The sequence below is a fragment of the Xenopus tropicalis genome, chromosome 6, assembly GCF_000004195.4.
Source record: "Xenopus tropicalis strain Nigerian chromosome 6, UCB_Xtro_10.0, whole genome shotgun sequence".
NCBI lineage: Eukaryota > Metazoa > Chordata > Amphibia > Anura > Pipidae > Xenopus > Xenopus tropicalis.
Genome location: NC_030682.2, coordinates 5818044 through 5888781, shown reverse-complemented (window position 1 = coordinate 5888781; position 70738 = coordinate 5818044). Strand labels below are relative to the sequence as shown.

Below are 70738 nucleotides of genomic sequence, written 5' to 3'. Positions count from 1 at the left end.
TATAGTAAACCCCCAGGTGTGCCACCCAGGAACAGCAGCCATGGTAGCAAAAAAATTACAAAATGGTGGTACCACAAGAAAAAAGGCAAAGAAATGGACAATACTAGGGTCTGTGCCCCCCAACCATTGCTTCTTAGGCACATACCCCTTCTACCTCCCCCCAGTTCCAGCCCTGGATCTGAGATATCACATGGAGTATTTCCTTACTGAGCAGCCGGGAATCCTGGGTATCACTGGTAAGTCGCCTTTTGTCCATATCGGCAGCAGAACAGGCGCCGCAGTATCTCTGACCGGGGAGCTGAGACTGATACAGAAGCAACATTTATAGCAGTTTGTTATACAGATGTTACATAATATTGGGGTTAAAACCAAATATTTAGATTTTCATTACAATTTTCATTACCTTAAGACCAAAAATTATAAATCATATAAAACCATCTAAAACAGTTTCTTGCAGACTTTTTGGGTTACAGATATTTAGTCAGTCACCCTGCTATAGTTCCAGGGGTACCCAGGGCACAAATAAGCACTCACCCCAAATCCCCCCTAACTGGCCTTCAGGCTGGGCCCCCTTAGCCCATAACAAGGTTACAGATATATAGACACATTGGGGTAACAGTCACCCCGCTATAGTTCCAGGGGTACCCAGGGCACAAATAAGCACTCACCCCAAATCCCCCCCTAACTGGCCTTCAGGCTGGGCCCCCTTAGCCCATAACAAGGTTACAGATATATAGAAACATTGGGGTAACAGTCACCCCGCTATAGTTCCAGGGGTACCCAGGGCACAAATAAGCACTCACCCCAAATCCCCCCCTAACTGGCCTTCAGGCTGGGCCCCCTTAGCCCATAACAAGGTTACAGATATATAGAAACATTGGGGTAACAGTCACCCTGCTATAGTTCCAGGGGTACCCAGGGCACAAATAAGCACTCACCCCAAATCCCCCCCTAACTGGCCTTCAGGCTGGGCCCCCTTAGCCCATAACAAGGTTACAGATATATAGAAACATTGGGGTAACAGTCACCCTGCTATAGTTCCAGGGGTACCCAGGGCACAAATAAGCACTCACCCCAAATCCCCCCCTAACTGGCCTTCAGGCTGGGCCCCCTTAGCCCATAACAAGGTTACAGATATATAGAAACATTGGGGTAACAGTCACCCTGCTATAGTTCCAGGGGTACCCAGGGCACAAATAAGCACTCACCCCAAATCCCCCCCTAACTGGCCTTCAGGCTGGGCCCCCTTAGCCCATAACAAGGTTACAGATATATAGAAACATTGGGGTAACAGTCACCCTGCTATAGTTCCAGGGGTACCCAGGGCACAAATAAGCACTCACCCCAAATCCCCCCCTAACTGGCCTTCAGGCTGGGCCCCCTTAGCCCATAACAAGGTTACAGATATATAGAAACATTGGGGTAACAGTCACCCTGCTATAGTTCCAGGGGTACCCAGGGCACAAATAAGCACTCACCCCAAATCCCCCCCTAACTGGCCTTCAGGCTGGGCCCCCTTAGCCCATAACAAGGTTACAGATATATAGAAACATTGGGGTAACAGTCACCCCGCTATAGTTCCAGGGGTACCCAGGGCACAAATAAGCACTCACCCCAAATCCCCCCTAACTGGCCTTCAGGCTGGGCCCCCTTAGCCCATAACAAGGTTACAGATATATAGAAACATTGGGGTAACAGTCACCCCGCTATAGTTCCAGGGGTACCCAGGGCACAAATAAGCACTCACCCCAAATCTCCCCCTAACTGGCCTTCAGGCTGGGCCCCCTTAGCCCATAACAAGGTTACAGATATATAGAAACATTGGGGTAACAGTCACCCTGCTATAGTTCCAGGGGTACCCAGGGCACAAATAAGCACTCACCCCAAATCCCCCTAACTGGCCTTCAGGCTGGGCCCCCTTAGCCCATAACAAGGTTACAGATATATAGAAACATTGGGGTAACAGTCACCCTGCTATAGTTCCAGGGGTACCCAGGGCACAAATAAGCACTCACCCCAAATCCCCCCTAACTGGCCTTCAGGCTGGGCCCCCTTAGCCCATAACAAGGTTACAGATATATAGAAACATTGGGGTAACAGTCACCCCGCTATAGTTCCAGGGGTACCCAGGGCACAAATAAGCACTCACCCCAAATCCCCCCCTAACTGGCCTTCAGGCTGGGCCCCCTTAGCCCATAACAAGGTTACAGATATATAGAAACATTGGGGTAACAGTCACCCCGCTATAGTTCCAGGGGTACCCAGGGCACAAATAAGCACTCACCCCAAATCCCCCCCTAACTGGCCTTCAGGCTGGGCCCCCTTAGCCCATAACAAGGTTACAGATATATAGAAACATTGGGGTAACAGTCACCCCGCTATAGTTCCAGGGGTACCCAGGGCACAAATAAGCACTCACCCCAAATCCCCCCCTAACTGGCCTTCAGGCTGGGCCCCCTTAGCCCATAACAAGGTTACAGATATATAGAAACATTGGGGTAACAGTCACCCCGCTATAGTTCCAGGGGTACCCAGGGCACAAATAAGCACTCTGAGTGCAGGCAGAGAGGATGCTGGGAGTTGCAGTTTAGCAGGAAAGTCACACACACACACAGCTAATTGCTAATTAGTAGCTAATTGCTGGGGGTGAATAAGCAGTGCAGCGGGGGGAGGCCAGGCTGTAGGACAGTATAACAGGGAATAGAATATATAGCAATGACATTACATGGGAGCAGCCACTTACCCAGGGAGCAGATCCGTGTGCACTAAAACTTCCCTCTCTGCCATGTGGGGGGGGGGCAGGGTTATCCCACAGGAAGTGCCAATGTGAATCCCACCCACCGGCCCAGTCCCAAACACTTGTGCAGCCCCCCTTGGGCTCGACTGACTCATTGTACTCATCCAGCTGCAGGTTTTGTCATGTAAATGCCCCAGTGTTTAGGTTCCAAGGTGCTGCTCCGGGGGGGGGGGGGGGGGGGGGGGTACACTGCATTTGTACAAAAACTGATTGAAGGTTATGGAGAACCATTTGCCTGGAAAGGATCTGATAAAAGTAGCAGAATTCCTTCAGTAAAATAATATACAGAAAGGCAGAGTATTCCCAGTATATTCCCAGTATCATTGCAGTTAGTCAGTATTTTGTTGGGAAAGATGGGGGAATTGGGAGAGGAAAATACAGCACCGAGACTGGAACTGACTGGGGCACAGAAGTTATTATTACTGTTATTATTACTGTTGTTACTCTTATTACTGTTATTATTGTTATTATTATTGTTATTATTACTATTATTACTGTTGTTATTATTACTGTTATTATTACTATTATTACTGTTGTTATTATTACTGTTATTATTACTATTATTACTGTTGTTATTATTACTGTTATTACTGTTATTATTACTGTTATTTCTCTTATTACTGTTGTTATTGTTATTATTACTGTTATTACTGCTATTATTAGTTATTTTTCTTATTACTGTTGTTATTACTATTATTACTGTTGTTATTATTACTGTTATTATTGTTATAATACTGCTATTACTGTTATTATTACTGTTATTTCTCTTATTACTGTTGTTATTGTTATTATTACTGTTATTACTGTTATTATTACTGTTATTACTCTTATTACTATTATTATTGTTATTATTACTGTTATTATTACTGTTGTTATTATTACTGTTATTATTGTTATAATACTGTTATTACTGTTATTATTACTGTTATTTCTCTTATTACTGTTGTTATTGTTATTATTACTGTTATTACTGTTATTATTACTGTTATTACTCTTATTACTATTATTATTGTTATTATTACTGTTATTATTACTATTATTACTGTTGTTATTATTACTGTTATTATTGTTATAATACTGTTATTACTGTTATTATTACTGTTATTTCTCTTATTACTGTTGTTGTTATTGTTATTATTACTCTTATTATTACTGTTATTATTACTATTATTACTGTTGTTATTATTACTGTTATTATTGTTATAATACTGCTATTACTGTTATTATTACTGTTATTTCTCTTATTACTGTTATTACTGTTGTTATTATTACTATTATTACTGTTATGATTACTGTTATTTCTCTTATTACTGTTATTATTGTTATAATACTGTTATTACTGTTATTATTACTGTTATTTCTCTTATTACTGTTGTTATTGTTATTATTACTGTTATTACTGTTATTATTACTGTTATTACTCTTATTACTATTATTATTGTTATTATTACTGTTATTATTACTGTTGTTATTATTACTGTTATTATTGTTATAATACTGTTATTACTGTTATTATTACTGTTATTTCTCTTATTACTGTTGTTATTGTTATTATTACTGTTATTACTGTTATTATTACTGTTATTACTCTTATTACTATTATTATTGTTATTATTACTGTTATTATTACTATTATTACTGTTGTTATTATTACTGTTATTATTGTTATAATACTGTTATTACTGTTATTATTACTGTTATTTCTCTTATTACTGTTGTTGTTATTGTTATTATTACTCTTATTATTACTGTTATTACTCTTATTACTGTTATTATGTTGGGTTGAAAACCCCAACATACTGTTCTTCGACTTTGGCTTATTCTTCCGCTTCTTCTTATTATTATTCTTAGCGCCCCCCATTTTCTAAACGCTACTCCTCCTACAGGTTTAGGGGTACAATACCCAAACTCCCCACACTTCACCCTGTAGGGGAGCAGGTTGCTTGTGCTTTTCTAAGCGATCTGGCCCCCCGTCTTTTTGTGGCGCCGCCCCCAACACCCCAATTTTCCCATTGACTTTGACAGGGAAGATTTTCAAACTGCTGCCACACTTACAGCTTTGAAGCTACACCCCCCAAACTTGAATAACATAATCAGGGGGTCACCCCGAATGAAGCAGCAACATTTGTTAGATGACCCCAAAGTGGGAGGGGCCAACAACAGCCAATCAAATTTTAATCATTGACTTTAATGGGGAAATTAAAACTGCTGCCAATCTTACAGCTTTGAGGCTTCACTCCCCAAACTTGAATAACATAGTCATGGGCTCAGCCTGAATGAAAATAGGATGATTATTGGATGCCCAAAAGTGGGCAGAGCTGTGAACAGCCAATCAGATTTTACCTATTGATTTGGCAGAAATCCAACCTGCTGCCAGTCTCACAGTAATAACACCGGGTCCCCAAACTTTTTACACTTGGTCACTAGGGGACTGCAGTTTAAGTTTTGAAAAGTGGGTGGAGCCACCAACAGCCAATCAAATTTCACCTATTGATTTTTATTGGTTTGATGCCAGATTTGAAAAAACTTTGCACAGTCAGTCACTGGGTGACTACGCATTCAGGTTTTTATTTTTTTTTAAAAACCCGCAAAGTGTGAGGGGCCAACAGCAGCCAATCATATTGTACCCATTGACTTTTATGGGGAAATTGAAACTCCTGCCAAACTTACAGCTTTGAGGCTGCACCCCCCCCCCCAAACTTGAATCACACCGTCATGGGCTCAGTCTGAGTGAAAATATGATGATTGTTGGATGCCCAAAAGTGGGCGGAGATGTGAACAGCCAATCAGATTTTACCTATTGATTTGGCAGAAATCCAACCTGCTGCCAGTCTCACAGTAATAACGCCGGGGCCCCAAACTTTGCAGAGTTAGGCACCAGGTAACTGTGGTTCAAGGTAAGAAAAAGTGGGTGGAGCCACCAACAGCCAATAAGAGTTTACCTATTGACTTTCAATGGGGAAATTCAATCTGCTGCCATTCTCACAGAATTAACTCCAGGGTGTAAGGATGATCACCGCTCCAAGCACCTTCCTTTAAGGTTGCGTGCATTTAATCGCGCGCCAAGTAATGATCGCCGCTCCAACACCAGGGTCCCCAAACTTTTCACATTTGGTCACTAGGGGGCTGCAATTTTAGTTTTGAAAAGTGGGCAGAGCCACCCACAACCAATCAGATTTCACCTATTGATTTTTATTGGTTTGTTGCCAGACTTCCCAAACTTTGCATAGTCAGACACTGGGTGACTACGCCTTTAAGGTTTTTTGTATTTTTGTAAGTGGGTGGAGCCACCAACAGCCAATCAGATTTTACCTATTGACTCTAAATGGGAAAATTCAACCTGCTGCCATTCTCACCGAATTAACACCAGGGTGTAGGGATGATCACCGCTCCAAGCACCTTCCTTTAAGGTTGCGTGCGTTTAATTGCGCGCCAAGTAATGATCGCCACTCCAAGCGCCTTGCTACAAGGTCGCGTGCGTTAAATCGCGCGCTAAGTAATAGAAAGGTGCATGCGCTTAGTCGCACGCCGAGTGATGTAAGGTTGCATGCGTCTTGTCGCACATTCCGACGTACGTGCTTGCGTCTTGTCGCCAGTCTGTAAATAGCCGCCATGAACATGCGTTCTTTGCTTGGTTATCAAGTTTACTCTGGTTCCTGGCGTTTTCCCTATCCTGACTCTGCTGTTGTTGACCCTTTGCCTGAATTCCGCTAGTGAACCTGTTCTGCCTGCCTCGACCTGGACCCGTCTGACCTTTCTCCTGCCTGATCCCTTGATTCTACGTTTTGGCTCTCCGGCCTCTCTCCACTCTCCGTGCTTCTTGTTCTCATCCTCAGGCAAGTCTCCGGTCAGTGTGAGACGTTTGTGGGCTTGCTTGCTGCAACTTCTCTTCATCGGCCTGACACAGGGTCCCCAAACTTTTCACAGTTGGTCACTAGAGGACTACAGTTTTAGTTTTAAAAAAGTGGGCGGGGCCACCAACAGCCAATCAGATTTCACCTATTGAATTTTATTGGTTTGATGCCAGAGTTCGCAAACTTTGCACAGTCAGTCACTGCGTGACTTTGGACTCAAGGTTAGAAAAAGTGGGCGGGGCCGCCAAAAGCCAATCACATTTCTTTCATTGTTTTCAGTGGGAAAATTTTAACTGCTGCCATTCTCACATGTTTAATGTCAAGGTCCCCAGAGTTTGTCACTAGGTGATTATGTGGGTGGGGCCAACAACAACCAATTAGATTTCACCTATAGACTTCATATGTTTAAATTTAAACTGCGGCCATTCTTTAAATATTAATACTAAGGGTGGAGCCAACAACAGCCAATCAGATTTTACCTATTGATTTTCCATGGGAAGTTCAACCTGCTGCCATTCTCACAGTATTAACACCAGGGTCACTAGGGGACTGCATTTTTAGGTTGTAAAAAGTGGGTGGAGCCACCAACAGTCAATCAGACTTCACCTATTGAATGTTTTTGGCTTATATTTAAAATGTTGCTTTGCTCACACTATTTATGTCAGGGTTCCCAAACAAGTGGGAGGAGCCACCAACAGCCAATCCATTTCCACCCATTAGATTTTATTGGTTTATATTTAAACTGATGCCATTATTTAAATATTAATTCCAGGGTTGTTAAAGTTTCCAGAGTTAGTCACTGGGTATTTGCCATTCAAAGTTAGAAAAAAGTGGGCGGAGCCACCAACAGCCAATAACATTTCACCTATTTACTTTCAATGGCCAAGTGTAAAATGCTGTCAGCCTCACAATGAATGCCTGAGTCCCCAAAATTTGCAAAGTTGGTCACTGGGGGACTGCAGTTCAAAAATAGGAAAAGTAGGTTGGGCCACTAACAGCCAATCAGATTTCATCCATTGAATTTTATTGGTTTAAATTTAAAATGCTGCCATTCTCACACTATTTATGCCAGGGTGCCCACTGTTTGTCACTGGGTGACTTCCACTCAAGGTTAGAAAAAGTGGGCGGAGCCACCAATCACAATTCACCTATTGACTTTTATTGGTTTAAATTGTAATTGCTGCCGTTCTTTAACTATTAATCCTGGGGTCCCTAAACTTCGCAGAGTCAGTCACTGGGTAACTGCAGTTCCAGGTTAGAAAAAGGGGGTGGAGCCACCAACCACCAATCAGATGTTGTTGACTTTCAGTCGGGAAATTTAAATTGCTGCCATTCAGACACTATTAAAACCAGGATCCCCAAACTTTGCACAGTGGGTTTTACTGTATAACTTTGGTCCAAGGTTAGAGAAAGTGGGCGGAGCCCATTCAGTGACTTCATGTTTTTCAACCCAACATGAAGTTTGTTCTCAAACTTCCCTTTCTAGTTATTACTGTTATTATTACTGTTATTTTTCTTATTACTGTTATTATTACTGTTATTAGTGCTCCCACAACCTCTTTTTGTGTATTTATGTAGTTTAGCAGATTTAATTCTGCAGGAAGAATGGCCAAACTTCCATGTGGGTTCAGCACCCCCACACCCGTCCCTTTAATGGTGGTCTTATGCCTTTAAAAAGAATGGGTGTTGGTTACTGGGCAGTCTTCTCCTCTACAAGCCGCAAGCGGGGGAGGATTGGGCCTGGGGAACCAGGCAATCTCTCACTATATAAGCAAAAGGCATGGGAGTGACTAAGCCCTCTGACTCAAACCAGCCCCCAGGTCAAGAATGGCAATAGTGCACGGGAGTGCCAGCCTTTGAAAAATATGACCAGAGGTAAATAGATAGGACCACCATACGGGGTTTACCTTGACGTGGTATGGTGGCTTACCAATCTTATGATCATAATTTTGTAACTTTGTCAATATACTGTATGCACTAGCATGAAACTAACAGACAATTTACTTATGAAACAGGGGACCAGGGAATGTGCATTGATCAATCCCTTTTTCTTTTTGTATGTTTGTAGTTAATTTGGCCAGATCAGTTGCACTTCCATTGTATTTGTATACTTTATTTAGCCTTGGAGTGCTCCCACCACCTCTTTTTGTGTATTTATTACTGTTATTTCTCTTATTACTGTTATTATTACTGTTGTTATTGTTATTATTACTGTTATTACTCTTATTACTGTTGTTATTATTACTGTTATTATTGTTATTATTACTGTTATTACTGCTATTATTACTGTTATTACTCTTATTACTGTTGTTATTATTACTGTTATTATTGTTATTATTACTGTTATTACTGCTATTATTACTGTTATTACTCTTATTACTGTTATTATTACAGTTGTTATTGTTATTATTACTGTTATTACTCTTATTACTGTTATTATTACAGTTGTTATTGTTATTATTACTGTTATTTCTCTTATTACTGTTGTTATTATTACTGTTATTATTACTGTTATTACTGCTATTATTACTGTTATTACTCTTATTACTGTTATTATTACAGTTGTTATTGTTATTATTACTGTTATTTCTCTTATTACTGTTGTTATTGTTATTATTACTGTTATTACTCTTATTACTGTTGTTATTATTACTGTTATTATTGTTATTATTACTGTTATTACTGCTATTATTACTGTTATTACTCTTATTACTGTTGTTATTATTACTGTTATTATTGTTATTATTACTGTTATTACTGCTATTATTACTGTTATTACTCTTATTACTGTTATTATTACAGTTGTTATTGTTATTATTACTGTTATTACTCTTATTACTGTTATTATTACAGTTGTTATTGTTATTATTACTGTTATTTCTCTTATTACTGTTGTTATTATTACTGTTATTATTACTGTTATTACTGCTATTATTACTGTTATTACTCTTATTACTGTTATTATTACAGTTGTTATTGTTATTATTACTGTTATTTCTCTTATTACTGTTGTTATTGTTATTATTACTGTTATTACTCTTATTACTGTTGTTATTATTACTGTTATTATTGTTATTATTACTGTTATTACTGCTATTATTACTGTTATTACTCTTATTACTGTTATTATTACAGTTGTTATTGTTATTATTACTGTTATTTCTCTTATTACTGTTATTATTACTGTTGTTATTGTTATTATTACTGTTATTTCTCTTATTACTGTTGTTATTATTACTGTTATTATTACTGTTATTACTGCTATTATTACTGTTATTACTCTTATTACTGTTATTATTACAGTTGTTATTGTTATTATTACTGTTATTTCTCTTATTACTGTTGTTATTGTTATTATTACTGTTATTACTCTTATTACTGTTGTTATTATTACTGTTATTATTGTTATTATTACTGTTATTACTGCTATTATTACTGTTATTACTCTTATTACTGTTATTATTACAGTTGTTATTGTTATTATTACTGTTATTTCTCTTATTACTGTTATTATTACTGTTGTTATTGTTATTATTACTGTTATTTCTCTTATTACTGTTGTTATTATTACTGTTGTTATTGTTATTATTACTGTTATTACTCTTATAACTGTTGTTATTATTACTGTTATTATTGTTATTATTACTGTTATTACTGCTATTATTACTGTTATTACTCTTATTACTGTTATTATTACAGTTGTTATTGTTATTATTACTGTTATTTCTCTTATTACTGTTGTTATTGTTATTATTACTGTTATTACTCTTATTACTGTTGTTATTATTACTGTTATTATTGTTATTATTACTGTTATTACTGCTATTATTACTGTTATTACTCTTATTACTGTTATTATGCAGCATCTCTGCAAAATCTTGATCTTACAAAGATCAATTAAATAAAACCAAAGAGGAAAAAGAACCGCTAGTAAATCAGTGGTGAGGCTGCAAAATTCACCGCCGTTCCAATAGCAAAGACTGAAATGTCAGCTGTACGGATATGTAACCCCGCCCCCATCAATGTGCCCGTTTGCCCCATGCATAATCCCCTCCAACAATTATTGGAAACAAGAATTTTATTCTACAACCCATAAAGCAGACATTAAGAATTAAAGGTACTAAACTCTTATTATCTGACATTGGCCCTGCATCTACCTGAGATATAAACACATTTATGGGTTTGATTAATCATGTCTTAAGGTTCCCATACATGGGCCAATTCTAGTTGCTGATATGGGTCCCTTAGACAGATTCGGCAGCTTATCGGTATGGGCGCTACCGACGGGCCTGCCTGACTGATATGTTGGCTGAAATCGGGCAGATCTCGATCGGGCAGGTTAAAAAATCGAGTCGGAATGGGGACCACATCGGCTCGTTGATGCGGTCCCCGGACCAACTTTTCCTATACCCGTCATTATAATGCGATTAGCCTGGATTCTCCCGATATTGCCCACCCGTAGTTGGGGATATCGGGAGAAGATCTGAAGGTGTATGGGCACCTTTACTCTGGGGCAAAAGCATGAATAATGTTGCTTTATTGGCTCTTGGAGATAAGGGAACTGAGCTGGGATGTTTCTGGGTAAGAGAAGATCTTCAATAGATAAAAGCTCTATCCCTGATCAGTGTGTAATTGTAATACAATAGCCTGTATCTGATCCCGACAGAGATATTATTCATTTAGTGGAATTAAAGTATGGAGATCAGAATCCCTTATCAATAAAACCCCAGGTCCCGAGGATTCTGGATAACAGGTCCCATACCTGTACATGGAGATTAGAGAGTTCCAGGAAAAGCTAGAAATTGCTCAGATATAAAAATGCCCTTGTGTTGGGTTTGTCTATGGGAAATCAATTAGTTTTGCCCAAATGTTCAACTGAATAAAAGCTTGTCACTGGTTGCAATGGGTTACTGCTCAGTGTTTATAAATGAGCCCCATTATGTCCATGGCAACTGCACTTGCTCAGTCGGCAATGGGGTTTCTGCAATAAGCAGCACGATGTGCCCAACAGGAGGCATTTACAGGGGCAAAACTGGGCAAAGCTTTAGATAAAGCCCCAATCACCACCAGTTTACAATAAACAATGAATAATTGCGCCCACCAGTAGGGAAACGCTATAATAGCCCCAACCTCAGCCCGGCTTAAATATCTGTATTATCAATGGCAATTTTAAAAAATAAATAAATGAAAAGTGTGTGAATAAAAATCTTTAATAGCCCAGAGATAGGACTGAATCCATGGATTTATGGGTAATGACGGCTGTACAGACACATAGATTCCCGTCGGATTCACAGGCACCTCCCTATGTCTCTCGGCCAGAGCTCCCCCTATCGACACTTGGGCTGAATTAGGAGACCTTCTTCAAAGTCTTTTCTAGGTTTTCTATCAGATAGGAAAGATGGGCAGGTGGGGCTTGGACTTTAGCTGTCAGTCAAGAATGGTTGGCCCCTCCCACCCCTCTCTGCTCAGAACCCAAACTGCCTGTCAGTACTGAGCCAAGTTACGCACAGTCTGTGTCTCTGCCCCAGAGTCCCTGGGTGCCCTGCAGTTACGCATTTTGAACACTAGATGTCACCAACACACCACTGCTGTAACACTGTCTGTGCGTTTCTTTCAAAACCATAATAATACATTTCCTCCTCTTTATCTTTCTGGCAGTTCCCACAAAGTCTCATATGATTCTCGTAATTATAGTTCAGCTGCTTATATTCCCTATATTGCAGGCTCCGTATTTGCATCTCTAACTGCCTCCTGGCTATCTCTAACTGCCCCCTAGCTATCTCTTACTGCCCCCTTGCTATCTCTAACTGCCCCTAGCTATCTCTAACTGCCCCCTAGCTATCTCTAACTGCCCCCTGGCTATCTCTAATTGGATGAACCAACGCCACCTCAAACTGAACCTAACAAACACTGAACTAATGATCTTTCCGCCTAAGCCTGGTCCTACCCCCCCCCCTTTACTATCTCTATTGATGGCATCCTTATCAACCCCGTCGATTCGGTGCATTGTTTGGGGGGGATCTTTGACTCCAGTCTCTCCTTCTCTGACCATACTAACACCACTGTCAGAACCTGTCACTTTTTCTTACGCAATATTGCCAAAATCCGTCCCTTTCTCTCTACTGTAACAGCTAGACTGCTCATGCATGCTCTCATTCTATCCCGACTGGGCTACTGTAACCTGCTATTAACCGGCCTCCCTAACTCCCACCTTTCCCCCCTACAGTCTATATTAAACACTGCTGCCAGAATTCTCCTCCTCTCACCCAGGAGAGTTCAGGCCCTTCCCCTGCTAAAGTCCTTATCGTGGCTCCTATTAAACACAGAATATCTTACAAACCCCTTCTCTTAACCTTCAAAGCCCCCCATTCCTCTGCTCCTCACTCCATCCTATCCCTTGTGTCTCCGTACGTTCCTGGCCGACTCCTTCGTTCCTCGCAGAGCAATCATTTGGTTGCGCCCCCCACTACTACTGCGGTTTCCCACCTTAACCCTTTCTGCCCTGCTGCCCCTGAATGCCCTCCCTGATTTCCTCTGGAGAGAATCCTCCCCCAGTCTTTTTAAAACTGAACTTAAAGACTCCCTATTGGAGCACTCGCCCAGCACCTGATCTGGGAACTGGCACTTATATTGTAGTGTCACCCACTGTGACCTACAGCACTTATATTTGCCTATTTGTGTCTGTAAGTTCTCCTCCCATATAGATTGTAAGCTCTACGGGGCAGGGACCTCCATCCTCTTGTGTCTTTGACTATTAACTTATTGCAACTGTATCTTGTATTTATTTTTATTTATTGTTATGCTTTGTATTTATCTATTATTATCTTAATAACCCCCTGTTTGTATTAATGTATTCTACTGTACAGCGCTGCGTACATTAGTAACAGTTTACAAATAAAGATATTCATACAAACATACATACATACATACATACAGAGGTTCTTGCTTGGATCCCTTGCCATTAAACCAACTGACCACTAGATGTCACTAATGTACATGTATAAAGTGCAGCCTTTACTTACCAGGTTCATTGCCCTGATATTATGTGGCTGCCAGAAGTCGCAAATTAATATTTTGGGTCACAAAGCCAGTGTCCAGTTTTATCATTTTAACTGGCTACAGCCTGGCCAGCCTATAGATGCAGAACATGGACTTGCTGCTTTGCCGTTTAGCTACTGATCACCACAAGGATACAGCTAATGAATGCAGGTTGTTTTTCACCTTGTATTTGGATGACTTGTAATCACACTTTTTCACCACAAGATGTCGCTACCTTTCTTTACACTTTGTAGGGGGCTGAACCGACTTAACTGCTGTCACCCACTAGATGTCACCCTTTTCTCTTGCCATTCTGCAGCAGCAAACTGTCTTTGTTATCAAAATAGATGTCACCCAATTCCTTCGCACTCGAGCGCCACAAGTAGAGATTAACAATATTCCAGTCTTCATTACCGCTAATCACTTGAGGCCGAATGTATAGACTTATACTGAGGGTGCCAGGTGTTCTGCAGGGGCTGGGCCTGTGTGTTATTTGCCCAATAGATGTCACTAGATCACTGAGAAGGGATAATGTGTTGCAGTTATATGTTTGTGCCACTAGATGGCACCAGTTTACACCTTATTGTACTAAGGCTTGAATTATAAAACTGTTCCCTGAAGTTCTACAATTTTGCCACAAGGTGTCAGTATAACACTGTTAAATGGAGCAATTGTGTAAAATGTTGCAGTCCCAGGAATGTACCTGTAGGTGGCAGCTCAGGGTCTGTTTCTATAACTCCCCCCTGCGCCCATGGTTGTTGCTAGTTTACCCCTCGCACCATAGAGTTGGGGAAAGGGTCTGCATGTTGGGGTTTCCCCTCCCAGTGTGTTTGCAGCACCTAGGACTTCTGGGGCAGGCACATACCAAGAAGGGAACAGATAATTTGTTCTTTTTTTTTATTTCATTTATTCTTGACCTTAATTTTTGTTTCCCCCCAGTGAAGCTGATTGGATGAGATACCTTATATATTATGGTCACCTTGTATTCGGATGACTTGTAATCACACTTTTCCACCACAAGATGTCGCTACTTTTCTTTACACTTTCTAGGGGGCTGAACTGACTTACCTGCTGTCACCCACTAGATGTCACCCTTTTCTCTTGCCATTCTGCAGCAGCAAACTGTCTTTATGATCAAAATAGCTGTCACCCAATTCCTTCGCACTCGAGCGCCACAAGTAGAGATTAACAATTTTCCAAAGTCTTCATTACCGCTAATCACTTGAGGCCGGATGTATAGACTTATACTGGGGGTGCCAGCTGGAGATTTTATTTCATGCTCTCCTCACCTCCTGTATCGGTTACTGATTGCTTTATATGTTACTCTGTATGTCCAATGTATGTAACCCACTTATTGTACAGCGCTGCGGGATATGTTGGCGCTTTATAAATAAATGTTAATAATAATAATGGTCATTAAGTAATTGTTCTGCAGGGGCTGCGCCTGTGTGTTATTTGCCCAATAGATGTCACTAGATCACTGAGAAGGGATAATGTGTTGCAGTTATATGTTTGTGCCACTAGATGGCAGCAGTTTACAACTTATCGCACTAAAGCTTAAATGATAAAAATGTTCCCTGAAGTTGTACAATTTTGCCACAAGGTGTCAGTATAACACTGTCAAATAAAGCAATTGTGTAAAATGTTGCAGTCCCAGGAATGTGCCTGTAGGTGGCAGCTTAGGGTCTGTTTCTATAACTCCCCGCTGCTCCCATGGTTGTTGCCAGTTTACCCCTCGCACCATAGAGTTGGGGAAAGGGTCTGCATGTTGGGGTTTCCCCTCCCAGTGTGGGTGCAGCACCCAGGACTTCTGTTCCAGGCACATACCAAGAAGGGAACAGAGAATTTGTTCTTTTTTTTATTTTATTTCATTTATTCTTGTCCTTATTTTTTGTTTCCCTCTAGTGAAGCTGATTGGATGAGATACCTTATACATTATGGTCACCTTGTATTCTGATGACTTGTAATCACACTTTTCCACCACAAGATGTCACTACTTTTCTTTACACTTTGTAGGGGCCTGAACTTGGACCGGATGTATAGACTTATACTGGGGGTGCCAGCTGGAGATTTTATTTCATGCTCTCTTCCCCTCCTGTATCGGTTATTGATTGCTTTATATGTTACTGTGTATGTCCAATGTATGGAACCCACTTATTGTACAGCGCTGCGGGATATGTTGGCGCTTTATAAATAAATGTTAATAATAATAGTCATTAAGTAATTGTTCTGCAGGGGACGCGGCCTGTGTGTTATTTGCCCAATAGATGTCACTAGATCACTGAGAAGGGATAATGTGTTGCAGTTATATGTTTGTGCCACTAGATGGCACCAGTTTACAACTTATTGTACTAAGGCTTAAATGATAAAAGTGTTCCCTGAAGTTCTACAATTTTGCCACAAGGTGTCAGTATAACACTGTTAAATGAAGCAATTGTGTAAAATGTTGCAGTCCCAGGAATGTGCCTGTAGGTGGCAGCTCAGGGTCTGTTTCTATAACTCCCCCCTGTGCCCATGGTTGTTGCCAGTTTACCCCTCACACCATAGAGTTGGGGAAAGGGTCTGCATGTTTTGCTGTAGCAGAACTTCATCCTCTCCCCCTCAACAGCTTGTGCCAGTGGGCCGGCCCAAAGGGAACACAAGAGGAAGCGCATTGCAGGGTTATACCACATCAGTAACGGGGGGGGGGGGGGGGACGACTTAAATCTGCATGAAATAGGGGGCGCATGTCAGCCTATGTATTGGGGTGCCAGTACATTCTCGGAGCAGATCACTGAGCCCCAAAATGAGTTGGACCTAGGGGTTCTGGGGAAAATTGAACAACTGAAAAATAAAATTACCCCCCGAAAATAAAGACTCAATGATATCCAGAATGTTTTATAAAATATTGTATTTTTTTCTGAATCTTTTCATTTCTAGAGTCAGTCACCATAGCAACCAGAATGGAGATTTAGCATTGTTGTTTATTGGTATTTAAACAAATGCCCGGTTGCTAGGGAACCTTTAGCCCCAAACAACCAGGCAGCAGTTCAGCCTTTCCTCCCTCCGGATATTGTTAAACTACAATTCCCAGCATCCTGTGACAGCTATAGGCATGTCTGTCATGTGACCAAGGCCGCGGCCTGAAGGTGCTGCTGGGTAGCATTTAACATGCAGATGGCAGGAAGCAAACGGACAGACAGACAGACAGACGGACAGACACATTTATTGATTATTAATTTAGAAACTTCACATACAGAAACCCCACCCACCTGGCGCCCCCCCCTCCCCCCCCACACACACTTCCCCTTTATATTTATGCAGGGCAAAGCATTATGGGTACAGGACAAGACAGATTCTTCCATTTGGCTGTTACAGTCTATAGGGGTTATGCAGAAACAGTCTTGTAACCAATAGCAACCAATAAGGAGTTACCTTTTGCTGGTGGGGTGACATAGAATAATGGCCAGCTGGTTGCTATGGGTTCCAAGACCCCCCATAATGCTGGAAATTGTGTGGCGGTTACAGCAATGGAGGCTCTGGCTCCTGTGGCCCTTCTGGGCTTCCCTAGTTCTTCTCAAACACCTTGTGCTCGGGTTTGGCCCGGTGGAACCATTCGGACCAGGAGCCGTCGTAGACAGCAGTGTTCTCTTTGCCCAGGATGAACGAAGCCAGGGCCACGTGGCAAGCTGTGACCCCTCGGCGGCAAGTGGCAGCCATTGGCTTATTCAGGTCCAGCCCCTTCTCCTGGAACAGACGCCGGATCTCTTCGGGCGATTTCTCGTACCCCTCCTTCGTTAGGAAAGTGGAGAAGGGAAGGTTGACAGCGCCGGGGATGTGCCCGGGTTCAATGCCTGGAAGAGACGAGACCCAAACAGGACTCAGGGCAGAGACTACAGACTCCTGTACAGAGTGAGGCACGAACGGGTTATTTAAAGGGGACATGTGCAAAAAACATGGTGGTGTGGGCACCCACCATCACCCACCCTGGTCTCTTGGGCACCCAGTCCCGCTCTACTCTGCACCCACATACCCCGCCCTATGGCTCCCCGGGGCCCATTCTTATAATGATAATCTATTACAATAAATCGTTTCGGCTGTGCAGTGTAATGGCCGACGTGGCCAAACAGAGCAACATATAAACAACCCCCTCTGCCCTCGGGGTATTATCTGCCCTCACACACTCACAGGCTGGACCATTAAAGGGGCAGTTCAGCTTGAATTTAACCTTCTAGTAGGATGTCGATGAGGATTTTTTTTATTTTTTGTGGGTTTTCCAGTTTGGAATTTTAGCAGCAGTCTGGTTGCTAGGGTCTTGTTTACCTTAGGAACCAGGCAGTGGTGTGAATGAGAGACAGGAATATGGGAAGGGCTAAATAGGAAGAGACACAATAAATAGTAACAATAATAATACGTTTGTGAGCGCACGGAGCAATCGTTTGTGGCTGCCGGGGTCAGTGACCCTCATTTGAAAGCTGGAAAAATATAGAAGTAGGAGGCAAATCATTTTAAAAAATATATAAAATAAACAATGAAGACCAATTCCAAAGTTGCTAGGAATAGAATATTCTAACCTAACTGGCACCTAGAGAGCAGATACCCACAGCTGGCAGCTAGAGAGCAGATACCCACAGCTGGCAGCTAGAGAGCAGATTCCCACAGCCGGCGCCTAGACAGCTGGCAGCTAGAGAGCAGATACACACAGCTGGCACCTAGAGAGCAAATACCCACAGCTGGCAGCTAGAGAGCAGATACCCACAGCTGGCACCTAGACAACAGAGACCCACAGCTGGCACCTAGAGAGCAGATACCCACAGCTGGCACCTAGAGAGCAGATACCCACAGCTGGCACCTAGAGAACAGAGACCCACAGCTGGCACCTAGACAACAGAGACCCACAGCTGGCAGCTAAAGAGCAGATACCCACAGCCGGCACCTAGAGAGCAGAGACCCACAGCCGGCACCTAGACAACAGAGACCAACAGCTGGCACCTAGAGAGCAGATACCCACAGCTGGCACCTAGAGAGCAGATACCCACAGCTGGCACCTAGAGAGCAGAGACCCACAGCCGGCACCTAGAGAGCACATACCCTCAGCCGGCACCTAGAGAGCAGATACCCACAGCTGGCACCTAGAGAGCAGATACCCACAGCTGGCACCTAGAGAGCAGAGACCCACAGCTGGCACCTAGTGAGCAGATACCCACAGCTGGCACCTAGAGAGCAGAGACCCACAGCCGGCACCTAGAGAGCAGAGACCCACAGCTGGCAGCTAGGGAGCAGATACCCACAGCTGGCACCTAGAGAGCAGATACCCACAGCCGGCACCTAGAGAGCAGATACCCACAGCTGGCACCTAGAGAGCAGATACCCACAGCCGGCACCTAGAGAGCAGAGACCCACAGCCGTCACCTAGAGAGCAGAGACCCACAGCCGGCACCTAGGGAGCAGATACCCACAGCTGGCACCTATAGACATGTATGGTACATATAAATGTTATTGTACTGGCCACAATTACCACCTCTCTCCTTAAAGAAGGACAATTCCTATTGGTTGCTATGGGTTACTGCACCTGGTTTGTGAATTCTCTCTCTCTACACTGCATCACGGCCCCCCTTCCCATCTCACCTTCCCCAGGCTTTGGCTCCGGACCCCTGAACCTCGCGGGTGACCGGGCATCGACCAGCTGGAAGCGCTTGCTGCTGATATTATCCCGAACGTCTTCGAATCTGTGCAGCAGAGAGGGGTCCAGCTTTGCCCGGAAGGTCTCGGCTCCAAACTGCGGGTTCTCCGATGTTACAGGAAGCCCCTGTTTCAGCCAGTTCCGAAGCCCACCGTCCAAAACTGAGACGTTCCTGTGCCCAAATACCCGAAACATCCACCAGACCCGGGGGGCAGACAGTATGCCCATCTTATCGGTATCATAAACCACAACGTGGCTGTTATTAGTGATGCCAAGGCGGCCAACGTACTCGGCAAAATGTCTCTCACTGGGCAACATCATCTCATAGGGTGAAGCCTGATCTTTGCACTGGTCCAGGTCAAAAAATCTTGCGTGGGGGATATGTCTCTCTGAGAACTGCTTGCCGGCATCCTTGTCATACGTGGCATCCAGGACCCTCAGGGTGGGCCGGGACTTTAGGGCTCCCGAAAGCCAACTGGCAGAGACAAGAGCCCGGCAGAAGACTTGCTTTTCCATGATTGGTGCAACCCAGCCAGCCCGGCCATGTTTATATTCAGCTTTATGGCGGGCAGGGGGCGGGGACATGGGAGTTGCAAATGTTATAGATTTATGGAAAGTTCCCTTGGATCTTATCCAGAATTTCATGTTAATGATTTTCCTGTTTGTATCTCGGCTGAGATAATCGGGGTGTTAATTGGGAGGACGATAAAGGGAGGACGGAGCAACCTTTCACCTGATCCAAGATATTGATTGGTGGGTTAAATGAGATGTAAAGAGTAAAAGTGCAATAAATGTAAGTGCAACGCCCTGGGCTTCTCTATGTATCTAAAGAACTTTGCCAGAACCTCACTTGGTTCTGTTCATTCCCATCCCCTGCCCTTTATTACTGTGTATGTGGAATCAGCTCCGATCCATTCTCTCAGCAAAGTCCCACCGGCCTGTTGGATCCAGGGAAACCTTATGGGTCCATATTCCCAACGGCGCTGGGGAGAGAAGAAGATCAATGGCTGTTAGACATGGCGGGTCACTACAAGGCTAACGTTAACTGGTGTGGGCTGGGCTTTGGGCAAATTGGGTTGGGTTGGGGAGAACGTTGGTAGGAACTCTTTGGCCAAGCACCCTGATTGTACCCCACTCCATGTACAGTGGGGAGCAGAATTTGGTTATACAGGACCCATATCCCATCATTCCCAGCTTCTCTCATGTGTCCAATGAAACTGGCAACATCACAATCTTAGTAACGGAAGTGGCAGGTAAAGTGGCAGTAAATATTGTGCCCTCGTTCTTCATTATTCTCTCAAACATTGGTTTTGGGGCTCTACCAACTCCTACGCGCTCTCCCCTGGATTTCCTCTCTGATCCGCTCTTACCTTTACTCTCTCCGTTATCTACACAGAAATGATTGGTTCAGCCATATCCTGAGTTTTGAGCAAAAAACACAATGTTCCCAGTTGCACTTACCCAAGGAAAATAAACCTGGGGTTCCTTAGACATTTGGCGACGTAGAATAGGAAGGGGGGAGCACAAACATAAAGATTTTGGCTGGGGAGCTTCACCCAATTATTCTTCCATCCACAGAACTCAATGGTTCAGGGGGCGCTCCCACCCTTCATCAGGACAACAACACAGTGAGAAGGGCTGTGATTGGCAGGGTATACACAAGTGTTCACAAACAGCAGGGTGACAATCACAAATACCCCATGGGGCAAAGCATTAATAGCCCATCTCCAAAGTCCCATATAAATGTCCAGAAACCAAATGTCTGACCTGTAAAAGCATCATTGGCCCCCAAAGAGTCACTTCTGTGTATCCCCGACACTCAATAAAGTGTATATAATAAACCAGGGGTAACAATAGAGGAAGCAGAAACTACCATCATGGGGGGCACAAACTGCGGGGTCCGCTTCCTATATTATTGCATGGCCCCCTTCCTTCTACCTACTCCCTCGCACCCCCTGCCCTGCTCCCATATACATTCCCACTCCCTGTCTTACATAGGAGAGGGGGCAGGGAGCTATACGCGGACAGACCAGGGGACGAGGGAGCAGGGTCCAACTGGGGGGTGAAGGGCCCACCGGGGCTCCTGCCCCAGGGGCCCTGCAGGTGCCCCCACTGGCCGCATCCCCTAAACCCCCCAGGGGCCCCCCTAACCCCCCTTGCAGGACCCCCCACCCAACGTCCTCCCCGAGTGCGCATAAATTGAACACATCAGGGCAGGAGCGGTCGGGCAGGGGGAGCGCAAGGGTCAGGTCTGGGGCCCCACTAGAGCTGGGGCCCATTGGGACTTTTCCCGGTGTCCTGGCGGCCCAGTCCGACCCTGCGAGGGAGTGTGGTTGGAGGGAAGGGGGCCAGGGACTGGTTTGCTACGCTGTGTCGGACCCCCCCAAAGATTATTTTGCAGGGGGGCCCAGCCCAGAGTAGTTGCACCACTCAATAAAACAAATGGATGTTACATATTTATAGGGAGAAAACAAATGCACCAACATCCCAATAAAGTAAAAGTGGAACTTACGCACCAGCGGGGGCAGTTACCTTTATCTCTGTTACCCCCCCCCCCGACTGGCACGGTGTTATCTGTGAAAAATAGATTATATCATTATACGGCGCCCACAAATAGCCAGTCAGATTCCAGCTTTCTATTTAACCCTTTAGGGAACAATGTTGCACGTTTCCCACCCAGGAAGCCCCCGAGCATCACAGGTTTTTTCTTACTCCCAGTTCCATCGATAAAAGAAACCCGTTCCGCCAGTTGCCATCTAATTTGCCCCACAGGGTGTTTTTGCTCAGGGAAATGTTTCCCTTTTTATATTTACTCTCTTCTTTCTCCTTCTCTTGTATTTGTTTTCCTTCCTCGGGTTTATAATTTTGGATAAGTGGTTGCCACACAGCGATGTAACTACACCGGGCTGGGCCCCCCTGCAAAAAATCATTGGGGGGGTCCGACACAGAGAAGCAAATAATACCAGCCCCTGGCCCTTCCTTCTAACCACGCCCTCTCCCCCCCCCGGCCCACCCACATATAGCTCCCTGCCCCTCTCCTATCTAAGAGTGAGAGTGGGAATTTATATGGGAGCAGGACGAAGGGTGTACTTTACAGGTCAGACATTTGGATTCTGGACATTTATATGGGACTTTTGAAATGGATTGTCACCCTGCTGTTTGTGAACACTTGTGTATACACTGCCCCCCCTAACCCCCCCAACCAGTCGGCCCCCCACCCGACTGCCAATCACAGCCCTTCTTATTAGAGGTGGGGCTACACAGGGTCAGACTGGGGGGTGCAGGGCCCCCCAAGGCTCCTGCCCCAGGGGCCCTGCAGGTGCCATTGCCGGCCGCGTCCCCTAACCCCCCTCCTGCAGGGGCCCTCCTAACCCCCCGCAGGGTCCCCCACCCGACTGCCAATCACAGCCCTTCTAATTAGAGGCGGGCCTACACAGGGTTGGACAGGGAGGTGCAGGGCCCACCGGGGCTCCCGCCCCAGGGGTCCTGCAGGTGCCGATGCCCTAACCCCCCCCTGCAGGGGCCCCCCTAACACCCCCGCAGGGCCCCCCACACATTCCATGTGATTCTTGCACTATATAATAACTAGATATATGATTGGCTGAAAGACCACCAAGAACTAATGGTCTCAGCAGTTGAATGAGAGAATGTAAGTAATGTAAGGGGAGCAGATACCTTGTCTGGGTGCATTAAATGGACTCCAATCCCATCATCCTCGGCGACTGAGCTCTTCCAATAACTCCTCACAGCTCCATTAGAGACTCCCGTGCAGTTATTTATATATATATATGAGCATCGGAGGGCTGGAAACCATCCAATGCCATTTCTTGGCACCATCAGTATCATTGTGTAACCCAGGCACACAGAGACACCAAACACATTCAGCATTTATGGGAATATCTGATTACACAAATAAAGCCAATTACCCATGTTTTGGTTCATGGAGGGGTGTGAATTCCTCCCAATCTGAGTCCGTAGGCGTGCCCTTGTGCAATGGCAACTCGATTGAGAAATCAAACCAACGTAATTGCCTTGGGTACAGCTTGTCCCACGTGACTTCCGTCCCTGGTATCTTCCATAGAATCGCTGTCAATGATCAATCTTTATTAGTCAAGGCCAAAAGGTTTTCCTAGTTGAGTAATTGCCATTGGCAGTTGGTTTATCCCATTATCTTGGGCTGTTGTTGATGTTCCTCCCCATTCTTCTTCTATGATTAATATTATGGTTTAAAAAGTCACCAGTCCGACTGGAGACTGTTTAGATTTATCTATTAAACTCTACATTCTGAGAGGACAATATATTGCTAGTGAAACAGACCCCCCAGGACTGTACATAACGGGGGGCACATGTACATGTAGATACACTTCTCACTTGCTCCAGGTAGGGTGCCAATCAGATACACAGAAGAAGGTAAAGCAATGTCAGACTGGGGTGTCAGGGGCCCAACTGGAACTGCCACCTGGGGGCTCCCCACCCCAGTCCCAAGCTCCTGCAGGCCTCCTAGCAACTAGGGATATAACCTGAAGATCCCTTGTCCAAAAACTCTTAGGGCAAACATTCATTCTTTTGGCCTATTGTCCATCTAGACCAGTGGTTCTCAACCTTCCCCCAAAGAGGTCCCGACCCACAGGTTGAGAACCGCTGGTCTAGACCTAATTTCACATCTTACTCTAGTTTCACCATCTTGTCCTACACTCTTCTTCTTGGCCTACTCTGTCTCCAAGTGGGGGAGCAGGCTGGGTTGGCGGGTACTGTGAGGCCCTCTAGAGCTGGGGCCCACCGGGTTTCTCATTAGCCCAGTCCAACCCTGGGTAGGAGTCTTACCGATGAAGAAGTCAGAGAAGGGGACCTATGGACCCAGAAGAAGGGCATTGTAGCTGCAAAGTCCTCTCTACACAGGTGATTAGAAGGGGTAAGATGGAGTGGGAATGGCTCCAATCTGCTCTGCAGGAGCACTTAAGGAGTAATTTCTAGTGTTGAGTGAACCTGCCCCTTTCACTTCGCCATAAAATTCGCGAAACGGCAAGAAAATTTGCGAAACGGCGAAAAATTTGCGAAATGCATTTGTCACCCCATTTTTTTTGTCGCCTACATCTTTTTTGTCGCCCGCGTCTATTTTTTGTCATCCGCATATATTTTTTTTGTCGCCCGTGATTTTTTTTATGCAACCGCGCCCGATTTGACACGTCTGTGCCTTTTTTTTACGTGACCACGCCCTTTTTTGACGTGACCGTGCACGATTTGATGCGCGACAAAAAAATTTTCTGTGAAATTCATTTTTTTGCGTCGAATTTTCACGGAAGTTTCCCAAAATTCGCCAATGGTGAAATGCGGAAATTCGCTGCGAATCCATGCCTGCCTAAAAAATGTGCTTATCACTAGTTATTTTCTTTTCCTGGGCTTGTGGATCTTTGGAAACTTCTGGATACTGTGTTTATTTACTCAGCGGGGCAGTTCCTAATGGGGAATGTGCAAATAACACTTCCCAGTCTGGACATTTGCCCTGACCCCACATTTGAACTTTCTTTCAGCCTCGACATTGGCCCAATGCCCCATGACCACACTCTCACTTTTCTCTAGACCTTCAGCCCGTGGCCTTCCATGGAATATCGGCGGCTGATAAGCGTATACGTGTGGACTCTGTTCTTTAGCCTTATCGCTATCGACTGTCAAAGAATAATGGGAAAAATATTGTATTGGACTTTACTATAACATTTCTTTACAGAAGGAATCTGGAGATAAAACCAATAATAATCCCGACAGGGGCCATAAATCCCGGCCACGTGTCTCCTCCAATAATGACAGTCATTGTGCATTAGCAGCTTGTGAGAGCGGGAATACAGCTCTGTGATTGGCACAAACAACTTCCAGGGGTAAAAGACAGTTTGTTGCAAAACATATATTGCTGGGGGGGGGGGCAAGAACTTGTCCAATTTCTGTTTCAGAATGAGAAAGCCATTTCTGAGACAAATTGGAAGGATCTTCAGATCATGACATGAGCAAACGTTTGCATTAGATAGATGTGTGTGTATGTGTGTGGGGGGGGGGGGGTTGACCACAACTACTGTGTTACTGTGCAATGTGTGTAAGGTCTCCTAGCAACTGGGGTGGAACCCTCTAGGCACACTTTCATCCTTTTGGCCTATTGTCCATCTAGACCCAATGTTACATCTTGCTCTAGTTTCACCATCTTGTCCTACACTCTTCTTCTCGTGCTACTGTTGCCTCAATGTCCTACTGGAGCCATACGTGCCTACTGGATCTCTCACCAATCTTAGCTTAGTTTCTCCAAAGGCTCCTCTCTTTGCCTTGCCAGCTGTCTCCATCTTGCCTTTCTGTTTCCATCATAGCCTAGTGCTGCCATCTTGACCCACTGCCACCATAATGTCCCATTATACCTCTACTGCCCATGTTAATCTACCATCTGAGCAATCACCCTTATTTGGGCCTACAAAGCCGTCTCCGTTGAACATCTGGACGTGTGTAGTGATATCCTCAAAGCATCCATAGCTGGTAATGAGAGAAGTGTTACGTACAGTAACCGATCAATAATGGAGTATACGGAGATATGATTGTAATGAAAAATGGGGTTTTTATGCCTGGGCCACCCCCTGTTACATCTCAACCCCACCCCATAAAGCACCATTTGGCCCAAACACCCATTTTATGCTGCAGAATACAGCCTGGCCGACCAATGCCTCTGGTGCTCTGCATGGCCCCTAACACTTCCATGTTCATGTCCTTTAGCCCCACTAGGATTACACAGTAACATAGTAAGTTAGGTTGAACAAAGACGCACGTCCATCAAGTTCAACCATAATGCCTATATATAACCTGCCTAACTGCCAGTTGATCCAGAGGAAGGCAAAAACCCCATCTGAAGCCTCTCTAATTTGCCCCAGAGGGGAAAAAATTCCTTCCTGACTCCAAGATGGCAATCAGCCCAGTCCCTGGGGCAACTTGTACTAAGAGTTAATGCCCATACCCCTGTACTCCCTCACTTGCTAAATACCCACCCAACCCCTTCTTGTACCTATATAATGTATCAGCCAGTAGAACTGGTTCAGGAATAGAATTCCACAACTTCAGGGAGAGAAGCCCACAACTACCCAATTCTCCCCTTGGGTAATCTCACCGACCTCCCAAGACTTTACACGGATAGAGCTACTCTTCCCGGGCCCCTTTGCCCCATACTCTGATGGGTGGGGTGAGAATTGTTGACCCCAAGCAACAAGTCTGGTGTTATTGGCTAACCTACAGTTAAAGGGCCAGTGCGCTATATGCCGATACTTTATTAATGCCTTGAAGGTCTTTCTCTGATAAGCTGACTCGCTGGGTGTGTCCGAGGGCACGGGAAGACTCTTTTCTTCTCACCTTTTGCAGCACTGTGGGTAAGCGGCACATTTGGCATGGTAGATATGTCAATACAGATGACTGTAATGAGATTCTAAACATATATATAGTTAATAATTAAAGCTAAAGCATGTTTGCTCTCGGCACAGCTAGGCAAATAGCAGCAACACGTTGAGGTTTGTGACCTTTGCTAAACTCTCACCCTCTCGCCCACTTCCTGCTCGTTAGGAACCAACGCTCTCTGGGTGCCCTGCCGGCGGGACCATTCCGGGACGTGGGAGATACAGCAATAAACATATTTTCTATATGATAATCTGACACAGTTTGAAGATAAAGGATCATGCGTAGAATTGTGCCTCCGGACTATGTGGAAAGACCCAACTCTATTGTTTCACCTTCCCCTGGACCTTTGTGGCTGTAGTTTTGATGCAACGTTTGGGGATCCGATCTGAATCCTGGCTGGGGACTGGTACTGGTATTGGTTTGGTCTGTGGCCCAGTTCACAAACACTGATCCAGCACTGCTGAGTGGAACCATGGGCTTTATAGCTGCTTCTCCATCGCTGCCCACAAACCTGCCGACCCTTTCTGACCCAGGAGGTCCTGTTCCTATGACAGGGTCCCAAGTTATTAAATTTTACATGATAAACACCATATTCTGATTACCTACTGGGTAGTAATAACTCTAAAGGTTACACGGGCCGTTTCTAGTCCCTTAGGTCTGCCCGATATATCTGGCCTGAAATTGGCCAGATCCCGATCGGGCAGGTTAAAAAATTTAGTTGGATCGGGGACCACATCGCCTCGTTGATGTGATCCCCAAACTGATGGACAACTATACCCATCTACCCATTTAATACGATCGTTTGGCCCCAGGGCCAAACGACTGATGTGGCCTGAACTAGCCTGACATTGCCCACCCATAGGTGGGGATATCGGGAGAAGATCCTCTCATTTGGTGGCCTTTCCAAGCTAGCAGATCTTAGCGTGTATGGGCACCTTAAGGAAGGGTCTGGGCTCCAGCATTGTCAACAGTTGGGCAGATAATGGCCAATATAAATTCCAGTTCTGGTCAAGTTCCTGGTAGATATTTTGGTATCTTTGTTTGGCTGACAATGGCAATGGCTTTCGGAAACGGCCATCAGATGATACAAGAGCCCTGATGAGTGCGTTGATTGGACAATGTTGCCTTTTATGCGTTTAGCCATATTTGTTTGGCTGTTGGGTTGAAGAGCTGCCTGTGTGTAGCCACCATTACCCAGGAGAAGGTTGGCCCAATGCAGAACCAGGAAGTAGATCAGGCAAGCAGTACGGCAGCTCCCTCTGTATCTTGTACCCACAAACACTTAGGGTCAGGTGACTAAACTGGGCTTGTACCATTCCAGGGCTAATGCCAACACAACTATTGGTTGCAATGTCTGACTCAATAAAACCCTAAATAAAGGATCACACAGGGTTAAATATTCCGACGCCCAGAGCTCGGTACAGATTGGGAAATCTCCCCGCATCGATCTCTGTTTGTTCCATTTATTGTGCGATAAGAACTTTTATTGAGAAATAAAGTAACACCCCGGGGAATTCTTGCTTCCTGGTTAAAAAGTAAGAAATGTCATTGCTTTTTACTGGAAGATGTGCCAATATGTACCCGGGGGGGGGGCACTGGGGGCTGAGGGAGGGACACGCCCTGGCACGGAATGGTATCAGGCATAATGCCCCCCCCCCGGGTAGATCCGGCTGGCACCGGGATATTCCATGTGTTTATACAGTAAGTGAGTGGCAGCCGGGGGGGGCCCATTCCCTTTATCAGCTTAGTCGCTCTTCCCTGTACATTCTCTATTTCATTACTGCCCCCCCTTATATATTTATATATAGTGACCCCCCCTTAACTGCCCCTTCCCCAGTGTAACCAATCCCAACTGGGCCAGCCTTTCCCCATAACTGAGCCCATTCCCTTTATCAGCTTAGTCGCTCTTCCCTGTACATTCTCTATTTCATTACTGCCCCCCCTTATATATTTATATATAGTGACCCCCCCTTAACTGCCCCTTCCCCAGTGTAACCAATCCCAACTGGGCCAGCCTTTCCCCATAACTGAGCCCATTCCCTTTATCAGCTTAGTCGCTCTTCCCTGTACATTCTCTATTTCATTACTGCCCCCCCTTATATATTTATATATAGTGACCCCCCCTTAACTGCCCCTTCCCCAGTGTAACCAATCCCAACTGGGCCAGCCTTTCCCCATAACTGAGCCCATTCCCTTTATCAGCTTAGTCGCTCTTCCCTGTACATTCTCTATTTCATTACTGCCCCCCCTTATATATTTATATATAGTGACCCCCCCTTAACTGCCCCCCCCAGTGTAACCAATCCCAACTGGGCCAGCCTTTCCCCATAACTGAGCCCATTCCCTTTATCAGCTTAGTCGCTCTTCCCTGTACTTTCTCTATTTCATTACTGCCCCCCCCTTATATATTTATATATAGTGACCCCCCCTTAACTGCCCCTTCCCCAGTGTAACCAATCCCAACTGGGCCAGCCTTTCCCCATAACTGAGCCCATTCCCTTTATCAGCTTAGTCGCTCTTCCCTGTACTTTCTCTATTTCATTACTGCCCCCCCTTATATATTTATATATAGTGACCCCCCCTTAACTGCCCCTTCCCCAGTGTAACCAATCCCAACTGGGCCAGCCTTTCCCCATAACTGAGCCCATTCCCTTTATCAGCTTAGTCGCTCTTCCCTGTACTTTCTCTATTTCATTACTGCCCCCCCCTTATATATTTATATATAGTGACCCCCCCTTAACTGCCCCTTCCCCAGTGTAACCAATCCCAACTGGGCCAGCCTTTCCCCATAACTGAGCCCATTCCCTTTATCAGCTTAGTCGCTCTTCCCTGTACTTTCTCTATTTCATTACTGCCCCCCCCTTATATATTTATATATAGTGACCCCCCCTTAACTGCCCCTTCCCCAGTGTAACCAATCCCAACTGGGCCAGCCTTTCCCCATAACTGAGCCCATTCCCTTTATCAGCTTAGTCGCTCTTCCCTGTACTTTCTCTATTTCATTACTGCCCCCCCTTATATATTTATATATAGTGACCCCCCCTTAACTGCCCCTTCCCCAGTGTAACCAATCCCAACTGGGCCAGCCTTTCCCCATAACTGAGCCCATTCCCTTTATCAGCTTAGTCGCTCTTCCCTGTACTTTCTCTATTTCATTACTGCCCCCCCCTTATATATTTATATATAGTGACCCCCCCTTAACTGCCCCTTCCCCAGTGTAACCAATCCCAACTGGGCCAGCCTTTCCCCATAACTGAGCCCATTCCCTTTATCAGCTTAGTCGCTCTTCCCTGTACTTTCTCTATTTCATTACTGCCCCCCCTTATATATTTATATATAGTGACCCCCCCCTTAACTGCCCCCCCCCAGTGTAACCAATCCCAACTGGGCCAGCCTTTCCCCATAACTGAGCCCATTCCCTTTATCAGCTTAGTCGCTCTTCTCTGTACTTTCTCTATTTCATTACTGCCCCCCCTTATATATTTATATATAGTGACCCCCCCTTAACTGCCCCTTCCCCAGTGTAACCAATCCCAACTGGGCCAGCCTTTCCCCATAACTGAGCCCATTCCCTTTATCAGCTTAGTCGCTCTTCCCTGTACTTTCTCTATTTCATTACTGCCCCCCCCTTATATATTTATATATAGTGACCCCCCCCCCCCCTTAACTGCCCCTTCCCCAGTGTAACCAATCCCAGCCTTTCCCCATAACGGAGTGGTGTATGTGCCCATGTATGTTGTATGTAGATGTAGGACCCGGGGGGGCCATATCATGCAGCTGTAGAACATATAAAGTATACAGAGAATATACAAGTGGGGAGTTTCGGGTCATGGGGATAATTGCTACAATAATTGGATAATTGGCTCCACCAATGATTGATAAACAGTAGTTCACGTCACAATACTTTCATTATCAGCGTAATGGGCGCTTTGCTCTTTATGAACTGCTTTATCTGCGCGGCTATAAACAATTAGGGAGAGATACGTCTCGCTGTGATAAGAAGGCTTTATGGCCGTGTTATTGTAAGGAACGCTCCCGTCTCCCCATGAGAAGTCAATGTAATGGCAAAGAAAACAAACTATAACTGGTGAGTAGGTGAGGGGGGGCAGTAAGGCGGCACTTTGCCTCTCCTCATGTCACAGGGAACCCAGTTCAACCCGCACTTCTACCGGCACTAGAACTACATAAAGCTCATATTGTGGCCTCGGAACATACTGTCCCCCTCCTAGCACCCCACTATGTAGCAATTTAGGATTATGGTCAGGTAACATTCTGCTACTGGGAACTCCTTATGGGCCTGAAACATCATGTAACGTTTAGTTCTGTCCTGTTCTACTGGAACCTCCCATTACGCCATGTAACATCCGGTTCTACTGGAACCTCCCATTACGCCATGTAACATTCGGTTCTACTGGAACCTCCCATTACGCCATGTAACATTCGGTTGTACTGGAAACCTCCCATTACGCCATGTAACATTCAGTTGTACTGGAAACCTCCCATTAGGCCATGTAACATTCGGTTCTACTGGAACCTCCCATTACGCCATGTAACATTCGGTTGTACTGGAACCTCCCATTAGGCCATGTAACATCCGGTTCTACTGGAACCTCCCATTACGCCATGTAACATTCGGTTCTACTGGAACCTCCCATTACGCCATGTAACATTCGGTTCTACTGGAACCTCCCATTAGGCCATGTAACATTCGGTTCTACTGGAACCTCCCATTACGCCATGTAACATTCGGTTGTACTGGAACCTCCCATTACGCCATGTAACATTCAGTTGTACTGGAACCTCCCATTACGCCATGTAACATTCAGTTGTACTGGAACCTCCCATTACGCCATGTAACATCCAGTTCTGTCCCGTTCTACTGGAACCTCCCATTACGCCATGTAACACTCAGTTCTGTCCCGTTCTATTGCAACCTCCAATTACGCCATGTAACATTCGGTTCTACTGGAACCTCCCATTAGGCCATGTAACATTCGGTTCTACTGGAACCTCCCATTACGCCATGTAACATTCGGTTGTACTGGAAACCTCCCATTACGCCATGTAACATTCAGTTGTACTGGAAACCTCCCATTAGGCCATGTAACATTCGGTTCTACTGGAACCTCCCATTACGCCATGTAACATTCGGTTGTACTGGAACCTCCCATTAGGCCATGTAACATTCGGTTCTACTGGAACCTCCCATTACGCCATGTAACATTCGGTTCTACTGGAACCTCCCATTAGGCCATGTAACATTCGGTTCTACTGGAACCTCCCATTACGCCATGTAACATTCGGTTGTACTGGAACCTCCCATTACGCCATGTAACATTCAGTTGTACTGGAACCTCCCATTACGCCATGTAACATTCAGTTGTACCGGAACCTCCCATTACGCCATGTAACATCCAGTTCTGTCCCGTTCTACTGGAACCTCCCATTACGCCATGTAACACTCAGTTCTGTCCCGTTCTATTGCAACCTCCAATTACGCCATGTAACATTCAGTTCTACTGGAACCTCCCATTACGCCATGTAACATTCGGTTCTACTGGAACCTCCCATTACGCCATGTAACATTCAGTTCTACTGGAACCTCCCATTACGCCATGTAACATTCAGTTCTACTGGAACCTCCCATTACGCCATGTAACATTCGGTTCTACTGGAACCTCCCATTACGCCATGTAACATTCAGTTCTATTGCAACCTCCCATTACGCCATGTAACATTCAGTTCTACTGGAACCTCCCATTACGCCATGTAACATTCGGTTCTACTGGAACCTCCCATTACGCCATGTAATACTCAGTTCTGTCCCGTTCTATTGCAACCTCCCATTACACCATGTAACATTCGGTTCTACTGGAACCTCCCATTACGCCATGTAACATTCGGTTCTACTGGAACCTCCCATTACGCCATGTAATACTCAGTTCTGTCCCGTTCTATTGCAACCTCCAATTACGCCATGTAACATTCAGTTCTATTGCAACCTCCAATTACGCCATGTAACATTCAGTTCTATTGCAACCTCCAATTACGCCATGTAACATTCAGTTCTATTGCAACCTCCAATTACGCCATGTAACATTCAGTTCTACTGGAACCTCCCATTACGCCATGTAACATTCGGTTCTACTGGAACCTCCCATTACACCATGTAACATTCGGTTCTACTGGAACCTCCCATTACGCCATGTAACATTCGGTTCTACTGGAACCTCCCATTACGCCATGTAATACTCAGTTCTGTCCCGTTCTATTGCAACCTCCCATTACACCATGTAACATTCGGTTCTACTGGAACCTCCCATTACGCCATGTAACATTCGGTTCTACTGGAACCTCCCATTACGCCATGTAATACTCAGTTCTGTCCCGTTCTATTGCAACCTCCAATTACGCTATGTAACATTCAGTTCTATTGCAACCTCCAATTACGCCATGTAACATTCGGTTCTACTGGAACCTCCCATTACGCCATGTAACATTCGGTTCTACTGGAACCTCCCATTACGCCATGTAACATTCGGTTCTACTGGAACCTCCCATTACGCCATGTAACATTCGGTTCTACTGGAACCTCCCATTACGCCATGTAACATTCGGTTCTACTGGAACCTCCCATTACGCCATGTAACATTCGGTTCTACTGGAACCTCCCATTACGCCATGTAACATTCGGTTCTACTGGAACCTCCCATTACGCCATGTAACATTCGGTTCTACTGGAACCTCCCATTACGCCATGTAACATTCGGTTCTACTGGAACCTCCCATTACGCCATGTAACATTCGGTTCTACTGGAACCTCCCATTACGCCATGTAACATTCAGTTCTACTGGAACCTCCCATTACGCCATGTAATACTCAGTTCTGTCCCGTTCTATTGCAACCTCCAATTACGCCATGTAACATTCAGTTCTATTGCAACCTCCAATTACGCCATGTAACATTCAGTTCTACTGGAACCTCCAATTACGCCATGTAACATTCGGTTCTACTGGAACCTCCCATTACGCCATGTAACATTCGGTTCTACTGGAACCTCCCATTACGCCATGTAACATTCGGTTCTACTGGAACCTCCCATTACGCCATGTAACATTCAGTTCTACTGGAACCTCCCATTACGCCATGTAACATTCAGTTCTACTGGAACCTCCCATTACGCCATGTAACATTCGGTTCTACTGGAACCTCCCATTACGCCATGTAACATTCGGTTCTACTGGAACCTCCCATTACGCCATGTAACATTCCGTTCTATTGGAACCTCCCATTCCGCCATGTAATAATGTGTCTGTGGAAGTTCACCCAGGGCACAATCAATAGTATGAGTATCTCCCTATAGACTGTAAATGCTGAGAGATAACAGGGAGGTGTTTTTCTCATCCCTCGGAATCTGTATCATTATGACTCTGCAGGATGTTTTACTTGAACTTTATGTTCTAGATACGCAACGTTCTGCCTAGGTCATTCTGAAAAGTCAAATAACAAATGACATAAAGGCCACGGAAGAGTTAAAATCAGTTTAGTACCATGACACCATGTAATGGCGGGACTATGCCGCGCTCCTACACTCCCTGGGCATTCTGGGTCCCTTTCTTTCCCAAGTCCCATTGTTCCTACAGTCCGGAAGCTAAAAAATTGTTTATTATTCCGCAGCCTGAAATAAACACAATTCGTATGAACTCACACACTGGACACAAGGCAACTGTGTTCCTCCACGTTTAGCCATTGGTTTGCTACAGTAAGTAGGGGCCGGCGGTGCGGTACACAAGGCTTGCGCTCTAACACTGGGGCTGAGTGGGGGTTGATTAATGTCTCAGGAGACATAGCAGTATTATGTCGTTGTTGGGGGTGGGCTGGACAGCTTTATGTGCTTATTCCCGCTGGTGCAGGGTCTTATTGGGCCCAATTGGCCTAAGGCCAGCCCTGATCCCACCCCCCATTCCCCCTCTATCACGCCCATTACCTCTTCCACCCTTCAGCTCCCTCCAGTTTAGCCACTATCTCCCCTCCCCTCCGCATCATAGCCATAGCTGGTATGAAAAAGGTGGCAATTAGGGCTACTGTGTGCCGCCCCGTGCCATTGGGTGACACTGGTGTTTTCTCCTACACAGAAATCACTAGACACCGGCAGGTTAGTGACCAGAGACGCGGCTGCACTGTGTGGCATTTGGGGACACTAGGAACCCACTAATAGTAATGGGGGAGCTCAGTGGTGTTTGCATCTCTTGTGCACGTTGGTGGTTACACTGGTGCCAATTGCTGTAGGGTGCCGATGGGTGACACCAGGTGCCCCCCAGTGGTCAGTGGTATAATGGCACTTTGTGCTACAGACACGAGCAGCTCACTGATTACTGTGGCGCTTATACAGACCCCTGCGGCACGCAGCTCGGAGCCCTGACCCCGGGGGGGGGTCATTACATGTTTATATTTGGGGAAAAGTTTCTGTGGATATGAGGGTTCATATAAACACAGGAACATACACATGGCGAGAAACCCTTCATGTGCACGTCAGGAAACAACCTGTCTGCCCCATAAGAAAAGTGAAGTGTAAAACACAGCGTGGGTCGATTAGGAAGAGTGGGGCAGGGTGCAAAGTGCCAAACCCAAATGCCACTCTGTAGCACCCACAGGGGGTGCCAGCAAGGCCCCGGATACATTATTATCGAATGAGCATCTGGGAACACAATTGGGAGCCCCTTTCTGCCCCGGTACTCCCATCCAGGGTCTTTGTAAACGACTGCTCTAGTTTTTCACTAAGGACTGACCGTCTAAGTCACAAGACACTGCAACTAGCTGCTGATTGGCTGAAATCCTACAGTGCCGACAGCTCACTTCCTTCCTGCACAGCCCACAAAAGCAGCCGACAGGAAGTGGAAAAGCTGACTGCTGCAGGTAAATACCAGCAATGTACTTGCCTGTAAATTAGTTCTCTCTAATGTTTTGCCTCCATGCCAGCCCGGGCCAGTCTCAAATTGCGGGGCCCAATTGGGACTATTTTGGTGGGGGCCCCCTACACAAGGTGTTTTCAGCTGGCACAGGGTTCCAGGGCTGGGTGGGCAAATAGCCCCCTCGCTCCCTCCATGTGACTGATAGAGGTGAAAAGAAGGGGTTACACTATCTCTTGTTCCATTGGCCCCCGACATTTCATGGCACAATATGGCCCCCGACATTTCATGGCACAATATGGCCCCCGACACAGCAAGCATACTATATACAGTGAGACAGTGATTATTGGCCCCTCTGGGACACTATACACAGTAACAGCCAGTGGGCACCCTGGGGTAGCAGGGACCACTTTGTGTTTAATGTCCCAGAACACATAGCAGCATTATCAGCCAATCATAGCTGGGGGCGGGCTGGAGAACTTTATGTGCTTATTCCCACTTGTGCGGTGTCTTATTGGGCCCAATTGGCCTAAGGCCCACCCTTATCCCCACCCCCCCCCTATCATGCCCATTACCTCTTCTATTCCGTATCATAGCCCTAGGGTTATGAAATAGGTGGCAGCCCTAGCACTGTGGGATGTCAGCCAATCAGAAGCCAAATGAACTTGACAGGGACTTGCAGTTTAGGTTCTGCTGAACGTAGAGCTGTGATTGGCTGGCTACATCCTACAGTTTGGCCATTGGTACGTCGCGCAGAGCAGGAAATCATCGCTATCCCGCGTCTTCGAACAAACGATTGCAGTCATTCTGTAAACTAAATATTTATTTCTGCGGCAAACAAAACGACTCCTTAAATTTCTGTTATAAAAACAACCAAAAATCGCAAGTCTAAAAACCGAAAAAACGCTTTTGTAACTTTCCTAGAAACATAAATAAACTCACGATTCTCTGCAATGGTGGTTTGTCCGAAAAAAATAAAATGTATAGAAAAAGGACGTATTCAACAGAAATTTCTTTTTTTTTTTTTGCCTGCGGCGTTGTCATAAAAAATATCCGACAACCGTTTTTTTTTTTCCTTCCCCCCAAACTCGGGGCGTGGCTAAAAGAACGTAAGTAGCAAGAAATAAACGTTTGCGTCTAAATTGGAAAATGTCTCCTAATACTCACGTACAGAACGTTCTGTAGCGCTAAAGCTATTCCGTATCTTACGGGGGGAGGGGCCTGCGGAGGTGAACGCCCCCTGCAGAAATAATGCACCTTTGTGCCCCTCCCCCCCCACAAACGTAACAGATTAGTATAGAATTTATAGAACCAAAAGGAAATAAGTATTAAAAATACAAAAATAAACTAAAATATTACAATAATTTATAACTTCCCGTGGGGTCCAGGTGCAACGCGTCTATGTCGGTCTGTCCACCGGCGAGAAGGAGCTTTGTCTGGTGTAGGCGGCGCAGGGGGGCGGAATGTTTGGGGAGGCGCTCTGTGGAATGGGATGATCGTAAGCTTTGGGGTACTGCTGATAGGGCGCCGGGTAGTGCGGGGGGTACTGGTGGGAGGGTCCATTGTACATGTGGGGTTCCGCGTAGCCCTGCAGCAGTTCCAAGATCTGTATTTTGGCCTTGGTTTTCCGGTGCTGGGGAATCATTTTGAACTCGGACACCAGGGACAGCAGGAAGAGGCGGTCCTCGTCCTGGTCGCTCTCGTAGTTCTTCTCGCGCACGTACTTGAAAGACTCGGCGATGGTGATGGTCTCTTTGTCGGCCGCCGGCTCGGGGACGTTCTTCAGCTTTTTGGCGTGTTTCCCGGAGGTCATTTTGGGCGGCCGGTGTATGGAGGATTGCTGGGACAGTTCCTCGATATCGCACGACGCCACTTGGCCCGATGTGGATTCGTCGTCGCTGTCGTCTGTATCCATGTTCCCCAGAGCGCTGAAAGACATTTGTCAGCTGATTAGAACGTATTCACTATGTCCGACAATCAACCCTATTGGGAATGAAAGAAACAACAGAATGGCCTATTCTAGGCAACTTTTCAATTGGTCTTCATTATTTATTTGTTATAGTTTTTTTAATTATTTGCCTTTTTCTTCTAACTCTTTGCAGCTTTCAAATGGGGGTCACCGACCCCGGCAGCCAAAAACCTACTGCTCTGTGAGGCTCCAGTTTCATTGTTACTTTTTATTCCTTATCTTTCTATTTAAGCCCTAATCTATTCATATACCTGTCTCCCTTTCAAACCACTGCCGGGTTGCTAGGTTAAACTCGACCCTAGCAACCAGATAGCTGTTGAAAATCCACACTGGAGAGCTGCTTAACAAAAAGCTAAATTATTTAAAAACCACAAATAATTAAAAAAAAAAGACCAATTGCAAATTCCCTCAGAATAGTACTGTTTACATCACTATAAGAGTGCTGGGGTTGTTCACCTTTGAGTTAACTTTTAGTATGATGTAGAGAGTAATATTCTGAGACAGTTTGCAATTGGTCTTCATTTTTTATTATTTGTAGTTTGTTATTAAAATCTTTATTCAGCAGCTTTGGCGTTTCAGCAGCTATCTGGTTGCTAGGATACATATTACCTTAGTAACCAGGGAGCAGTTTGAATGAGAGACTGGTATATAAATAAAAGAAGACCTTAATAGAAAAATAAGCTATAAAATGTAACAATAACAATAAAACTGGAGCCTCACAGAGCAATAGGTTTTGGCTGCCGGGGTCAGTGACCCCCATTTGAAAGCTGGAAAGAGTTAGAACAAGACATAATAATAATAATTCAAAACTATAAAAAGAAACTAATGAAGACTAATTGAAGCGGATTAGAGTGAACCACCCATCAGGGATGGGCTGTAGCTCGACAGATGTACCCACTGCTCTCTCTCAGAATGATAGTGGCCCTATTGCCCCTGGGAATAGGAAAGTGACGAGACAGCTGGGGGGCTGCCAAAGGCTGTGGCTTATTAGCTGGAGGGCTGCCAGAGGCTGTGGCTTATTAGCTGGAGGGCTGCACCCCAGTTCTACAACCGTGTAACCGGGGACACGTAATTTTGTAGCTACGTGAGTCACAAGTGTAGTGTTATATGGGTATAAACATAACTCCCCCCCCCGTGCAATATACCCAATATACTCACGGTTTGGCTTCCATCGTGGGTAACAGGAATAAAAGATCATCAAAATAAATGTAGATTTTTCTTTTAGACGGCGAGGAGCCGCTTTTCCTGGCTTTTCTCTGAGCTGCCAACTCTCTCCTAAAGCAATCCTTCAGCGACCGCCAGCGCTTCTGCACTTCCTTTGCTGGAATACAAACAGAACACACGAGGGCCATGAATATCCTGTGACTCATACCCTTAGAAACGGCGCTTAGTGATGTCATTGCAGTTATACGACAAACTTGTGAATATAATGAATAATGTACCCCCTATTGTAAAATATAGGGATATAATAAGTCCCCAAGGAATTCCTTATAATATATAGTGAATAAAGTGCCCCCTATTGTAACATATAGGGATATTATAAGCCCCCGAGGGGTTCCTTATAATATATAGTAAATAAAGTGCCCCTATTATAATATATAGGGATATTATAAGTCCCCGAGGAGTTCCTTATAATATATAGTGAATAAAGTGCCCCCTATTGTAACATATAGGGATATTATAGTTACATAGTTACATAGGGTTGAAAAAAGACCAGTGTCCATCAAGTTCAACCCATCCAAGTAAACCCAGCACACCTAACCCACACCTACCAATCTATACACTCACATACATACACTATATATACAACCACTAGTACTAACTGTAGATATTAGTATCACAATAGCCTTGGATATTCTGATTGATCAAGAACTCATCCAGGCCCCTCTTAAAGGCATTAACAGAATCTGCCATTACCACATCACTAGGAAGGGCATTCCATAACCTCACTGCCCTCACCGTGAAAAACCCCCTACGCTGCTTCAAATGGAAGCTCCTTTCCTCTAATCTAAAGGGGTGACCTCTGGTGCGCTGATTGTTTTTATGGGAAAAAAGAACATCCCCCAACTGCCTATAATCCCCTCTAATGTACTTGTACAGAGTAATCATGTCCCCTCGCAAGCGCCTCTTTTCCAGAGAAAACAACCCCAACCTTGACAGTCTCACCTCATAGTTAAAATCTTCCATCCCCTTTACCAGTTTAGTTGCAGTCTCTGCACTCTCTCCAGCTCATTAATATCCTTCTTAAGGACTGGAGCCCAAAACTGCACTGCATACTCACTGTAACTGCCCCCCCCCATACTCACTGTTACTGCCCCCCCCCATACTCACTGTTACTGCCCCCCCCCATACTCACTGTTACTGCCCCCCCCCATACTCACTGTTACTGCCCCCCATACTCACTGTTACTGCCCCCCATACTCAAGGTGAGGCCTTACCAGGGACCTATAAAGGGGCAAAATTATGTTTCATCCCTTGAGTCAATGCCCTTTTTTATACAAGACAGCACTTTATTTGCTTTAGTAGCCACAGAATGACACTGCCTGGCATTAGACAACTTGTTATCAACAAAAACCCCCAGATCCTTCTCCATTAAGGAAACCCCCAACACACTACCATTCAGTAGATAGTTAGCGTTTATATTATTTCTACCAAAGTGCATAACTTTGCACTTATCAACATTGAACCTCATTTTCCAGTTTGCTGCCCAGTTATCTAATTTTGTCAAATCGCTCTGCAAAGCGGCACATCCTGCATGGAACTTATAGTTTTGCACAATTTAGTGTCATCAGCAAAAATAGAAACAGTACTGTCTATGCCCCCCTCCAGGTCATTAATAAACAAGTTAAAAAGCAAAGGACCAAGGACTGACCCCTGCGGTACTCCACTAACCACACTGGTCCAATTAGAAAATGTTCCATTTACAACCACTCTTTGTAATCTATCCTTCAGCCAGTTCTCTATCCAATTACAAATATTATGTTCTAGGCCAATATTCCTTAATTTGATCATTAACCTTCTGTGAGGTACTGTATCAAACGCTTTAGCAAAGTCCAAGTAGATGACATCAACTGCCATTCCAGCATCAAGGTTCCTGCTCACCTCCTCATAAAAGGCGACTAAATTAGTCTGGCAAGATCTGTTACGCATAAAACCATGTGGCACAAACTAATAGTATTGTGAACTGCAATGTATTCAAGTACCCTATCCCTTATTACCCCTTCCAAAAGTTTTCCTACTACTGATGTCAGATTAACAGGCCTATAGTTTTCAGGCTGAGAACGGGATCCCTTTTTAAATAACGGCACCACATTAGCAATCCGCCAGTCTCTTGGCACCATGCCAGGCCTCAATGAATCCTGAAAAATTAAGTGAAGAGGTTTGGCAATCACAGCGCTCAGCTCATTTAAGTCCCAGAGGAGTTCCTTATAATATATAGTGAATAAAGTACCCCCTATTGTAACATATAGGGATATCATAAGTCCCCGAGGAGTTCCTTATAATATATAGTGAATAAAGTACCCCCTATTGTAACATATAGGGATATTATAAGTCCCCGAGGAGTTCCTTATAACATATAGTGAATAAAGTACCCCCTATTGTAACATATAGGGATATTTTAAGTCCCCGAGGAGTTCCTTATAATATATAGTGAATAAAGTGGCCCTATTGTAACATATAGGGATATTATAAGTCACAGAGGGGTTCCTTATAATATATAGTGAATAAAGTGCCCCCTATTGTAACATATAGGGATATTATAAGCCCCCGAGGAGTTCCTTATAATATATAATGAATAAAGTGCCCCCTATTGTAACATATAGGGATATTATAAGCCCCCGAGGGGTTCCTTATAATATATAGTGAATAAAGTGCCCCCTATTGTAACATATAGGGATATTATAAGCCCCCGAGGAGTTCCTTATAATATATAATGAATAAAGTACCCCCCTACTGTAAAATATAAGGATATGAGAAATCACCTTGGGGTTCCATGGCCTGTATAAAAGGCTTTATATGGTCATGGAACTCCTCAGTCACTTATGATATCCAAAACCAACACCTACTTCTTTCTGCTTTCTCCTTCTTGCTAAGTTCGTACCAATCAGGGATTAGAACTTCACACACTTCGTCCCACAATATTTTCTTTTTGTACTTGTCGCCATAGTCTGGAAAAGTCTTGTTGAACAGTGCGGGCCGTTGCTGTACCTCGTGGATCAGCAGCTTGGTATTGATGTTCAGCCGGCTGCAGAAGGGCCTGTTGGCCAAGTAGGACGAGCGATGAGCCAGCTCTGAAACACACACGCATATGTATAATTTTGTTTCATTAAAAAATGTGAATATTAGCAAACAATTTTGTTTTTGCGAGTTAAAGGGGTAGGTCACCTTTAAATCTAGTTTTTGCATAATATAGAGGGCGCTATTCAGAGACAACTTGCTATTGGGCTTCATGTTTTATTGTTTGCTGCTTCTGAATGATTTACGCTTTTTGTCCAGCAGCTCTCTAGTTTGGAATTTGAGCAGCTATCTGGTTGCTAGGGTCCAATTTAATTTAGCAACCAGGCAGTGGTTTGAGAGAGAGAGACAGGAATATAAATAGAGGTGGGCCTACATAGAAAGATGGGTAATAAAAAGTAACAGTGACAGTAATATTGTAGTTTTTGGCTGCCGGGGTCAGTGACCCCCAGCTATTGCAAATGGATATTCTATAACATCCAGTTAAACCACCCCTTTAACACCCAAATACATGTATTTATTCAACTGGCTGTGTATAAACATGACTAGAAAGGAAGCTCTATGTGAGTAGGAGAATGTTAGTGAAATCCCATTACTTTATACCATTTTGATGACTTCGCCACAGCTTTTCGGGTTGGTAACTCTCGCTCATTTTGACGAAGGCAAAGTCTTCCGCCTCCCGCCCGCAGGATATAATGGATTTCGTCAGCTCTGGAATAAAGGAGAACAAAATGTCCTCAAAATTTTGGCTATAACTTCTTTAGAAATAGGAAAACCACAGGAGTAGGGGCTCCCTACAGCCAATAAAAAGAGCCATATCAGTGCAGGACGGATAAGAAAGGATTTTAATGGTATCTCCCATCTATGGGGGCACAGGAATGCTGGGAAACTTTCCAATATATACCTCATAACATAGTAAGTTGGGTTGAAAAAAGACGTATGTCCATCACGTTCAACCATAAGGCCTATATATAACCTGCCTAACTACTAGTTGACCCAGAGGAAGGCAAAAACCCCATCTGAAGCCTCTCTAATTTGCCCCAGAGGGGGAAAATTCCTTCCTGACTCCAAGATGGCAATCGGACCAGTCCCTGGGGCAACTTGTACTAAGCGCTCTCTCCCATAACCCTTTATACATTTATTTACAAATGCACAATGGTTTGGAAATTATTGGTAAATGTAAGTGCACTCTCTGCCCTGCTGGTTCTGACTGCTGAAATAATGTAGCAGAAGCCGGCTCTCGTTAACAGACCTGTTAGAAAACCGACTTCTGCTACATTGTTTCTAAAGTCAAAAGGGACAAGCAATACTGCTTTCTAATACATTTAAAAGTAACATTAAAAACCAATGAAAAACTGTAATAAACGTATATTTTATTAAAAAACAGTCTGTGTTTTTTAAATGAAGGGTGGGCGTGTCCTAACGGTCCCTGCCAGAAGCACAGTAGGAGGGGGAGAGCCAATCACAGCCCTGCACTCACACAATCACAGACAGGCTTCAGTTCCCTATCAGGTCAGCCTAGCTGCTGATTGGTTCCTATCCTACAGTGCCGCCGCCCCCCTGCACAGCCTGGGAAAGGAGGCAGCAGAAAGTGGAACAGATGGGCGGGGCTAGTGGGGTTTTGGGGGAATTTCTCAATAAATCAGTCAGAAACACAACTTTAAGCACATTCCTTCTATATCTAGAGGAGTAAAATTCCCTGGTACAATTTGTATAGGATATGTCTCTTTTAAAGATAGAGGCCACCTTGGGGGGAAAGGTGAAACCATGTAAAGGATCACTTCTCCTCGTGGCACGGAAATACTGAACCAAATTAGCAAAAATTAGTATTAACATTCGGAAAGGGTTATATTTTAGGGGGAAAGAGTTTTTTGTTTTTTTTAACCCTTCTCAATCCTAATTAGCTAATTTGCTAATTAGGATTCGGCAGAATCCATTAGGGTGGGTTCGGTACTTCCCTACTAGAAATAGCTTTATCATTGGAGATGCCGAGTATGAAAGCTCAGAAGGAGCAGCAGGATAAGGAGCCACCTACCCCCATCAGCATAGGATAATGCCGGGCTTTTCATGATGTTCAGATAGTCTTCCGAATCCAGCACGCCCTTCTCTATCTTTACCTGCAGAGTTTCTGGTTCGGTCTCTGGATAGCCTGCTATTAAACATAAGGATAACATGGGGTAAAGATGGGGAGGGGGAAAGCAGGCAGTCTGTATGGGGGGGCTAATAAAGCAACACTATCATCCTATGATACACAAGGAATAACAGCACTGCAAAGCTTTACCATAGCCACATCTATCAATGCCTGCACAACTGGGCTGCTGGCACTACTATCTGCCCTCTGTCTCTGCCCTTGTCACTCCTCACTGTGACTGCAGCTCAGAAATGTGATGTTCCTGATTGGCCAAGGTGTTACCCTATGCTGAATTACCCTTTAACAAGGAGAAATGTAACAAAAACACTCAATATCCACTGACCCAACTTCAGCTTAGTAATCTTTCTTTCTTAATTAGACATTGAAAAACAGAACATGTAACATTCTCAATGACCAATGAGGTTGTTTTGGAAGTTAGCTCTCCATAGCTTAGTGCTGTACAACTGGGGACCCATCACTGTGTGGCCCTGCATCTGTCTGGCAGCTGTGACTGCTTACCTTTGTGTAAAGCTGGCCATACACGTGGCGATCTAACGATGTTTCGCGCGACCATCGGTCGCACTAAACATCGTCAGATCCGCCACACACAGTCAGGGCTGAAACAGCAGATAAGGAGGTAGAAACAATAGGATTTCTACCTCCTTCTGCCGATTCAGCCCTGACGGCAGATTTTGGTCAGGCGCCTTCTATGGCGCCCGATCAAAATTTCCTAACCTGGGCGATCGGCGATTCGTCCGATAGTATCGGTGCATGTATGGCCAGCTTAAGCTATAAGTGTTATCAGTACTGAGATTAAGTGGCCCCCTGCATTGTTCACACCTTAGATCTCTTTGCTCCCTGTGGGTGTCCTACTCTGCCTGCCTGTGTGTGCCATACTCTGCCTGCCCTAGGCTGCCTGTGTGTGCCATACTCTGCCTGCCCTAGGCTGCCTGTGTGTGCCATACTCTGCCTGCCCTAGGCTGCCTGTGTGTGCCATACTCTGCCTGCCCTAGGCTGCCTGTGTGTGCCATACTCTGCCTGCCCTACCCTGCTGTGTGTGCCATACTCTGCCTGCCCTATGCTGCCTGTGTGCCATACTCTGCCTGCCCTATGCTTCCTGTGTGCCATACTCTGCCTGCCCTATGCTGCCTGTGTGTGCTATACTCTGCCTGTCCTATGCTGCATGTGTGCCATACTCTGCCTGCCCTATGCTGCCTGTGTGTGCCATACTCTGCCTGCCCTATGCTGCCTGTGTGTGCCATACTCAGAAAAGGCAGGGCTGGCTGTAGTACTACCTGTACCTGAGGTTGATCACTGAGTAGGAGCCTGCACTTGAAATCCAATCTGTTCTTTAATTCTAGTGAGCATGCTCCTGGGTTGGTGATGGTGGAGAGGAGTCTGGTAAGTAAGGTCTATGTAGGGGGCCATATGCTTACAAGAGAGGGTTTATTTCTCCTTTAAAGGCACTTTAATGCTCTTTTAAGAGGTGTTTATTGCAATAACAAATACTTGTTCTTAGCACTAAATGTCCCCTTTAACAAGACAAATTCACAACATCAGGCATCGTTATTAAAGTTAACTTGCCCTTGATTAATGTAGAATATCCCCAGGCACTCAGATTAGTCGGCACTGACTGTGTGTCTGTGTTTAAACTACGGCAAAGAAGAGTAGGGTGGGGGCTGGAAATTGCCCGTTTAGCCAGCCGCCAAGTCGTACTTACCTTCATCAATAAACGTAACGGAAGCGCTAGAACTCTTGTCTAAATGGTCGTCGTTGTCCAGCTCTTTCTCTATTTTTATCTGTAATATTTCTGGTTCAGTCTCTGAGAAACCTGCCAATAAGGAACAGACGTTTCATTCCTCCAATCCGTTTCGTCCTGAGTTATCAGCAAACATTTATTTTTCCCATTTTTCTCTTCCTTTCCTCTCTGTACTGATCCCAGAAAAAGAGACTGCCATGGTGACATCTCCCAGTCACTCACACACCGGGGCATTTGCGCCAGTACAATTGACCCTACTTGTCTGTATGTGTGGGTATTGGTCTGCACTAGGGAAGCCTTGGAACAGGTACGTAAACAGTTGACACTATAGCAACAAAGGGGAAGTTGTGCTCACCACTAAATTTTAAACCATAGAATTCTTCAAGGGACACTGCCATGATATTTATGGGGTACATTTTACCTCTAAATGACACTGTTACACAGCAAATAATTCCCTCTGCCATTTAACCTTTTATTCTTCAACCAACAAATGTATTTGTAGCTGTAATATTGGTGAGTAGGCGCCATCTCAGTGCCTTGTGCCTGAGTCTGAGCTTTCAGCCAGCGCTACACATTAGAACTGCTTTCAGCTAACCTATTGTTTCTCCTACTCCCATGTAACTGGGGGAGTCCCAAGCCCGACTTGGATTTCTTACTATTGAATGCTATTCTGATACCTACTGGGAGCTGCTATCTTGCTCCCTTCCCATTGTTCTGCTGATCGGCTGCTGGGGGTGAGGGGGGGGGGATATCACTCCAACTTGCAGCGCAGCAGTAAAGTGTGCCCGAGTCTGAGCTTTCAGCCAGCGCTACACATTAGAACTGCTTTCAGCTAACCTATTGTTTCTCCTACTCCCATGTAACTGGAAGAGTCCCAAGTCAGACTGGGGGTGAGTGTAGGACAGGCCAGTCCGGGGGTGAGTGTAGGACAGGCCAGTCCGGGGGTGAGTGAGTGTAGGACAGGCCAGTCCGGGGGTGAGTGAGTGTAGGACAGGCCAGTCCGGGGGTGAGTGAGTGTAGGACAGGCCAGTCCGGGGGTGAGTGTAGGACAGGCCAGACCGGGGGTGAGTGAGTGTAGGACAGGCCAGTCCGGGGGTGAGTGAGAGCAGGACAGGCCAGTCCGGGGGTGAGTGAGAGCAGGACAGGCCAGTCCGGGGGTGAGTGAGTGTAGGACAGGCCAGACCGGGGGTGAGTGAGTGTAGGACAGGCCAGACCGGGGGTGAGTGAGTGTAGGACAGGCCAGACCGGGGGTGAGTGAGTGTAGGACAGGCCAGACCGGGGGTGAGTGAGTGTAGGACAGGCCAGACCGGGGGTGAGTGAGTGTAAGACAGGCCAGACCGGGGGTGAGTGAGTGTAAGACAGGCCAGACCGGGGGTGAGTGAGTGTAGGCACCCCAGTAAATTAGGCTTTTCTTGCCCTTTATCCTAGCCTGGCATATGTGCACAGTCAGTGCCTACTTACCACCATCATTAAGTGTAACTGATGGGCTTTTCATTGCTTCCAGGCGGCCTTCAGAGTCCGGTTCCGGTTATATTTCTGGATCAGCCTCTGGGACACCTACCGGCACAAAACATGCAAAGTTTTACAGCAGGATACTTATAATAATAATATACCTTCTGCCCAATCAGCTGACAGCAAGGAAGGGACAGCTGCTGCTGTTTTACAGGTAAGCCATAGTCAGTGAATAGGGGTTCCAGCAAGAGGCACGATTTCTGACCATGAATAGCACCCAAAAACGAGGGCAGGGAACAAATTCAGAACAAGAGGTTAATCCCTGCAATAGCCCCAGCCTGTGATTCCCATAGGGGGTGAAGATTAAAGGGGAAGGAAAGGTCAAATCACTGGGGGGTGCCAAATATTAGTTACCCCCGGTCATTACCATCGCTCTACTGCACATTCATGGGCCCCGGGATCGCAGAGAAAGGAGAAGGAAGAGGATCACTCGCCTACATGTACCCCAGGCTGGGGCGGTTTTCCGTAAAAGGAGCACCGGCGGGGGGTATCAGGTAAGCAGTCTTAACCACTGGGACGTGGCTAACATTCTGCCCCCCACCGGGGATTTTAGCATATTGCACGGGGACCAAGTATCCATCCAAGTATCCAACAGGAGAAGGGATGGATTGAGAAACTGCCCCCCCCATGCACCTATTTCTCCCAGGACCCGCCCCCCGATGAAGCTCCCTTCTATTTAAAGGAGACATATTGGATAAATTGAAAAACACACTAATATAAGACAATTATGAATAATATCCGGTGCTGGTTTCCCTTTGGGCTAAACATTAACCCTATCTGTAACAATGGCCCCTTTATTGGAGCTCCCTATAGATCCTCTCAGGTCCCTGTCTGGGTTTCACATGAGGGGTGGGCGTGTCCTAACGGTCCCTGCCAGAAGCACAGTAGGAGGGGGAGAGCCAATCACAGCCCTGCACTCACACAAGCACAGACAGGCTTCAGTTCCCTATCAGGTCAGCCTAGCTGCTGATTGGTTCCTATCCTACAGTGCTGCCCCCCTGCACAGCCTGGGAAAGGAGGCAGCAGGAAGTGGAACAGATGGGCGGGGCTAGTGGGGTTTGGGGGAATTTCTCAATAAATCAGTCAGAAACACAACTTTAAGCACAATCCTTCTATATCTAGAGGAGTATAATTCCCTGGCACATTCATAATGTTTATAGGATATGTCTCCTTTAATGGTGCATTTAAGTTATCACTCAGGTGTAAATGATTGACAGCTGGTGAGGAATGGTTACCGTGGGTGACGGGATGGGGGGGGTGAGTTGACATGTCTGTCTCTGCCACAAGGAATCACTTCTAATGCGCATAGTTATAGAATCATGGAGATGCCATACAAGCACCTGTGTTCAGTCAGACAATGGAAAGGATGGTCATGGCAGGAGTTTTACCCCCAAAACCCCTAATTTCATCAGAGTGGCAACTCATTAAGGGTAAGTGCACAAACAAGGTAGGGTCACCCTTACGGAGTTGGAGTGGGAATGTGCGGCAGCCAGTTGTGCTGGGCAGGGCTGTGGGGAAGGGGTGTCATCCTGGGACACTGGGTGCCAGAACCGACATATATATCAGTTTGTATAGGATGTGTGCCCGTCGCTCTCGGTGGCCAAACACCGGCGGGTCTGAGTGCAGGGACATTGCAGGGCTGGAAGTGCATGGGGGCAGTTGCAAGACATGGGCGGCAGTTGCAAGACATGGGCGGCAGTTGCAAGACATGGGCGGCAGTTGCAAGACATGGGCGGCAGTTGCAAGACATGGGCGGCAGTTGCAAGACATGGGCGGCAGTGCAGGGTGGCAGGGCATGGGTGGCAGTTGCAAGACATGGGTGGCAGGGCATGGGTGGCAGTAGCAGGGCATGGGTGGCAGAGGCAGGGGTGGCAGAGGCAGGGCAGGGGTGGCAGAGGCAGCAGAGGCAGGGGTGGCAGAGGCAGGGGTGGCAGGGCATGGGTGGCAGGGCATGGGTGGCAGAGGCAGGGCATGGGTGGCAGGGCATGGGTGGCAGTGGCAGGGCATGGGTGGCAGTGGCAGGGCATGGGTGGCAGTGCAGGGTGGCAGGGCATGGGTGGCAGAGGCATTGGTGGCAGTGGCAGGGCATGGGTGGCAGTGCAGGGTGGCAGTGCAGGGTGGCAGAGGCATGGGTGGCAGTGGCAGGGCATGGGTGGCAGTGCAGGGTGGCAGGGCATGGGTGGCAGAGGCATTGGTGGCAGTGGCAGGGCATGGGTGGCAGTGCAGGGTGGCAGAGGCATGGGTGGCAGTGGCAGGGCATGGGTGGCAGTGCAGGGTGGCAGTGCAGGGTGGCAGAGGCATGGGTGGCAGTGGCAGGGCATGGGTGGCAGTGCAGGGTGGCAGGGCATGGGTGGCAGAGGCATTGGTGGCAGTGGCAGGGCATGGGTGGCAGTGCAGGGTGGCAGTGCAGGGTGGCAGAGGCATGGGTGGCAGTGGCAGGGCATGGGTGGCAGTGCAGGGTGGCAGGGCATGGGTGGCAGAGGCATTGGTGGCAGTGGCAGGGCATGGGTGGCAGTGGCAGGGCATGGGTGGCAGTGCAGGGTGGCAGGGCATGGGTGGCAGAGGCATTGGTGGCAGTGGCAGGGCATGGGTGGCAGTGCAGGGTGGCAGAGGCATGGGTGGCAGTGGCAGGGCATGGGTGGCAGTGGCAGGGCATGGGTGGCAGTGCAGGGTGGCAGGGCATGGGTGGCAGAGGCATTGGTGGCAGTGGCAGGGCATGGGTGGCAGTGCAGGGTGGCAGAGGCATGGGTGGCAGTGGCAGGGCATGGGTGGCAGTGCAGGGTGGCAGTGCAGGGTGGCAGAGGCATGGGTGGCAGTGGCAGGGCATGGGTGGCAGTGCAGGGTGGCAGAGGCATTGGTGGCAGTGGCAGGGCATGGGTGGCAGTGCAGGGTGGCAGAGGCATGGGTGGCAGTGGCAGGGCATGGGTGGCAGTGCAGGGTGGCAGGGCATGGGTGGCAGAGGCATTGGTGGCAGTGGCAGGGCATGGGTGGCAGTGCAGGGTGGCAGAGGCATGGGTGGCAGTGGCAGGGCATGGGTGGCAGTGCAGGGTGGCAGTGCAGGGTGGCAGAGGCATGGGTGGCAGTGGCAGGGCATGGGTGGCAGTGCAGGGTGGCAGGGCATGGGTGGCAGAGGCATTGGTGGCAGTGGCAGGGCATGGGTGGCAGTGCAGGGTGGCAGAGGCATGGGTGGCAGTGGCAGGGCATGGGTGGCAGTGCAGGGTGGCAGTGCAGGGTGGCAGAGGCATGGGTGGCAGTGGCAGGGCATGGGTGGCAGTGGCAGGGCATGGGTGGCAGTGCAGGGTGGCAGGGCATGGGTGGCAGTGGCATGGGTGGCAGTGCAGGGTGGCAGGGCATGGGTGGCAGTGGCATGGGTGGCAGATGCAGGGGTGGCAGATGCAGGGGTGGCAGTTGCAATGCAGGGGTGGCAGTGGCAGGGGTGTATGGGTATGGGTGGCAGTGGTGCATGGGCAGGGGTGGCAGAGGCAGGGTATGGGTGGCAGTTGCAATGCAGGGGTGGCAGAGGCAGGGGTGGCAGAGGCAGGGTATGGGTGGCAGTGGCAGGGGTGTATGGGTGGCAGGGGTGTATGGGTAGGGGTGGCAGTGCCCAGTATCCCTCACAACCAACATTTCCCAATCTGCGTTACTTGTGAGTAAAAAGTCGCACTTCCCAGCGGCACAAGCGGCACAAGCGGCCCTTCCCGGGGGCAGAGGGAGGCGGCAGCACATACAGTAGGGGCCCCGGTATCCGCTCTCTCACAGGGAGCCCCGCTCATAACTGCACTGTCAAAGTCACGCCGGGAGTGCAAGTGCCCACTCACACTCACTCCCTATGGCTGCGGCCGTACCGTGTCACATACCGCCCGACAGTCCCGCTCGTCTGCCCGCAGCCCGCAATCCCGCAATCCCGCAGCCACTGCTTAAAAGTCCCGCAGCGCCAATCCCGTCCAGCGCCTCACTCTGCCGCACAACTAATCCGCACGTCACTACTCTCATCTCGCGAGATTGGGTGCCGACGCAGCACGTAGCCGCTCTGGGGGCGGGGCTAAAGTGACGGCGTACGTCAGGGCTGTATAAGGGAGACTGGCGGGGGGTCGGGGTAGCAGTACTGGGCAGGACACGGCGGGGTTCGGACCGTAGTCTTTATTTTGTCTACTCGCAGCTTTTGTCACAGCTAAAAAGACTTTGGGACATATTTATTATATTTATTATGCGAACAGTACTAATGATGTTGCCCTTAGCAACCAATCAGATCTTTGCTTTTGTTTTTCTAGGTGACAGTTCAATTGTAGTTGCTAATTGGTTGCTATGGGCAACTTACACACCATAGTAAATATGCCCCTTTGTGGTGTTGCTAGCCGTGCCTGCTGCCACCAAAGCCCCCACTCCTGAAGAGTAAATCATTCATTGCTCTATCTGCTCTGCTTCTGGGATTGTTTTAAAGGGTGCTGGAGCTGCCCCAGGGTCTCTGCTTCCTATCGTTTGTAGAAAGTCATTTGTTGTTCTGCTCACAGAAAAAAAGCTGGATATACCAACGATGCCCTACCTGGTTACATGGTTGTTAAGCAGCACTTGCCCTAGTTACCAGCATGTTTATATACAGTCACCTGCGGGCCTATGCCAAGGGTAGCTGCTATTGCTTGTCTGTATACTGTATATGCTTATATATAGGCACAACTTTCCTTTCTTCATGCTATAGTTTATATAGGAGCAGTAGCTCCATGTTGTAGCTTTCAGCATTCCCAGCTTCAGTCAGGTGATCCCAGTGGAGCCAATAAAAGGGCAACCATTTGGGGGTTTTAAGCTTCAAAGCAAGCATGTAAGTTCCTGTGAAAAATGAACACTAAAGCAGTGCCAGACCGGGGGTGAGTGAGTGTAGGACAGGCCAGACCGGGGGTGAGTGAGTGTAGGACAGGCCAGACCGGGGGTGAGTGAGTGTAGGACAGGCCAGACCGGGGGTGAGTGAGTGTAGGACTGGCCAGACCGGGGGTGAGTGAGTGTAGGACAGGCCAGGCCGGGGGTGAGCGAGTGTAGGACAGGCCAGGCCGGGGGTGAGCGAGTGTAGGACAGGCCAGACCGGGGGTGAGCGAGTGTAGGACTGGCCAGACCGGGGGTGAGCGAGTGTAGGACTGGCCAGACCGGGGGTGAGCGAGTGTAGGACAGGCCAGACCGGGGGTGAGCGAGTGTAGGACTGGCCAGACCGGGGGTGAGCGAGTGTAGGACAGGCCAGACCGGGGGTGAGTGAGTGTAGGACTGGCCAGACCGGGGGTGAGTGAGTGTAGGACAGGCCAGACCGGGGGTGAGTGAGTGTAGGACTGGCCAGACCGGGGGTGGGTGAGTGTAGGACTGGCCAGACCGGGGGTGAGTGAGTGTAGGACAGGCCAGACCGGGGGTGAGTGAGTGTAGGACTGGCCAGACCGGGGGTGGGTGAGTGTAGGACAGGCCAGACCGGGGGTGAGTGAGTGTAGGACAGGCCAGACCGGGGGTGAGTGAGTGTAGGACAGGCCAGACCGGGGGTGAGTGAGTGTAGGACTGGCCAGACCGGGGGGGAAGTGAGTGTAGAACTGGCCAGACCGGGGGTGAGTGTAGGACTGGCCAGACCGGGGGTGAGTGTAGGACAGGCCAGACTTGGGGTGAGTGTAGGACTGGCCAGACCGGGGGTGAATGTAGGACTGGCCAGACCGGGAGTGAGTGTAGGACTGGCCAGACCGGGAGTGAGTGTAGGACTGGCCAGACCGGGGGTGAGTGTAGGACTGGCCAGACCGGGAGTGAGTGTAGGACTGGCCAGACCGGGAGTGAGTGTAGGACTGGCCAGACCGGGGGTGAGTGTAGGACTGGCCAGACCGGGGGTGAGTGTAGGACTGACCAGACCGGGGGTGAGTGAGTGTAGGACTGGCCAGACCGGGGGTGAGTGAGTGTAGGACTGGCCAGACCGGGGGTGAGTGTAGGACTGGCCAGACCGGGAGTGAGTGTAGGACTGGCCAGACCGGGAGTGAGTGTAGGACTGGCCAGACCGGGAGTGAGTGTAGGACTGGCCAGACCGGGAGTGAGTGTAGGACTGGCCAGACCGGGAGTGAGTGTAGGACTGGCCAGACCGGGGGTGAGTGTAGGACTGGCCAGACCGGGGGTGAGTGAGTGTAGGACTGGCCAGACCGGGAGTGAGTGTAGGACTGGCCAGACCGGGGGTGAGTGTAGGACTGGCCAGACCGGGGGTGAGTGTAGGACTGGCCAGACCAGGGGTGAGTGAGTGTAGGACTGGCCAGACCGGGGATGTAAATTCCCCTACTCAGTGCTGGTTACTTAGCTAAATCTGGCTGCAGTGCTGAAGGGCAGTGGGATGTACCCTTTATGGCCGGGTTAGTGCAGTAGCCCTGGTTGAAAGCGATACCGCGGTGCCCGGCGTGGTTATCAGAAATACACTCCAACACAAGCGCCGTTGTTCCCAATATTTAAAGGAGATGTTTTGTGTAAAATACCAGAATGTGTCAGTGCATTACACTATTATAAATACTGATGGAATGTGCCGAGGAAAGTTGTGTTTCCAACTGATTCATTAAAAATTTCTTGGAAAACCCCACTAGCCCCGCCCATCTGTTCCACTTCCTGCTGCCTCGTTCCCCAGGCTGTGGGAATCGGCCCATCTGGAGGATTGATTCAATTGGTTGGTTTGATCACTTGAATAATGATTAAAGGAGACATATCCTATAAAAATGATGAATGTACCAGGGAATTATACTCCTCTAGATATAGAAGGATTGTGCTTAAAGTTGTGTTTCTGACTGATTTATTGAGAAATTCCCCCCACTAGCCCCGCCCATCTGTTCCACTTCCTGCTGGCTGAATTCTCTGGATGTGCAGGGGGGCGGGTGGCACTGTAGGATAGGAACCAATCAGCAGCTAGGCTGACCTGATAGGGAACTGAAGCCTGTCTGTGCTTGTGTGACTGCAGGGCTGTAATTGGCTTTTACTGTGCCTCTGGCAGGGACTATTAGGACCAGGGTCGGCCTAGGGTGTGCAGGGCCCACCAGGGCTCCTGCCCCAGGGGCCCTGCATGTGCCCCCACCGGCCACATCCCCTAACCCCTCCCCCCCTCAGGGTCCCACGTCCTCCCCTAAATGCGCGTAAGTTTAACGCATCAGGGGAGGAACAGTCGGGCAGGGGGAGCACCGGCAAGGGTGGGGTCTGGGCCGCTGGGGCCCACCGGGAGTTTTCCTGGTGTCCCACCAGCCCAGTCCGACCTTGGTTAAGACACACCTATCTCTGGCCCAGTCCGACCCTGGTTAGGACACACCTATCCCTGGCCCAGTCCGACCCTGGTTAGGACACACCTATCCCTGGCCCAGTCCGACCCTGGTTAGGACACACCTATCCCCGGCCCAGTCCGACCCTGGTTAGGACACACCTATCCCTGGCCCAGTCCGACCCTGGTTAGGACACACCTATCTCTGGCCCAGTCCGACCCTGGTTAGGACACACCTATCCCTGGCCCAGTCCGACCCTGGTTAGGACACACCTATCCCTGGCCCAGTCCGACCCTGGTTAGGACACACCTATCTCTGGCCCAGTCCGACCCTGGTTAGGACACACCTATCTCTGGCCCAGTCCGACCCTGGTTAGGAAACACCTATCCCTGGCCCAGTCCGACCCTGGTTAGGACACACCTATCCCTGGCCCAGTCCGACCCTGGTTAGGAAACACCTATCCCTGGCCCAGTCCGACCCTGGTTAGGACACACCTATCCCTGGCCCAGTCCGACCCTGGTTAGGACACACCTATCCCTGGCCCAGTCCGATCCTAGTTAGGACACACCTATCCCTGGCCCAGTCCGACCCTGGTTAGGACACACCTATCTCTGGCCCAGTCCGACCCTGGTTAGGACACACCTATCTCTGGCCCAGTCCGACCCTGGTTAGGACACACCTATCCCTGGCCCAGTCCGACCCTGGTTAGGACACACCTATCCCTGGCCCAGTCCGACCCTGGTTAGGACACACCTATCCCTGGCCCAGTCCGACCCTGGTTAGGACACACCTATCCCTGGCCCAGTCCGACCCTGGTTAGGACACACCTATCTCTGGCCCAGTCCGACCCTGGTTAGGACACACCTATCTCTGGCCCAGTCCGACCCTGGTTAGGACACACCTATCCCTGGCCCAGTCCGACTGTACTGTACTATTCTCCCCTAACAAAGGAAATGTTTTTAATAGAAGTTGATTTGTAAGATATCTGTATATAGTATAAAAGTACCATTGTGGCAAGGGACTTTTCTGACCCTGTTGATTCTCCCCTCACTCCCTCCCCTGCCACTCAGATTGGGACCAGATTGAATCTATTTGCTGCCCCTGGCAAAATGCCACCAGAGGCAAAGTTGTGACCTGGTTGCAAAAAGCCCCTGGTCCTTGCGGTGAGATAACTTGTGTATCAGCACTTATTGCAGTGTGACACCCACACAACCCTGGGATGTACAGAGAGGAGCAGCGAGTTGGTGTGTGAGAGGTTTGGGGAATTCTATGATCTGTGGCAAATCTGCCACCTACTTGCTGTGGGCTAGGGTGAAGCTATAGATGTATATGGTTGGGGGGAAGCTTTCCCTGGGCTCCATGCCAGACTGATAGGCTTGCATTAGCTACAGAGCCCTGACATGCTCCAGCTGCTCAGGAAGCCCTGCTGCACAGCACTAGCTGCAAATGACTTTCATATGTTGAATGTCGTGACATGGGAGCTCTGGCATCATTTGCCCAATATCTTCTCATTCTCACTGGTAAATGGAATTGCTACTGTAAGCAGCGTCTCTGTTTCTTTCGGTTCTCGGGTTCCGACTCATGAACCAATGTAGCAGAAGCCGAGTCTCCTCCCCCCAAGACTCTCATTGCCACATGTTTTCTTTACAGGTCTGTTAATTAGCTGCTATGTTGTTTCAGGAGTCAGAACCAGCAAGGGATAAACAAAAACTTCTTTCAATTAAAATTGCTTTGAGAACCATGAAACATTTTAATGAATTACCATAGGATTCTGTTGAATGGCTAGACTGGCCATTTATAAGTGAGTGAGGGACGGGGAGTTATAGCAGGAAAACAAAAGTGATGAAATTACTAGTGAGAAATTCCTCTCAGCTTTAGTGATTGGGGGCCCAGTTAATCGTATCGATCCCACCAAAGCAGTTCGTCAGATAATGATTGTATTCGCCATCACCTCACAAGTTACTCAGCATTGGCACGGTCATTTAAAAAAGCAAATATTTTATTCTTATGACATTTTCTTCAGCTTAACCCATTCATACACCCGCAGCCCAACCGCTATCGGGAAATATGCTCAAACTTCCGCTAGCCTAGTGTAGCTGCCATATATGGGTCTGAGGGAGGACACGCCCCCCTGTGACGTCGTTCTGAGGTTAGAGACGTCCGCTAGTAACATGGCGCTGATTCCATCCTATTGGACCCTGATCTGTGGGCGGGGCCCAGTCTGTCCCGCCCGCTGAGGGGAGGTTGGAAGCATCCCGGGGCCTACTCTAGCGCACGAACAACATAAAGATGGAATAAGTGGGTGAGTAAAGCGGCTGAACCGGCCGTGTCACTGCGCGGCTTCATCCCGCTGCGGCTCTATATCGGGAAGCTGATGTGCAAATCCGCTACACTGGGCTGTATAAGGGGCTGGGGCATTAGGGGCATTGGGATCAAAGGACTGGGGGGGGGGGGGCAGGGGAAATAGTGCCGTGACCGCTGACAGACAGTTGGGGCTTTAGCCTTATTCTCGGGGTATTAGTGTAAATCTGCCCCCGCACAGATGCCTTCTGAGATATTTATGGGCGCACAAAGGGGAAATGGAACGCTAGTGTTTGTGGGATTACTTACAGCTGGGGCACTAGTGTCATTGCCTTCTATGGTCTTACTGGGGCACTAGTGCAACTGGGGTGTCAGGGGGCTGGGGCACTAGTGCAACTGGGGTGTCAGGGGGGGGCTGGGGCACTAGTGTCATTGCCTTCTATGGTCTTACTGGGGCACTAGTGCAACTGGGATGTCAGGGGGGGGCTGGGGCACTAGTGCAACTGGGGTGTCAGGGGGGGGCTGGGGCACTAGTGCAACTGGGGTGTCAGGGGGGGGCTGGGGCACTAGTGCAACTGGGGTGTCAGGGGCACTAGTGCAACTGGGGTGTCAGGGGGGAGCTGGGGCACTAGTGTTATTGTGATGCTGGGGGGGCTGGGGCACTAGTGTTATTGTGATGCTGGGGGAGCTGGGGCACTAGTGTTATTGTGATGCTGGGGGAGCTGGGGCACTAGTGTTATTGTGATGATGGGGGAGCTGGGGCACTAGTGTTATTGTGATGCTGGGGGAGCTGGGGCACTAGTGTTATTGTGATGATGGGGGAGCTGGGGCACTAGTGTTATTGTGATGATGGGGGAGCTGGGGCACTAGTATTATCGTGATGATGGGGGAGCTGGGGCACTAGTGTTATTGTGATGCTGGGGGAGCTGGGGCACTAGTGTTATTGTGATGATGGGGGAGCTGGGGCACTAGTGTTATTGTGATGCTGGGGGAGCTGGGGCACTAGTGTTATTGTGATGATGGGGGAGCTGGGGCACTAGTATTATCGTGATGATGGGGGAGCTGGGGCACTAGTGTTATTGTGATGCTGGGGGAGCTGGGGCACTAGTGTTATTGTGATGATGGGGGAGCTGGGGCACTAGTATTATCGTGATGATGGGGGAGCTGGGGCACTAGTGTTATTGTGATGCTGGGGGGGCTGGGGCACTAGTGTTATTGTGATGATGGGGGAGCTGGGGCACTAGTATTATCGTGATGTTGGGGGAGCTGGGGCACTAGTGTTATCGTGATTCTGGAGCACTAGTATTATTGTGATGCTGGGGGAGCTGGGGCACTAGTGTTATTGTGATGTCAGGGAGCTGGGGGAATGTGTCCCTCCCATGGTTATTTATTGTGCCAGTTTATGTAGACTCAGTATGTTATTTCGGATGCATTACTGGGAATGTTTTTATGCAGGAGACCAATCTTCATTCACAGTTTAATGTAGTCCTGTCTCTTCCTCAGGATAAGAGAGAGCCGGATACACCAGGAGGTGGCTCTAGGGCAGAAGCAGCAACACCATTAAGTGCAACAAGGCCAGTGGCCAGGAAGCATCACGAGAACATCAGTAGTTACACCAGGAAGCATCACGAGATCATCAGTAGTTACACCAGGAAGCATCACGAGAACATCAGTAGTTACACCAGGAAGCATCACGAGAACATCAGTAGTTACACCAGGAAGGGGCAGAAGATCAGCAACAAGTACACCAGAATAGTTATGAGAGGCCAGCAACAGAGCTGCGCTGCCCAGGAGCAGGCTCACCAGGACAGCATGAGAGGCGAGCTTCAGATTGACATGGAATCGGAGATTGTGCAGCAGGAAACAGATATGGCTGCCCAGGAGCCTACAGAAAGCAGGTTCACTCAGACAGAGCAGCGGGGCATGGTGGTGCAGAAGAAGAGGCTGCAGACTATCTGGAAGAGACCTGCAGTGATGGAGCACAGGAATACCTCGGTGCACAAGACAGTCCAGAATCTGTTGGAGAAGATGACCCCTGATGATGACATTGAAACCTTCCTGGCTATGTTTGAGAGGGTCGCTGAGCATGCAAAGCTTCCCCACGACGAGTGGGCCGAGGTCATTGCTCCCTATTTGTCAGGGAAGTCCCTGAAAGCATACTTGGGCCTAAGCAAGCAGGATACCAAAGACTACACTAAACTCAAAGAAGAAATCTTATCCTGTGAGGGGATCACCTTGGCGGGCCACGCGCAGTGCGTGCAGGACTGGAGCTACTCTCCCGAGAGGTCTGTGCGCTCCCAGATGTACGACTTGGTTTCCCTTGCGAACAAGTGGCTTCAGCCAGAGATTTTGACGCCTTCCCAGATAGTAGAGAGAGTTGTGCTCGACAAGTTCATCCGATCCCTTCCTTCCAGCATCCAGATTTGGATTGGTAAAAGGGGCCCCAGAGATGTGGATCAGTTGGTCTCCCTGGTGGAGTGGTACAATGCGACGGTGGATCATCTCCATGGCTCTCCAATGCCACCCCTCATGGGCTGCACAATTCCAGGAGGCCTTGGTAGGAACATTACTTTCATCCAGAATCTCCTCATATATAAGGATGGTTTCCCCTTTCACTTTTACCAACCCCTCTTTGTTCCTCGTTACCAGGTTACCCAGGGGCTGAACCAGATTGCTTCCCAATAAAGATGGAGAAAGAAGAACCCTTTTCTGAAGATGTACCTCCGACAACAGAAAATGCACTTGCTGCTGGGGGTAATTAGCCAGGGAGCTAGCCATATCTGTGCATGGAATGCAGGAAAGCCTGTACTCTTATATAAATCCCATATAAATACCTTATGGCTCAGGCCAAGTCCCTGCGTCTCTCTGCACTTTGGGCGGTTGATCATTAGATCTAAATCAGGGGTGCCCAGACCTTTTGGAGCGGAGATCGACTTTGGCTCCTCCCTGCTTATGTGACGCAGCGTACATACGCATACCCTATAAAAGCGCTGCACTTCCACATTTGCAGGCTTAGATGTGGTCCACCAGAAGTCCACGGGGATCGACTGGTGGACCGCGTTCGACGCTTTGGCCACCCCTGATCTAAATGGTATTTACAGCAGAGGGAGAGTGCCACAGTGCAGCAAGCAATTGTGCTTTATACTAAATATTATATTGGGTTCTTGTAACGGGATCTTGGGCCTGGATCCTATGAAAGATGCTCTTAGACTTGAGCTGTAATTTATTAGCTTGGTAAATTGCTGGGGTGTTGGCAGAGATACCATTGTCTGACATCAAGGGTATTTCAGATCTCTTTATATACTTGGGAAATGTAGAATGCATTGCACCCACATGTGGAACTGGAGTGTCCTTATGTATGCAAGACAAACTGTCCATTTTAGACAATGCTTTATGGGGAAATCCCATGACTTAACGTGGCCATACACGGGCCGATTGTAGCTGCCGATATCGGTCCCTTGGACTTATTGGCTTATGTAGGGGCAGAAACGAGGGGCATGGCCGACCGATATCTGGCCTGAAATTGGCCAGATATCAATCGGGCAGGTTAAAAGATTTAGTCAGATTGACTAAATCCGATTTAGTCGGATAGAACGGATTGCCCCATTGCCCCATTATAATTTGATAGAATTAGTCTACATTTTCTCCGATATCGCCCACCCGTAGGTGGGGATATCGAGAAAAGATCCGCCAAGCGAGCGGATCTTCACGCGTATGGCCACCTTTACTAACAATTTCACATGCTTTTTGCAAGGGAAAAATACAACTGCAATCATTATGGCTCTGTCTTATTAACAGGTTTCCCTAAGGAAGATCCCAGTGTGTTACAGGTTAAGGTAGAGACAGAAGAGCCAGACGTGGAAGAGCAACTGAACCCGATGGGAAGCTCAGAGATTGCATTTACAGCTGGGGGTAAGCAGTGAGGAATCCTTACTTTGCCTTTAGCAACAGGCCGTATATATTTTATTACTGACACTTCTGTTTTCTCTCCTTAGAGAGTTGCTTGGAGCACAAGGCAAGTTGGGACTCTGGGCTGCTTAGGTTTGATTTAGGAAACCAGAACCTACAAGTACCCGAAGCCAAGGCTCCCACACACGCCCCGGAGCCGCCCCAAGCCTCCAGTGATCCTGCAGAATTCTCACGTCAGAAGGAAAAGACTAAACCGGAAATCAACGCGAGCCCAAGAAACGGGCAGCGCTCAATGAGGTGGAAAATGACACATTTCCCTTGTTCCAAGTGCGGAATGACCTTCTCTACGAGGACGGATCTTATAAAGCACCTGTGTGTGGGTAAAAACGACGTTTCTCAGCACTCATCAGAACTCGGTGACCCCCTTGGGGCAAAGGGCGAACGTTCTGGCCACAAGGACGGGAAACCTTACAAGTGCCATGAATGTGGGATGGATTTTGCGGATGAGGCTTCTCTCCAGTCCCATCAGATTCTGCACGCAGAGGACAGACCTTTCCAGTGCAACCAGTGCGGCAGAAAGTTCTCTCTCCGGAGCAGCCTTTCCAATCACGAGAGGAATCAGTCGTGCGAGCAGCCGTTCCGATGTAAGGAATGCGGCAAAATCTTTTCCCGGAAGAGCAGCCTTCACAGCCATCAGAAAATCCACACCGGGGAGAGGCCGTTTATTTGCATGGAATGCGGCAAAAGCTTCTACGAGAACAGCGACCTCCGCAAGCACAAAAAGAGTCACACGGGGGAGAAACCGTTCAGCTGCCCCGAGTGCGGCAGGAAGTTCTCTCTGGTGTGCAACCTTCACAAACACCGGAAGCTCCACGAAAGGGACCATGTTCCTCATATGGATTCAGTTTTCCTCGACGGGATGATCTTCTGACCAGTGTTTTTTTTTTTTAATGTTCCCTAATTTATGGTGCCATAACTAATGTTGTTGAGTTTTGTATGTGTACACATATTTGTGTCCTTGCTCGGACCCTCGGTGTGCAATAACAGTGTTTCTCATGCACACTGACCGGAGATAGAGGGGACACCCGCTCCTAACCCAGATGATGCAAGCAGGTTCTATGTGAACAGAAAATGTTTCTGGATATCGGAAAAGGAAAGTGCATTCAGCTTAGGACGTTCCACCATGTTTGTTGCCCTCTAGAATATCGGTGCAGAACTTGGCTTGGGCCTGTCGAAATACAGAATGTTGGAAACATGGTAACTCTTTCCTATGTGCCCACACTTCCCAACCCTTTCACTTGGTGACATTTGCCACGCCAAGAGAATTAGCAGAGGGCATAGAACTTATGAGGAACAGTGAAACATCAGATATGGTTGTGACCAGTGGATATGCTGAAGTGGGCATCAGGCATTTCCCCACGTCTCCTTGTTTTATTGGGGAGATACGGGGCGGGGGCAGTAACGAGCGACTCCATAGACTCCTGTAGCTAAAGCAGAGGGTTTTGGAAGCAAAGGGCAGTTCTGTGCACTCGTTATATGTTATCATCGTACTTACCCTTAACCTAAAATACTTGTTGGTTTCAATAAAAGAGTTGATAGTAACGTTGGTTTGTACCTTGAAAGGTTCCAAGAGCTTATAAGGTTCGTAGGGCAGTGGCACACACGGGGATTTGAGCGTTGCGTTACCCTGGCATTAGCTCATTGGGTCGGGTGCAAAGCGCTGAATACTGGAAACTGCCCCTCCATTCATCTGAATGACGACCCTTTTGCATGGTAGTCGCGAGTGCCGGTTGCCCTTCATGACAGTTTCTGGCCATTCTCAGGAATAGAGATTTTTGCAAATGTGATTTTTGAGACTCTCATTAGAAATCGCTCCATGTCCTTTATGTTTATAAACCTTTTGAACTGCGGCAAGTGTTCCTTTATAATGGCTGAGAAGCTTACAGACCAATAAAGGAGACATATTGGATAAATGGAAAACCCCTAACCCTGTAGGCAATTATGAATAATATCCGGTGCTGGTTTCCCTTTGGGCTAAACATTAACCCTATCTGTAACAATGGCCCCTTTATTGGAGCTCCCTATAGATCCTCTCAGGTCCCTGTCTGGTTTTCACATGAGGGGTGGGCGTGTCCTAACAGTCCCTGCCAGAAGCACAGTAGGAGGGGGAGAGCCAATCACAGCCCTGCACTCACACAAGCAAAGACAGGCTTCAGTTCCCTATCAGGTCAGCCTAGCTGCTGATTGGTTCCTATCCTACAGTGCCGCAGGAAGTGAAACAGATGGGTGGGGCTAGTGGGTTTTTTTTTTTTTTTTTTTACCCCAAATGATCAACCCACAGCCAATTCTGAATCTGTTGGATGATTATAACACAACAGAGGGACTATGGGCGGGCGGCTATAATGAAGTGAGTAGGCACCCAGCCTGAGACAATGAAATCCTAGGTAACACAAACTGCTGGGCAGTATTCCCCTCGCACAGGCTAGTGTAGGAAATATATTCAAAGCAGTGCCTAGTTGCTAGGGTGATTTGGACCCTAGTAACCAGATAGCTGCTGAAATTCCAAGATAAATAGCTGCTAAATGAAAGGCTAAATTATTTAATAACCAAAAAGGTAGACCAATTGCAAATAGTCTCAACATCACTCTCTACATCATATTAAAGGCTAAATTCTATAACATACTAAAAGTAATCTTAAATTTGAACAACCCCTTTAAGGGAGGTGTGTTTCCCACATTCCTGACACGTGATTGGTTTCCAAGCTGTGTGAATGATCTGTCAGTTACTAAGGAATGTAGGGCAGAAATGCTTGTACTAAATAATCCATCCCATCAGTGAATCCCAGAAGTCTCCTATGAGCAGGAGTGCCCCCTAGAGGAGCCTTTTTACAAACAGAACTTAGACTACAGAAACAGAATTGTGCGACTCCTGGGGCCCCATATTTCCCCCGTCTGCTCACAGCTCCAGTGCCGGCTGTCTGATAGCGGCCATGTCTCCTAGTGCCGAAGGCATTCACTGCACTATCCGACACATCCCAGGTAAGTACATAAGCTTTAGCTCAGTGTCTTAACTAGCGGGCAGGGGGCGATCCCACCCAGGCCTAACCCCCAGTCCCACAGCCGCCCCTCTCTATCAGCCCCTGCAGCGGGATTAACCCCCAGTCCCACAGCCGCCCCTCTCTATCAGCCCCTGCAGCGGGATTAACCCCCAGTCCCACAGCCGCCCCTCTCTATCGGCCCCTGCAGCGGGATTAACCCCCCAGTCCCACAGCCGCCCCTCTCTATCAGCCCCTGCAGCGGGATTAACCCCCAGTCCCACAGCCGCCCCTCTCTATCGGCCCCTGCAGCGGGATTAACCCCCAGTCCCACAGCCGCCCCTCTCTATCAGCCCCTGCAGCGGGATAACCCCCAGTCCCACAGCCGCCCCTCTCTATCAGCCCTTGCAGCGGGATTAACCCCCAGTCCCACAGCCGCCCCTCTCTATCAGCCCCTGCAGCGGGATTAACCCCCAGTCCACAGCCGCCCCTCTCTATCAGCCCCTGCAGCGGGATTAACCCCCAGTCCCACAGCCGCCCCTCTCTATCGGCCCCTGCAGCGGGATTAACCCCCAGTCCCACAGCCGCCCCTCTCTATCAGCCCCTGCAGCGGGATTAACCCCCAGTCCCACAGCCGCCCCTCTCTATCAGCCCCTGCAGCGGGATTAACCCCCAGTCCCACAGCCGCCCCTCTCTATCGGCCCCTGCAGCGGGATTAACCCCCAGTCCCACAGCCGCCCTCTCTATCAGCCCCTGCAGCGGGATTAACCCCCAGTCCCACAGCCGCCCCTCTCTATCGGCCCCTGCAGCGGGATTTAACCCCCAGTCCCACAGCCGCCCCTCTCTATCGGCCCCTGCAGCGGGATTAACCCCCCAGTCCCACAGCCGCCCCTCTCTATCAGCCCCTGCAGCGGGATTAACCCCCAGTCCCACAGCCGCCCCTCTCTATCAGCCCCTGCAGCGGGATTAACCCCCAGTCCCACAGCCGCCCCTCTCTATCAGCCCCTGCAGCGGGATTAACCCCCAGTCCCACAGCCGCCCCTCTCTATCGGCCCCTGCAGCGGGATTAACCCCCAGTCCCACAGACAGTGCAGGGAGGAGGAGGAGGAGGAGGAGGAGGGAAAAGCACTTACCCAGTAGCCCAGGCTGGAGATGTGAGTGCAGGGGAGGGACAATGCCAGGGACACAGGGGAGGGAGTTACAGGGACACAGGGGAGGGAGTTACAGGGACACAATCCCCAGCCGGTCTCTCACAGTTCAGTTCTCTTCAGGTTGCTCATTAGTAGAAGTAGGAGTGTATTTATCAGCCCCGCCCCCACTCCAAACTCTTTACATAAGTTCAGCCCACAAACTCCAGGGCAAGTCAATCAGCGCTGCCTTTACCTGCTCGTACTAATAATGCCGCCATTGTATCGGTGGGCAGAAGGTACAAATACACACAATTCGCACCTTCCTCACTGAGCGCAGTGACCATCAGCTCCCATAGGGAAAGTGTCTCTCACAGCCCTGTAAGAGTCTGTCATGTGACCCTGCCAAGCCGGAAGGGGCGGAGCTAGACAGTTACCTGCATCAGGTGCGACTGGCTGCCGCTAATCAGGGGGAGATGGCGGGGAGTGTGTGTAACTCTTTCCTTATTCCTTGGCTGGAGGGCCTGTGTGTGGGAAAGTTTTAGTTTGAACCTAAAAGTTACACCGTTACCTGTGTCTTCATATAAACACAATGAGCAGATTCTGCGTAACTGCTTGAAACTCTACTTAGTCTGCAACTTATACCTCTTTGCTACTCACCCTGGCAGTATTCTGTGTGTGGGGCCGATACGGGGCCGGCGCTATTCTGTATGTGGGGCCGATACGGGGCCGGCGCTATTCTGTATGTGGGGCCGATACGGGGCCGGCGCTATTCTGTATGTGGGGCCGATACGGGGCCGGCGCTATTCTGTATGTGGGGCCGATACGGGGCCGGCGCTATTCTGTATGTGGGGCCGATACGGGGCCGGCGCTATTCTGTATGTGGGGGCCGATACGGGGCCGGCGCTATTCTGTATGTGGGGCCGATACGGGGCCGGCGCTATTCTGTATGGGGGGCCGATACGGGGCCGGCGCTATTCTGTATGTGGGGCCGATACGGGGCCGGCGCTATTCTGTATGTGGGGCCGATACGGGGCCGGCGCTATTCTGTATGGGGGGCCGATACGGGGCCGGCGCTATTCTGTATGTGGGGCCGATACGGGGCCGGCGCTATTCTGTATGTGGGGCCGATACGGGGCCGGCGCTATTCTGTATGTGGGGCCGATACGGGGCCGGCGCTATTCTGTATGTGGGGCCGATACGGGGCCGGCGCTATTCTGTATGTGGGGCCGATACGGGGCCGGCGCTATTCTGTATGGGGGGCCGATACGGGGCCGGCGCTATTCTGTATGTGGGGCCGATACGGGGCCGGCGCTATTCTGTATGTGGGGCCGATACGGGGCCGGCGCTATTCTGTATGGGGGGCCGATACGGGGCCGGCGCTATTCTGTATGTGGGGCCGATACGGGGCCGGCGCTATTCTGTATGGGGGGGCCGATACGGGGCCGGCGCTATTCTGTATGTGGGGCCGATACGGGCCGGCGCTATTCTGTATGTGGGGCCGATACGGGGCCGGCGCTATTCTGTATGGGGGGCCGATACGGGGCCGGCGCTATTCTGTATGTGGGGCCGATACGGGGCCGGCGCTATTCTGTATGTGGGGCCGATACGGGGCCGGCGCTATTCTGTATGGGGGGCCGATGCTATTCTGTATGGGGGGCCGATACGGGGCCGGCGCTATTCTGTATGTGGGGCCGATACGGGGCCGGCGCTATTCTGTATGGGGGGCCGATACGGGGCCGGCGCTATTCTGTATGTAGGGCCGATACGGGGCCGGCGCTATTCTGTATGGGGGGCCGATGCTATTCTGTATGGGGGGCCGATACGGGGCCGGCGCTGTTCTGTATGTGGGGCCGATACGGGGCCGGCGCTATTCTGTATGGGGGGCCAATACGGGGCCGGCACTATTCTGTATGGGGGGCCGATACGGGGCCGGCGCTATTCTGTATGGGGGGCCGATGCTATTCTGTATGGGGGGCCGATACGGGGCCGGCGCTGTTCTGTATGTGGGGCCGATACGGGGCCGGCGCTATTCTGTATGGGGGGCCGATACGGGGCCGGCGCTATTCTGTATGGGGGGCCGATATGGGGCCGGCGCTATTCTGTATGGGGGGCCGATGCTATTCTGTATGGGGGGCCGATACGGGGCCGGCGCTATTCTGTATGGGGGGCCGATACGGGGCCGGCGCTATTCTGTATGGGGGGCCGATGCTATTCTGTATGGGGGGCCGATACGGGGCCGGCGCTGTTCTGTATGTGGGGCCGATACGGGGCCGGCGCTATTCTGTATGGGGGGCCGATACGGGGCCGGCGCTATTCTGTATGGGGGGGCCAATGCGGGGCCGGTGCTATTCTGTATCGGGGGCCAATGCGGGGCCGGTGCTATTCTGTATGGGGGGCCAATGCGGGGCCGGTGCTATTCTGTATGGGGGGCCAATGCGGGGCCGGTGCTATTCTGTATGGGGGGCCAATGCGGGGCCGGCGGTATTCTGTATGTGGGGCTGATATGTGCCTGGCAGTAATTGGTATGTGGGGCTGAGGTGGGGGTAATTGGCATAACTCGATAGCTTGTTGTTGCCCATAACTGGTTTAGAGAAGCTTCTCTTCCCCTCACAGTACGGTCTTTTAACCCTTCAAGCACCATCCAGCCTGGTCCAGTCCATACGCTTGCACCGGCGCGTAGAATCGACTTGGCAAAACGCAGAAATTTAGATGCAACGTGAAAAAAATTCACATTTTGATAAATCTGCCCATAGAAGTAAACTCAAAAGCCAGGGTGCAACTCTAGCCTTAGCTTTATTTTGGCTTTGCCTGAGAACCCCCAATGGTCAGGGATACAAATTCTGAATACAGCGCTAGAAACCATTAGTAAAGCAGTACGGGAATAATGGCTGGGCTATGGGAGCAATGTGCATTGTCCTACATTTGCTTAAAATTCCTGTTTTCTTCCCCAGCCGGAGAAGGATAATGTGATCTCCTTGCTAGAAATATATGATCCCCCTCTGATGTAGAATGGGGGTGCTGAGGCTGCGCAGGGGGGGCCGGACCCCACGCAGCAACAAGACCCACCATTTGCCTGAAGATCTGATTTTGTTGCTCCATGAGCTGCAGGTGATGAGATAAGAAGCGTTCCTGCCCTTCCCTCAACAGTCGCACCTCTCGGATGAGAGCGCCCATGCCTTTGTATGAATCCGGAGTCTCCTCCCATAGCTCAGGCGGGGGAGGAGCTTGCATTTCATTCAACCTATGGCTCGGGGCCACTGCACTTTCTGGCGTCCTCTGTGTAGTTCCAGGCGAACATTCCACCGCCGGTTCTGACCGCACAGACGAGCGCTTGGGGAGGAGTACAGGCGCTAACGTTGATAGTGTATCCGCTGTGTCTACCACTCGTAACCTTCTTCTGTTCGACTCGGCATCACCTGAGGGAACACGGAACGTCCGTTTTATTATCCCAATCCGTGAATGTACCCAGCATGCTCAGCAACAAAGAACTTGGAACAAACTCCATACAGCCAATAACTTGGCACCATTGGCGATACTAAATATCTGCACTCACTTGATTGGTTGGAGGCCGTATCTATATCAGCCGGCGGCTCCGTGACTTGGGAAAATCCGGCAGGAACACACATGGCTGGAAAACAACAAAATAATAAATGTCCTTGTGTAATAAACATACATATGATATAAAGCAGGTGTGGGAAAACCAGTAGAGTTTGGTTTAGACTTGGGTCGGGGCTCACATCTGGACTCCACACCGGGTCTTGCACAAACTCCTTAGATAAAACATGGGTCCATTTTGATGGAGACACTCAACGATGACAGGTAAGTTCTACAAGGGACACCTGAGTTCAGATCTGAACTGGAATTTAAATTTGGCCTAGGTATTACATAGTAACATAGTAAGTTGGGTTGAAGAAAGACATACGTCCATCACGTTCAACCATAATGCCTATATGTAACCTGCCTAACTGCCAGTTGCTCCAGAGGAAGGCAAAAAGCCCCATCTGAAGCCTCTCCAATTTGCCCCAGAGGGGAAACAATGCTCCAAAGGGCCTACACCAGTATAAAGAGTTGGTAACTGTTTATGGCATCTTGGAACAGCCCCCTGCTGTCAGTCCAGACCCCCATAGGTGTCACCTGAAAGACAACCTAGGGCAGGTAACATATTGGGATACGTAATACACAAATATATCCAATAATACAGAGGTGTTACATAAATAATACAGATATATAAACATTTCTGGTATAGGCAAGATGTACAGAACAAAAAGATGACTTGACTATAGGTTTAGTAGTTAGCAGGCCATGGTGTAAATGCTGTCTATGCAGAACTTCTTTGATTGGACTAGATTTGGCCAATGGGATTCTTTGGGTGGGTTAGCATTAACCTATAGGATCCTTACTAGTGACTGTACATTCTGCTCTTCTGACTTTGCCCCCCTCTCTTTCCGCTGGTTAGACAGAAAGCTTGCTGTGGGCAAAGGTGGCCGTACATTATAGGATTTGCCCCTTTGGCGAGATCTTTCCCCGACATACCGACCTAAGGTGGGTGATATCAGGCCAATTCAATTGTTTGGCCCTAGGTGCTCCTATTTCTCTGTCCCTCATGCTCCTGGGCTCTTTCCTATGGTCAAACACCTCTTGGGTAAGTGAATACCGTCTCCCTAGCAAGGGCTGTGCTGTTTCCATCATTCATTACCTCAGGATAGTGGTACATTTGTCTTAAAGGAAAACTATACCCCCAACAATGTAGGTCTCTATAAAAATATACTGCATTAATGTAAAACCCTGCTTCATCTAAATAAACCATTTTAATATAAATATACTCTTTAGCAGTATGTGCCATTGGGTAATCCTAAATAGAAAACTGCCATTTTAAGTACTAAGCCCCGCCCCCTGGGATCATAGGATTCACAGTGCACACAAACAAGCCAAGGCACACATACATGCTAGGCCCCATCAGCCAATGAATGGGCAGAGTTCTGCCTTTTGCTCCCACACTACTTCCAGTTAGAGCTGCATCACTTCCTGTCAGCTGATCTCTGAGGGAGCACACAGCCCATCACTAAATGGCGGCTCAAGGGAAAGGATGTAAAAGGGCAATATTTACTGATATATATATAACAGTATGGTGAGATTCTTTAATAGGTCACTTAATACAAACTGTTGGTTAAGTATAGTTTCCCTTTAAAGGAACATCAATGAGTATACTTCTGGGGTGCCACCTAGTGGTGGCGGGAAAATTGACAGTTACCAATTGAAATATTTAGCAAAAACTTACAGCAGTGGCAAAGGTCAGTTAGGGGGAGATTAGGGGTGAACATTTTGCTAGATATTTTCTGTGCTATTCGTGGAAATATAAGTGAATGACCAATACTCTTCCACATCTGTATCCAATGGGCCAAAGAGTTGGACCTCCCAGTGGGGCTTGGACTGTAAAAGTCTGACTGCCATTGACTTACAGGGATCCTCAGAGGAAGAGTCATCTCCTTCAAAGGCCTCTGTGTCTGGCCCCAGGGGGGACAGTCTGCCCGGGGGCACACGCTGAGGAGATATCACCGTTCCTCCTGGGTGGGTGTTGTGGCGAATTCTTGCACGAGAGCGCGTTGAGGGTCCCCCCACTTCTGTTGGTGATAAAATATCATGTTAGACCCTCTCCTCTAAGCAACTGAGTGTGTATTTTAGATGACAGCGGCACAACAGAATGTCAGTATCCCCTCCAGGACAGGCGAATGGGGAAGGCGATTAAAGGAGAAGGAAAGGTAAAAACTCAGTAGCTTTATCAGAAAGGTCTATGTAAGTACAGCCATAAGCACTCACAGAAACGCTGCACTCTATCAAAAGA

The 70738-nt window shown here is 48.0% G+C and overlaps 5 protein-coding genes across 8 annotated transcripts in view; 1 reads left to right on the top strand and 4 right to left on the bottom strand.

Annotated features, from left to right (window-relative positions):
• Positions 1-2840, bottom strand: part of LOC100485051 (gastrula zinc finger protein XlCGF57.1-like) — a 7245-nt gene extending 4405 nt beyond the window's left edge. For both annotated transcript variants that reach the window (XM_031904360.1, XM_031904361.1), the window contains exons 1-2: positions 2744-2840; positions 208-304 (exon numbers count right to left, since the gene is read on the bottom strand). In XM_031904360.1, coding sequence (XP_031760220.1) covers positions 208-256 — 49 coding nt within the window. In that variant the 5' untranslated portion in view covers positions 257-304; positions 2744-2840. The remainder of the gene's footprint in view (positions 1-207; positions 305-2743) is intronic.
• Positions 2841-16562: 13722 nt separating this feature from the next.
• Positions 16563-23173, bottom strand: LOC100492858 (thiosulfate sulfurtransferase). Its single transcript, XM_002942118.4, has 3 exons — positions 23027-23173; positions 19297-20334; positions 16563-17522 (listed from the first exon to the last, which is right to left on the bottom strand). The coding sequence occupies exons 2-3, from the start codon at positions 19994-19996 to the stop codon at positions 17236-17238; spliced, it is 987 nt and encodes a 328-aa protein (XP_002942164.2). The 5' UTR covers positions 19997-20334; positions 23027-23173; the 3' UTR covers positions 16563-17235.
• Positions 23174-36482: 13309 nt separating this feature from the next.
• Positions 36483-51279, bottom strand: LOC116406440. Of its 2 annotated transcripts, none has more exons than XM_031904381.1 (8): positions 51130-51279; positions 47234-47329; positions 45734-45844; positions 43918-44034; positions 42486-42593; positions 41714-41938; positions 38805-38967; positions 36483-37605 (listed from the first exon to the last, which is right to left on the bottom strand). In XM_031904381.1, the coding sequence occupies exons 2-8, from the start codon at positions 47265-47267 to the stop codon at positions 37077-37079; spliced, it is 1287 nt and encodes a 428-aa protein (XP_031760241.1). In that variant the 5' UTR covers positions 47268-47329; positions 51130-51279; the 3' UTR covers positions 36483-37076. The 2 variants fall into 2 exon arrangements, with proteins under 2 accessions (XP_031760241.1, XP_031760242.1); XM_031904382.1 differs by having other exon boundaries at positions 51142-51279.
• A 7048-nt stretch (positions 51280-58327) lies between these two features.
• Positions 58328-62334, top strand: LOC100492687 (gastrula zinc finger protein 5-1). The gene is made up of 5 exons (XM_031904369.1): positions 58328-58425; positions 58492-59380; positions 59473-59577; positions 60622-60735; positions 60819-62334. Exons 2-5 carry the CDS (start codon positions 58582-58584, stop codon positions 61661-61663), a joined length of 1863 nt encoding a protein of 620 aa, XP_031760229.1. The 5' UTR covers positions 58328-58425; positions 58492-58581; the 3' UTR covers positions 61664-62334.
• A 5331-nt stretch (positions 62335-67665) lies between these two features.
• Positions 67666-70738, bottom strand: part of LOC100492514 (myb-related transcription factor, partner of profilin) — a 9847-nt gene continuing 6774 nt past the window's right edge. For both annotated transcript variants that reach the window (XM_031904370.1, XM_031904371.1), the window contains exons 6-8: positions 70356-70517; positions 68450-68524; positions 67666-68312 (exon numbers count right to left, since the gene is read on the bottom strand). In XM_031904370.1, coding sequence (XP_031760230.1) covers positions 67813-68312; positions 68450-68524; positions 70356-70517 — 737 coding nt within the window. In that variant the 3' untranslated portion in view covers positions 67666-67812. The remainder of the gene's footprint in view (positions 68313-68449; positions 68525-70355; positions 70518-70738) is intronic.

What these genes read in the sequence shown, in the direction of transcription:
- LOC100492687 (XM_031904369.1), top strand. Translation starts at nt 58,582, where the DNA reads ATGAGAGGCCAGCAACAGAGCTGCGCTGCCCAGGAGCAGGCTCACCAG. An exon ending in CACAATTCCAGGAGGCCTTG is followed by an intron (nt 59,381 to 59,472) that starts GTAGGAACATTA and finishes CCTCGTTACCAG; the next exon opens with GTTACCCAGGGGCTGAACCA. An exon ending in GATTGCATTTACAGCTGGGG is followed by an intron (nt 60,736 to 60,818) that starts GTAAGCAGTGAG and finishes TTCTCTCCTTAG; the next exon opens with AGAGTTGCTTGGAGCACAAG.
- LOC116406440 (XM_031904381.1), bottom strand. Translation starts at nt 47,267, where the DNA reads ATGAAAAGCCCATCAGTTACACTTAATGATGGTG. An exon ending in CGTTACGTTTATTGATGAAG is followed by an intron (nt 44,035 to 45,733) that starts GTAAGTACGACT and finishes TATGTTTAATAG; the next exon opens with CAGGCTATCCAGAGACCGAA. An exon ending in CCCACGATGGAAGCCAAACC is followed by an intron (nt 37,606 to 38,804) that starts GTGAGTATATTG and finishes AATGTCTTTCAG; the next exon opens with CGCTCTGGGGAACATGGATA.
- LOC100492858 (XM_002942118.4), bottom strand. Translation starts at nt 19,996, where the DNA reads ATGAAATTCTGGATAAGATCCAAGGGAACTTTCCATAAATCTATAACA. An exon ending in GGAGCCAAAGCCTGGGGAAG is followed by an intron (nt 17,523 to 19,296) that starts GTGAGATGGGAA and finishes CGTCTCTTCCAG; the next exon opens with GCATTGAACCCGGGCACATC.